This window comes from Chenopodium album, chromosome 14 (genome assembly GCF_948465745.1).
Source record: "Chenopodium album chromosome 14, dcCheAlbu1.1, whole genome shotgun sequence".
NCBI classification, from domain to species: domain Eukaryota; kingdom Viridiplantae; phylum Streptophyta; class Magnoliopsida; order Caryophyllales; family Amaranthaceae; genus Chenopodium; species Chenopodium album.
The window spans coordinates 25,341,215-25,413,303 of NC_137847.1; the positions used below are offsets into that span (position 1 = coordinate 25,341,215).

Below are 72,089 nucleotides of genomic sequence, written 5' to 3' on the forward strand. Positions count from 1 at the left end.
CCGAAGTTCTTCTAATTCATGAAGATCCAACCACCTTTGCTCTCCCGTACTTGCTAAATCAAAGTTGATTTTCTTGATTGCTGAAAGAGCGCGGTGTTCAAGCTCCATCAGAAGATGGCATGATTTCCATAGACAAGATGGTATGGAGTGGTGCCTATGGGAGTCTTAAAAGCCGTTCGATATGCCCATAAAGCATCATCAAGCTTGTCTGCCCAATCTTTTCTATTCCTAGCAACCGTCTTCTCAAGAATCAACTTTATTTGACGATTGGACACCTCAACTTGTCCACTAGTTTGAGGATGGTAGGGAAGGCCAAAACATTGATGAACGCCATGCTTTTTCATCATCTTTTGGAAGGCATTGTGTACAAAATGCGATCCATTGTCACTTATCACCGCCTTGGGCACACTGAATTTTGGGAAGATGATCTTTTTGAATAACTTCATCACCAACTTGTGGTCATTTTTTGGGGAGGCAATGGCCTCAACCCATTTTGAAACATAATAAAACGCCACAAGAATGTATTGGTCCAAAAGAAGAAGGGAATGGTCCCATGAAATCAATGCCCCATACATCGAAAACTTCCAACTCTAGGATAGGTTGTTGAGGCATCTCATTCCTCTTTGAAATGTTTTCGGTCCTTTGGCACCGATCACAAGACTTGATGAGACCCCAAGTATCCTTAAAAAGATGTGGCCACCATAAACCACTTTGGAGAATCTTTGAAGCGGTTTTGGAAACTCCCATGTGACCACCACTAAGATCCGAGTGGCACATCTTCAAGGCATTCGGCACTTCTTCATTTGGAATATAACAACGAAGCGAACCGTCAACTCCTCACTTATACAAGATTGGATCATCCCACAAATAGTTTCGAGCTTCTCTCTTGAGCTTATTTCTTTGATTCTTAGAAAATGAAGGTGGAAACTCCCCACATGCTAGAAAATAACCAAATTGATGAACCAAGAAAGCTCCTTCACATCGATTGCATATAAGAAGTCATCAAGCATTCTATCTTCGATAGGAGAACCATCATCTTGAACTTGGAAGTCCTCTAGGTGAGAAAGATAATTCGCCACTACGTTCTCCGCTCCTTTCTTGTCTCTAACCTCTATATCAAAGGTTTGAAGTTCAAGCACCCACCGGAGGAATCTAGGCTTTGATTCCTTTTTAGCAAAGAGATATTTGAGAGCCGCATGATCCGTGAAGACAATGGTCTTAGAACCTAACAAATAACAACGGAATTTTTCAAAAGCATGCACAATTGCTAAAAACTCCTTTTTCGTTGTTGTGTAATTTCGTTAAGCTCTGTTGAGGGTTTTTGACATATAATAGATGCATGGAGCTTCTTATCAACCCTTTGACCTAATACACCTCCAATAGCCGTGTCGCTAGCATCGCACATTACCTTAAAAGGTAAATCCCATCTTGGGGTTGGACTTTGGGGGTGGAAGTCAAAGCTTTCTTCAATTTTTTGAATGCTTCCAAGCATCTATCATCAAACACAAACTCAACATTCTTTTGAAGAAGATCATTGAGGGGCTTAGCAATTAGAGAGAAATCCTTGATAAATCTCCTATAATACCCGGCATGTCCCAAGAAAGATCTCACACCTTTCACATTAACCGGAGGTGGTAGCTTTTCAATGACTCCAATCTTCACTTGGTCCACCTCTATTCCTTTGTTGGAGATCTTATGACCAAGGACAATGCCTTCCTCAACCATAAAGTGACATTTCTCCCAATTCAAGACTAGATTCACTTTCTCACATCGAGACAAACACTTTTCAAGGTTCTCAAGGCAAGCTTCAAATGAAACACCTCCCACCAAAAAATCATCCATGAACACTTCCATTTCCTCTTCCAACATATATCCAAATATACTCATCATACACCTTTAGAAGGTGGCGGGGATGTTGCAAAGCCCAAATGGCATTCTCCTATAAGCAAAGGTTCCATATGGGCAAGTAAAAGTTGTTTTCTCTTGGTCATCTGGATGAATAGGAATTTGAAAGAAGCCGGAATAACCATCGAGAAAACAATAATACTTATGCCTTGTTAGTCTTTCAAGTATTTGATCAATGAAGGGAAGGGGGAAATGATCCTTTTTGGTTGATGTGTTTAGACGTCGATAATCTATACACATCCTCCATCCTGTGACCGTCCTTGTAGAAATGAGCTCGCCTTTCTCTTTCTCTACAACGACCATGCCTCTTTTCTTTGGGACAACGTGGACCGGGGAAACCCACCTTGAGCTAGAGATGGGGAATATGATTCCCGCATCCAATAACTTAGTGATTTCCTTCTTAACTACTTCCCCCATTTGAGGGTGAAGTTTTTATTGTCTTTCAATGCTAGGTGAGGCGCCATCCTCAAGAGTGATATGGTGCATGCATAGAGCGGGACTTATACCCTTGAGGTCATCAATGGTATAGCCTAAAGCACCTTGGTAATTTCTCAACACACCACACAAATCTTGAGTTTGGCTCTCACTCAAGGAGGAACTAACAATCACAGGAAAAGTTGAGTTAGGGCCTAAGAATTCATACCTAAGGTGTGATGGAAGAGGTTTGAGCTCAACCATGGGAACACCTTTACCTCTCTTTGTTGTAGCCACTTGCAATGCTTCTTGGCTAGTGATGTTCATGCACATTTGCTCATTAACGTCTTCAACGTTTCCATTTAGAAAATCTTCATACAAAGCCATCTTTTTGCTAGGAACACCTATCTTTTCCTTGTTCAACAAGACATTCTCAAGAGCATCATTAGAGGTGAGCAATTGCTCATGCATAGAAGACACAACATGATCGAGAAAGTCAATCATCATATAATTCTCCAAGGAAGAACTTGGATATTTCATGCTTTCATTCAAGTCAAATTTAATTACCTCATCTCCTACCTTAAGTGAAATTTTAGCACTTTTGACATCGATCATGGCACCCGAGGTAGCAAAAAAAGGTCTACCAAGTATGATAGGAATGCTAGCATCTTCATCCATTTTAAGAACCACAAAGTCCACCGGAATAACAAATTTTCCCACCCTCAAAGGAACATCTTCTACCTTACCTTTTGGAAACTTGATTGATCTATCGACTAATTGCAAGGTAATGTTGGTAGGCAAGAGCTCCCCTAGTTCAAGTCTTTGATAAACCGAATATGGCATAAGGCTAACACTAGCTCCTAGGTCACATAAGGCATTATCGATTAGCATCTTATATATAGCACAAGGGATGCAAAATTTTCCGGGGTCTTTTAGCTTTGGTGGTATCTTGTTCATTATGATTGCACTACAATTCTCGGTGAAGTTCACCGTCTCCACAACATCACAAGTCCTCCTTCCACTCAAAATGTCTTTAAGGAATTTCGCATAATTTGGCATTTAGGTGACGACATCGGTAAATGGTAGAGAAAGATGAAGTTGTTTGAGCATCTCAATAAATCTTCTAAATTGTTCATCCAACTTGTGTTTCATGTATCTTTGTGGGTAGGGAAGCTTGGGTTTCACAACATCTCTCTCTTCTTTCACCTTCTTAGGTGGCTCTACCACTACTTCACTCAAATATGCACCATCTCCCTCATCCTCAACTAAAACCTCCTTGGCACCCTCCTTACCCTTACTCTTGCTAGGAAAACTCTCCTCAAGCACCTTACCACTCCATGTAACTATGGCATTAACGGGTCTCTTAAGGTCTAGGCCTTGAGAGGGTAAAGAAGAAGGGCTTGCTTGGTCTTTCAAAGCATTGGCAAGTTGAGAAATTTGGTTTTCAAGCATCTTATTATGGGTCATCATTTCATTAAACTTCTTATCACTCACCGCCATGTAAGTGTTCAACAACTTGGTTTGGTTTTCAATGATTTCTTCCAAATTAGTCCTAGAAGAAGAAGAGGGTTGAGCATAGGAATTATCACTTTGGGTCTTTGGAGAAAAACTGGGTGGGGGACCCCTTTGAGCATTGTTTTGGAAATTTCCCTATTTTGATTGTTCCAATTACCCCTATTTTGATTTTGACCATAACCTTGATTATGGTTTCCATTACCTTGGTTATGATTACCATAATTTAGTTTTGATTTTGGCCACTATAGCCTTGGTTATTATAGTTACCTCGGGAGTTTTGGTTCCCTTGGTTCCTATAACCACCACCTTGGTTATAGTTGTCAAAATTGCCATGGTTGTGGTAATTCCTATTCCATTGACCTCTTTGATTTTCAAACCTTGAATCATTATTATTTGACACATAGTTCACATGTTCATTCACATTCCCATCTTGATCATCACAAACATCCATACATGCATGAGGGAAATTAGAAGCATCATGATCATACGAACCATATACATCACAAAACAAGCAACCACTAGGCATGTTATTAGAGGAGGGATGAGGTTGAGAGTTAGAAGACATACCTCTCCCCTTAAATTAGGAGGGAAGATTCGAAACTCGGGAGGTAGAACTTTCCAACTTTGCGTTGATAACGAATATTTCCTTCCCCAAGTTTGTACTTTGTGAGGACAAGTTGTTCATGACATTAAGATAATCAACCAAATACACCGAAGAGCTACTCTTGCTAGTTGGTTCCCTTTCACCATCTTGCCAATCTCTATAGTACCTCACTACGTCTTCAATGATGTCTACCACTTCCTCATCCGTTCTATTCATAATAGGACCTCCGGCTCCTCCATCAAGACACGATTTCCCTTGAGGACTTAGGCCACCATAGAATATTTGAATAATTTGGTAGGTAGGAATTCCGTGGTGAGGACACTCTCTTTGATACTCCTTGTATCTCTCCCATGCTTCATAGAGGCTTTCACTAGGCTTTTGCTTAAAACCTTGAATCAAATCTCTAGCCTCCGCCGTTTTCTTTTGTGGATAGAAACGGGATAGAAATTCCTTGGTCACTTCGTCCCATGTCCTTAGAGAATTTGGTTTGAATTCCTTGTCTAACCATTCCAAAGCACGCCCTATGAGAGAAAAGGGAAAAAGCTTGAGGCGGATGAACTCTTGGGAAATTCCATTCACTTTGATAGTGTTGCAATTTTTTGAACTCTTTGAGATGGTTTAGCGGGCTCTCATGTTTGGCCCCACTAAATTGTCGCCTCTCTATCAAAGTGATCATTGCCGGCCTTATTTCGAAGTCATTCGCCGGTGTTGTAGGTGGAGCAATCCCACTTTCAAACCTATATGCGCCCAGAATCCCCAATTCCTTCAATGCCACTCTCGGATTGTCTCCCATGCTTGCTTATTCTTCTTGTTATGGTTCTTCTTCACTTGGAGGGCTAGAACTCAAAGAAAGTCTAGCAACTCTTATCCTTGTAATTTTCTTCTCAATTTCCGGATCAAGTGGCACTAAAGAACGACCAGTGCTCAAAAGAAACAATTAGTAGCATGGCTACAAATGTAGCCAAAAAGAGAAAAATATTTTTGTATTTTTCAATTAAATGAAGTAGACTCAACAACTATAGCAAAGAACCAATGTCATTCCCCAGCAACGGCGCCATTTTGATGTGTGGTAATCTAAGTCGTTGAAATCTAAAGCACCACTAATCAAACAATTAAGAAAATCAAACTTATTCCTAGTATAGGATAAGCTGAGTTGAACCACGAGGAATGAGGGGGAGAATGCTATAGCCTATGGTCAAGCTACTTTGAAGAATGAGAGGTAAATTGAGGTGTAACTAAGGTTCCAATCAACTAAACAATGAAGAAAATCAATATGATAAACACTAGGGATCAAGGTTCCACATGCAAGCTCAATGATCATGCCAATCGATGAAAAACTCAATTGATTCAAACGTTGTAAGGGACAAACAATAGTTGCAATTATTAGAATTCAGAGCTATCTCCTATAAGTCAAGCTAAGGTTCACTATGAATGACTAACAAGGAAAATCACAATCAAATTCAACCAATTAAAGCAATTCTCAAATCAAGGGTTCATGTCACTGAAATTTGCTATGAAATGTAGATTAATCATCAAGGTTGATCACTCCTAATCAAATTAATCACATGCACAACTATGTCAACCGATTTAATTGCATCAATTCAATCAATCAAGAATCATAAACTAGCAAAGATCATCAATCAAGCATACTTCCCCTTCTCCCTAGCTACTAATCTACTCACAAGACATAATGAAATTGAAAAACAAAACAAATTGAATCACAAATATCATCATTTCAAGCTTAATAAAAAAGAAGATCAAATTAAACAAATTCTCAAACCAAAGATCAACAATCAAATCAAACATTCAAGAATTAAAGGAAGAATCAAGCAAAAGTAAATTCAAGGGAAGAAATTCTAACTAATTTTCATTGATTAAGGAAGAAATCCAAGCTTAATGAAGTAATTTGAAGTACAAATCAAGTATTCAAGTGTTTCTCTCCCTACTTTCTCTCTCTACTAAATTTGGAAAAATGTATCAAGTATTAGAAAAAACGTCATCCCCCCAAAAAGGAAAGGTCAAGGAGTATAAATAGTAAAATAAACATAAGGGGACGGCACGTGATGGTGAGCGCACAGCAGCCCCGTGCGCGCGCACACAGGGGTCTATGTGCATGTACAGGGGGGCTTGCGCGCACGCACCCCTACTGCGCTCTTGCGGCACGCGGATCCTCTTGTGCTAGCTCGTGGCCCCTTGCGTGAAGCTCCGCTCCTAGCGCTCTTGTGCATCCCTATCGACGATGCTCGCGAGGAGGGCAGCCCTTGAACTTCACAACATTGCGTGTTCATCACCTAAAATCAATGAGAGCGCAACCGTGAGAGCGCGGCAACTTAAACTTTGAAACTTCACTTACAAAATTACAAGTAAAAATAAGGGAGAAAACAAAATGAAATGAAACTAAACTAAAACCACAAATTAAGAACTAAAATCATGAAAAACTAATAAAACTAATCGAAAACCAAAATGAGTCATTTAAACGGAAAATCAAAGAAAATTAAGAAAATTATTTGAAAATAAAGCAAAAGATATAGAAAAAGGAACTAAAACTATTCTATTGAGCTCCATTAATGACGCTCATCAGGTACTAAAATAATGTTCCCTTTAAGGGGAATCGCTATTCTAGCCCTAGTCCGGCCTCTACTAGCTCTTCCTTTTTCACAATTTCATCACCAAACAATATATGCAACGTGATACCTAAAACTAAGAGTTTGTTTGGCATCGTTTTCAGTTTTACGTTTTTTCAGAACTGAAAACTTATTTCAGTTTTTGATTATTTGTTTTTAAAAACTGTTTTCATTTTTCAGTTTTTAGTTTACAATCAACTCTTAAAATACTACCAAATCATTTATAGCTTTGATCAACTCTTATATGACCTATAATTATTTATTATTATTATTTATTTATTTATTTTTTTTAATAGCTGCTTATTTATTTTCACAAAAAAAAAATACAATTATTTCAATAATAAATTTATTGATTGAATAAGGTTATAACAAAATTTAAAGGAACAACTACGAAAAAAAGTAACAATAAAATAGTCAAATGCAATTTAATATTTATTTCTCGTCGAAGACTTTCATTGTGAATTTTGTCTTTCCCATAATCGTGTTGCCAAACGATCTCGAAACTGAGCCATTCTTTGAAGTTCTTGTTGTCTTACAGAAGGAGTCACTAGGTCCTCGTATCCATTGTTGTTGATTGCATCATCTTCTAGTTCGACATTTTCATCCGCATACTGTATGAACAAAGGATCTCCGTCCTTGCACATTTTTATGAAATTGTGGATAACAAAACACGACAAAATTATATATTTTTATCGTTTTAAGTGATATGAAGGCATATCTCTGAGAATGGGAAATCTAGCTTTTAATACCCTAAAACATCTTTCAATAACGTTTCGCAATGAAGAATGTGTATAATTAAATATTTCCTCAAGACCTTGTGGGCTCGTTGCTCCTCTATAATCACACAAATGATATCGTTCTCCACAATACGGTGAAAGAAATCTTGGCATATTTGTATAGCCTCAGTCTACAAGATAATACTTTCTAGTAGGAGGCATAGGAAACTTGGTCTCTTCTACATTTATAATTGTTTCCCAAAAAATTCTTGAATCATTTACCGAACCTTTCCAACCATCACAAATGTAAATTTCATGTCAAACGAGCAAGCACACATTACATTCATTGTAGGCTTTTTTTCTTTTCCATGATAGGGAATTTGATCATCTTGTGGCACACGTGCTGATACATGAGTTCCATCAATAGCTCCTATGCAATTCTATAATAAATCGTTAAATTCAAACTAAATACTTTATGAATTAATACATAGATAATATGTATAAATTAAAAATTAATGACAAAAAATTACCTTAAAAATTGGATAGTATCTTGAGTTATTTTTTTTTTCTGGAGGTGTTTCATCAAATACCGGAGGAACAATCCAATGCTTCGATAATGATGCAATGGCATACAAAACCTTTCGAAAAATGGCGGTGAGCAGATTCTAAGGAATGTTGAAATCTATCCGCTATAAGTCTGTGCCTCGAATTATGAGAAATAATAAAAAGAAACATTGCAACCTGTTCTTGAATTGATATAAATTTAGAATCTTTCAACTTTTCACTTTTTTTCAATTCTTCACACAAGCTAATAAAGATATGAAAGGAATGGTGTCCTTCGAACAAGTGTATTATTCTGATAGCGGGTTCAGAATTATTAGAAAGCTAATATATTCAGTAAGGTCAAGTGATCGGAATGCCTGGGTGGAGGCCGCTTCCGATCAGTAATATTAATATAATTAATATTACAGCTTAATCTTGACTGAACCCTTCGGGTCACACCCAAGCAAATATATGCGAACCAACTCGACGAATTAATTCGGAAGAAATTAATTCGTCACCTGAGTGTTAAATATTTAGACGTCGGTAATTTGAGCTTAGAGCGTCGAAACTGATCGTCGGAAGTCGAATCTAAAATGATAAAAGACGAGACGCGCAAAATAATAATAAATCGACCATATTCCCGAAAATACCCCTAGCATCGGTGTGCCCCGAGCATCCGAATGCTAGGGGCAAGACGAGCTAGCACACCGTGCTAGCAGCCGCGGCTAGGCACAGCAGCAGCCGCACCACGGCAGCAGCCGCACCAAACCGCAGCAGCAGCCGCTGGTGCGGGCTGGGCTCGAGTTAGGTGCAGGCTGGGCTCGGGCCAGGTGCGGCCTGGCTGTGGGCCACGTGCGGGCTGGTGCGGGCCGGGCTCGGGCTAGGCTCGTGGCTTGGCTCGGGCCATAGGGCCATAAATAAGGGGAAGCTTGGAATATGGGAGTAAGCGGGAGAGGACATGTGGCACAAGGAGAGTATTGAGTGGGGAGCAAGTATGGTCCCCTACTCTCCATGTGGTCCTCACCAACCCATCTCACATGGTTATGCCACTTGTAGATTTATTATTAGTTTGCAATTTTAATTTAATTTAGCTTTAAATTAATTTAAGGAATTTCATGATCCCACATTGATGGGATAGAAATTCCCACTCATACTTTCCTCTATAAATACCAACTTTGGGTTTTGGAGTAAAGTGCTTGAGTGGGAGTTAAAAAGAGCATTCCATAATTTTTGGGAAAACTCTTAAACTCACATAACACTCGGGTTTAGGTCGGACCTTGCTAACCCCAAGGTAGTAGACCTTAAAGTTGTGTTCGCCCATTTGTGGGTGGATACCGTCGGAGGCGCGACGCTTGACGTGCTAGTAGCTTTCAAGTAAGAGCCCCGGGTTTTGGGCGAAGCTCGCTTCGAGGGTAAGATTCGTTATCTTTTCTTTGTGAATATTTATTTATGCTTTGTGATTTTAATTATTGCGAGTGGTTCCTCGGGAGGGGTTGTTTCCGCGGTGAGTCGGACTCATCAAACCCCAACAGCGGTATCGGAGCCCCGCTTGTTTATTTTTATAATCATGTTTTTCAAGGTTTATTTTTGGCTTATTTTTCTGGTTTATGTTGCTAATTAGATTAGTAGCTCGGTTTTATTTATTTAATCCCGTTTTTAATGTTGAATTTGGCCCAGAACCCAGATTTTCGCGCAAGACTAGTGAATTTTGGGTGGAAAACGTGTTCTGGAAATGGTATTACCCCGTTGGTGCTGTGATTTTAGCCAAATTCTGACCAGAAATGCCTTTTACGAGGGTTTTTTCGTTTTTGACGAAAAATTTTAAGTCTTTTCTAACCTTGAAATCAATGGCATAAATTGTTGATTATATGGTTGATTATTTGCATAATTTTCTGCACTTTTATGTCCCCTTAAAGCACACTTACTTGGTAGTATTTGATGCTTAAAGGTTGATTTATTTTCACATAATTGCAAACTAATTGCCTTTTAGTGTGAAAATTTTATTTTTGAGGCTTCCTAAGTGTTAAAGATTCAATCTTTATTTATGATAAGTGATTGAAACTTTGAAAACCACTAAATTCCATGTTATTTTGAGTTGAACTTTGTTGTTTTAATCATTTTGAGTTGATTAGAAACATAAAGTTTCGATTTTTGTGATAGAAATTTGGTTATCTTCATGTTGGAAGATATAATTTTCAAGGATTCACAAATTTTAGATGTTGGAATTTTCATTTGAACATTAAAGTTCATATTTTTTTCCAACTTCCCTTTACTTTGTCAAATTCTCAAGTTTAATTTAAAATGAATAAATTGAAAGTGAGAAATTGCCTCAATTTTATTTTGCACCAAGCTAAACCAATTTAATTAAAGATGGTTCTTGGAATTATTTTGGTTATTGCACTTTGAAAATTTTATTAAGTTAGACTTGTTTAAAATTTTATTTTGCTCACTAAATTAGTTCTAAAATTAATTTAGAATTAATTATTTTTGTCTCGCGGAAAAAGGGATCAAATCCCAAGGTAGTGGCACGCAAAACGAGGCAATGCACCACCATGGCGAGCCGGGCTGCACAGCAGCCCGCATGTGGCTGCCACGGTGGTTGCGCCGCCTCGATGGTGGGCCACACGCGCGGCAGCAGCCACGCACAGCAGCAGCCACGCGCGGCAGCAGCTGTGGCAGCGGCTCGCGGCCGTGTGCCGTGGGCCGTGTGTTCGTGGTCTTGGCGTGTGCGTATGCTTGGTGCGGTGAGGTGACTAGCCGTAGTAGGCTTGATGTTAATTATTTTTCCGTTTATTTATTTTAATTAATTTTGTTAATTTTAATTAAAATTTTGGGAGGCTAGGCCTCGGGTTTGTTGAGCGGCATTGGCAAAATTTCATTTTGACAAGTTTGGGTGCTACCGACTTAATTAATTGGATTAATTAAGGAAATGCGGAATTTAGTGGGAGCTTCAATTATTAATGACGTAATTTATATAATCGGTTAAACAACTTTGACTAGTTTTAATTAGGCGTGTTAATCGGATTAACCACCTAGATTAGTTACTGGTGCGCGCGTTGTTTGAATGCATTTTACTTGTTAGTTTTGTAAATTGCATGGGCCATTCACAAATAGTGAATGGATGAATGGAATATATATATTCTCTCTCTCACAGGTTTTATGAAATGGCAACTAGTGGGACCCGACTAGGATAGAAAATACGGACTACGTGCCGTTATGTATTTTTGTAAATCTAAATACGGTCTACGCACCGTTAAGTATTTTTGTACTTTAATGTTTAGATTATTCCTAGTTGTAGACACTAGTTTTGCATAGTTTGGTTAAGTCTTGAAGACGGCGTATCTTGGAAGACAAAGCCTTGAAATGCAAATGAAGACCTTTTGAAGATATGAAGATTTCAAGGGGTCATGCTAGTTGCCAATATGCATCTATTATTTCGCTTTATATTTTATGGTTATATATATGTGTGTGTGAAATATTCGTTAGATGCATGTTTAGGTTTTCTTGATGTTGCGATGATTAGTTAAGTTCACTTAAATTAACCAACATAGAAATCCCAGGTCCCTAATAATATTGAGTCAAACTTGCCTTTCCAAAACAACACTTACTAACCGGACGATGGTGATGGTAGGCTACGCCAAAGCGAGGTTCCATCACTCCTCTAAGGGGCATAAGGCACACCGGGTGTGCACGTTGGTTTTGGTTTAACTTATTGGTATGAGTGAGGAGTCCTCACATACCGTGGCAAAAGAGACACATCGTCAAAGATGCATTAGATGCGACGATTGTCTAACCAAGAGTGGCTTAGAGCCATTAGCAAGGCAATGCTTACCTAGAAGATTGAGTGTTTAAGACAAGCCAAAGCATGCTTAACCACTCTTTGTTTCTTTGGATCTTGGAATCGCCTTATTTTCGCCAAATAGGGACAATTTTTATGCGTAAATAAGACGTTTAATAAGATTGAAGTTTGCATGAATGCTATTAAATTTCAAACTTATTATGTTCTTGATAAATGGTTATATTTTGCACTTATATTCATAGTACTCTAAATCAAATAATATTGTTTCCATGATTGGTAAAGGAAATCCTTGAGAATAGTTCTCAAAGAAAGGAAAAGCATTTCTAAAATACAATTCTCATAAATGACTTTTATAACTAAGTCCGAAAGGACGATTGGACATCATGTATTCAAAATACTAGGTAGTTTTGATAAAACATGAGGTATTGAGTTGCAAACTCAAGATTGTCAATGTTTGACAACCAACGTATCTTTTCGCATCATACATAATTGAGTAGGACTCATTGATGTAGTAATTCGAGTAAGAATTAATGGAAAAGATGGAACTTTGTTTTACGGCGCACTAGGTGCTTGATTATGTCTAACAAAGTAATAAGAGTCAAGGTACTTAAAGAAATGATTCTTAAAGTAAGAATATGAGATATTGTATGAAAAGAAATGTAGGAAAGAAGGAACGAAGAAAAGGAATTAGATTTCATTTCAACTCATGAGTTCATGTTATTGTAGTTTACTTAGCAATTCGTTATCTTCACAAGTATCGGATACTGCTTGAGTGTTCCACTATGATAGAGACCTCAAACTATTGAAGTTAAGCTAAGTTATCGACTTACAAGCTTAGAATGAAGCAAGAAGAGCTACATCAGTTGTAAGGTCGTATGTTTTGTTTAAAGACCTTTTTAAGCCAAAGGCTGGAACAAGTAATGGTTATTATGTTCCATAATCAGCAATTGATCCGTTTTCACACGGAAAGACTCACATTCAAAGTAATGAGCAATAGTTGCGAGATTTATTTGAATGGGATGGTTATCCAAGCGTTGAGTCAAGAATGCTTGATTTTCCCTAACATGATAAACTCACCAAGTTCAAGTCATGGGCTTGATTTGCGTTCCAAACATCTTTAGCAATGTCACGTCGACAAGAACGTACTCAAGGCTCTATTAGATAGGCTCTTGATAGTTGCTCGAATTGGAATCGTTCTAAGACAAGAAAGTCTTACTTGTTGAAACCGACAAAGCAGAGAACTATTGTTATTGGTATAGACAATTGACTCCGAAGGCTAAAGAAGATTCAATTACTTCAACGTTTCATAAATAATTTTTAAGGATATGGCTATATTCATCAAATGTGATCAAACTTGACTTGAGTAGCTCAAGAGTTCAGTGAAGTACAGAATCAACTTGGCAAGATATCAAAACGTCTAGATTAGATCGAGCGATGTTTGCTTGAGCCAAGCGTGACTATCTCAAAGTTATGAATGGAAATTTCATAAATAACTCCACAAAGAACATGGTGTGTCTTCACGGAGACCTCGGTGCGTGTCATTTGAAAATGACTCGAACGATGATGGTTCACAACCCTTCCTATAAAGTTCTTATAGATTTGCACAAATGACTAATGTTACACTAAACAAAATGTCGAAGCTAAGAAAGGACGCCATATTTAGTTATGGATAGAAATAACTTCTAAAAGTCTTTTCAAGTATATGTCTAAGGCTCTTAGTCTCAGTGGGAGTTCACTAGCTCAATGGGAGCAAAGTGGCTCAGTGGGAGCTAGGTGACTCAGTGGGAGCTGAATGGCTCAATAAAGACTAAGATAGCTCAAGTAGGAGCTAACTGTTTGTTTCACAACGAACTTTTACCCAAAGACAATATACATGTCTCTTTGTAAGCATTCAAGTGAGACTACGGGCATTACCTCCACATCCTAATTGAGAACAAAAATTGTTTGTTGCTCTAAGTAGTGTCTTTCTGGAAAGTAACACGTTTCCAAAACGACAAGTGGGAGGAAAATGAACTCGATGACCATCGAGCTTAGCAACAAACTAGAACTGAGAATCTCGGAAGACCTTAAAGGACTTCGTGATAATGCTTGATCAAGAATACTCAAAAGGACTTTACAAGTGCCTTAAAAAGAGAATTCATTACTCACAAAACATTAAAGATGTTGGAGTAAGATCAACATAATCAAAGGGCTTTGAAAGCGCCTTAAAACTCAGTGTTTGATGCAACTGTCCCGTATAGGTATAGAATTCACCAAATGCTTGGATTGAATCCTATAAATTTTCTATTAAGTTAGAAACAAACCTAAAACTTACAAGCATACTATTTACTATTAGATAGTAAAGGAATAATGTCTTGTAAGATAGCTACGACAAATCCAAATTCCGAATAATGGTTAAAAGCAATGAAAATCCGAAATAGACTCCATGTTTGAAAATCATGTTTGAAACTTGATTAATCTGCATGAAAGGTGAAAGACCCATCGATTGCAAATAAGTTTTCAAGGAGAAAACTGACAAATGTGGAAATGTATATGCATACATTGCTAGGTTGGTTGAAAAGGATATAATTAATTTCAAGGAGTTGATTTTAATAAAATCCCATTCACCAATCGGAATGCTCAAGTCTTTTCATGATTGATCTAGCAAAATTGCGCATATGAAATATGGCAAAATAGATACCAAAACTGCCTTCCCAAAATAGAATTTTGGAAGTGACTATGGAATAGTCTAAGGGTTTTGAAAATCTAAATAATGCTAGATTTGAAAGCAAGCACATGGAATCCGTCATGGGATTAAAGAAAGCATTGCATGAAGAAATTGGAACGTGTTTTCTCATAAAGTTAATAAGAGGATTGACTTATGGAGAAACATAGAAATTCTGATGAACAAGAAGTTTAGTGGGAGCAAAAGTAATGGTCCAACAAGATGTTTACGAACTCTATTGTGAAACAACTATCAAATGCTAAATGCTTAGATTTGAAAGTATTTTTGACAATGGACCGAGCTAAAGACGATACTTAGTACATGTTGGGAATTAAGTTCTATGGTATAGACTTAATTAAAATGTTTAAATGAGTAAAGGAAATTACCATGTTAAACATGAAGGACTTTGAAAGGCTTTCGACCCATATGTATGAAGCTAAGTAAATGTTTGAACTAAGTATAAGCTAGGCTAAGTACTAAATCAAACAAGAAAGACTCTAGTAAGAGACTTTCAATCATATCATATAGCGAACAATTTGGCAAGACTCAGTGTAACTGTATGAGCTAAAGGTCACATGGATGGAATAAAATTGAGAATCATTCTAGAATTAAATCCATCATGTAAGGCTATGATATGGAATCGTCAAATGACTTACATGCTTAGAGCATGTGAAGTACGTATATAATACCAATCGACATTAATCTAAGTATTAGATCATTAGATTATAGTCAAGAACATCCATAGAACTTAGATAAGTAGTAGGATGAAGTTCTTGACGCATGGAAACGAATATAATTTGAGTTTTGATGTTGCAAGCACAAACCTTAACAAGGATTAGATCCTTAGCAAGGAAACTATTTACAAGCACGTGGCAAGAAGTATCGTGGCTTGAGAATGGTAACATGGACGTGTATCCATGTATAATGTGCGGGAATTTAAGGAAAATTTCCATGCTCACAAGTGATTAGGGTATCCCAAATCGTTGTGAGTCGCTTGGAGTAAAACCCAAGCAAGGCATCATCAGGGAGTCTACTAAAATATATGTTGAGAATATTGTTGCCTTAAAGGCAATAATAAGATAGATGTTAAATGGAAAGGTTCGTTGTTGAACATTAATGATTGTAGGTTGTCAAGTAGAAGGTCTCAAATCATGAAAATGAGTGGGAGCCATTGCTTGGACAATAAATCTTGAATCACATGTAATCCATTAACACTCTCAAAATTTTATCATCTTATTATGGAAATGGTGGATAATGAAGATGATAAGGTTTGCAAAGTAATGCAATAAGTGAACGACAACATTCATAATTGCATGAAAGAAATCAAGCATATCAAATATGAGTGTGATTTCTATGAATGTTTTATGAAGAGTATTACTCTTAAAACATTTGGGAAAAACCATTTATCATAAGATGAAACATTGTGAAGTTTCATAGTGGAATAAAATATTTCTAAATATTCCACAAAACTATTTAATTGTGGTTTAGAATTAAATAATGAGTCCATTCGATTTTAATAAATATTCAAAATAGGGTATCAAGTCAATGGCTTGGTTAAAGAAACACCTATTAAGTGAACATTGAATATTTTAATCGAAAATTATCCCTAATCAAGGTCGTATTTTGTGGGCGAATAATGACCATCAGAGATTAGTGTGTAGTATGATTTGTAGCACCGTTTCTTGTGCTATGAGGATACAAATCATTTGCACAGGTATTGGTTTAGAACCATACTGGACAGACCTATGAGGATGCTTTAAGAGATTAAAAATCGTCATAAGTATTTTCTCATTATTACTATCGGAATTCTTTTCCTTTGACCATGAGTAGTGGGAGATCTCTTGTTTGAGTACTGGTCCGTTTTGGTATCCGCCAAACGTCTGCCGTAATTGGGGATTATAAAGACGGATATCGGGCGGGTGAGTCCTCTTAGTAAGAGAAGCTACATTACAAGACTGGAAATGTCCCCCTACTAACAATAGGGAACATGTCTTGTTGTTCACAAGGCCTCTCGAAGAGCGAGACTGTGAAAAATGCATGGCCGTGCTCAAATGGATTTTAGAAATCATCTGCTTATTGACAGTCAAACTCGGATTTTGAGAAACACTTCTAGACGTAACAGAGATGACTAGTAATCTTACTCTGTAGTTCATGAAGAGACATAGGATAAGGGCTATACACTAAATGCACACTTGTCCGGAAGGACAAGTGGGAGATTGAAAGGAATGGTGTCCTTCGAACAAGTGTATTATTCTGATAGCGGGTTCAGAATTATTAGAAAGCTAATATATTCAGTAAGGTCAAGTGATCGGAATGCCTGGGTGGAGGCCGCTTTCGATCAGTAATATTAATATAATTAATATTACAGCTTAATCTTGACTGAACCCTTCGGGTCACACCCAAGCAAATATATGCGAACCAACTCGACGAATTAATTCGGAAGAAATTAATTCGTCGCCTGAGTGTTAAATATTTAGACGTCGGTAATTCAAGCTTAGAGCGTCGAAACCGATCGTCGGAAGTCGAGTCTAAAATGATAAAAGACGAGACGCGCAAAATAATAATAAATCGACCATATTCCCGAAAATACCCCTAGCATCGGTGTGCCCCGAGCATCCGAATGCTAGGGGCAAGACGAGCTAGCACACCGTGCTAGCAGCCCCGGCCAGCCGCGGCTAGGCACAACAGCAGCCGTGCCGTGCCACGGCAGCATCCGCAGCCGTGCCGTGCCACGGCAGCATCCGCAGCCGTGCCGTGCCACGGCAGCATCCGCAGCCGCACCAAACCGCAGCAGCAGCTCGTGCGGGCTAGGCTCGGGCCAGGTGCGGGCTGGCTGCGGGCCACGTGCGGGCTGGTGCGGGCCGGGCTCGGGCTTGGCTCGTGGCTTGGCTCGGGCCATAGGGCCATAAATAAGGGGAAGCTTGGAATATGGGAGTAAGTGGGAGAGGACATGTGGCACAAGGAGAGTATTGAGTGGGGAGCAAGTATGGTCCCCTACTCTCCATGTGGTCCTCACCAACCCATCTCACATGGTAATGCCTCTTGTAGATTTATTATTAGTTTGCAATTTTAATTTAATTTAGCTTTAAATTAATTTGTGGAATTTCATGATCCCACATTGATGGGATAGAAATTCCCACTCATACTTTCCTCTATAAATACTAACTTTGGGTTTTGGAGTAAAGTGCTTGAGTGGGAGTTAAAAAGAGAATTCCATAATTTTTGGGAAAACTCTTAAACTCACATAACACTCGGGTTTAGGTCGGACCTTGCTAACCCCAAGGTAGTAGACCTTAAAGTTGTGTTCGCCCATTTGTGGGTGGATACCGTCGGAGGCGCGGTGCTTGACGTGCTAGTAGCTTTCAAGTAAGAGCCCCGGGTTTTGGGCGAAGCTCGCTTCGAGGGAAGATTCGTTATCTTTTCCTTGTGAATATTTATTTATGCTTTGTGATTTTAATTATTGCGAGTGGTTCCTCGGGAGGGGTTGTTTCCGCGGTGAGTCGGACTCATCAAACCCCAACAGATATGAGGAGTCATTCGAAGCATATCATATCATGTCATTGGATGATCGTTAAGTAGTTCTAGGACATATTGGTGACTAGTTAACTTTGAAATTCTTTGCAAACGGGGTTTCTTTTTAAGGAACCCATTATTTTGTAAGCTAATATAAATTGTCAATATTTGTTGAAAATCTTCCTCATCATAATCCGATAAAATATCTTCAATGTCGAAATCCATAACTATCTGCATTTTTTACATACATATAATTGTTATACGCAAACTAATAGAATATTATCAGTACATATAAATGTTATAAGCAAGCATATAGATTATTTCGAGTTATTCCGAGTTACAGATCAGAAGTTATCGTAGTTTTAAAAACGCGTAAAAACTGGAATTACTGCGCAGCAGCTAAAATGCCACGACGCGGCAAGAACTAACGTGGCATGGTGCATATTGCCGTGACACGGTACTCTACACTGTGTCCCAGTGCCTTTTTCATGTATTTTTCGCATTTCCTCACGCATTTCGAAAAAAAGTACACCGTGACACGGCGCCACGGTGGACTTTGCCGCGTCACGACATTTTCTGCCGTGTCACGGTATATGTGTCGTGTCAAGGAATTTTCCCTTGTTTTCTCCGCGTAAAACCTGCACGCGTTTTATCATTTTAGGGCAGCTATTGCACCGCGACACGACATTTTCTATCGTGTCCGGCACGTTTTGCCGTGTCGCGGCAACCTCTGCCGTGTCACGGCGCCCCAAAACTACGATTTTATCTTTTTAGGGTTCCGTGTGTTCCCTCTACTCATTTTCTCTATAAATACCCCCCTCCTTTCTATAGTTCAGGGCACCAAAAAATCATTCTCTCTCCCTCTACACCAACAATCATTCTCTTCTCTCTTTCTCTCTTGCTTTAGCCTAAACCCTAGCCACCTTATTTTTCCATAATACTTCCCTTAAGCACTCCAAGGAGTTCTTACAACACCCGAGGTTCTGTCCTTAAATCAAGGCGTGAAAGGTATAATTAACTGAGGGTTTGGATAAAATCAACTCTACTTTTGATTTAATTTAATTTAATTTCAATTTAATTTATATTTTATTGAAGTTACTAACAATTTATTCATGATGTAGCAATTTTAAGGAACGCGGTAATGTGACTAATTAGTTATTTTAATTAGTTATTTTATTTTTATATTGCTAGTATCATGATTAGGTTAATTTATATTTGATTTGACTAACAATTTATTGTTAAATTGCTTCCAATATTAATGCTTATTCTATTATATATTTATTGATCACCATATTGCATGTTTAAAGGTAATATGTAATTGAAAATCACGCCTAATACGATAATTTGGACGACCGGCTTAGGTTCATTTTTAATCTTGTTGTTTAATTAAGTGATTACGATATTTTAAAATTATATGTTGCATTAATATTCAACCAATTTAGCTTAATAATAGTTTGGAGCAAATTGAATCTTTGTTTGTATTCCTTTGAGATCGTAGGGAATACTTTTCACTATAAGAATCGAGTAGAGGCCAATACGGGCGAATGTGACTCCATGACTCACTTCGTACCATCATCCCCGATCCTCCTTTCGTGGTTTCAAACCATATGGAGTTAGTAATCTCATGGATTATGAATGGGGTGTAACCTTCACGGGTCAATCGTTGTTGCCTTTCGTTGTCCCTTTATCGTGGTTGCCTTTTATGATCCGTGAACGGTTTACAAGTTCCTTAAAAATTTGTTGGCGGCTCCCCACTTTCTTTATCCCTAATCGTATTATGTCAATTCCCACTTCCTAAGAGTGCTAAGCATATTCACACATGCTTAACGTAGGCGCACTTCAAACGCCTACATTACGATAATATCTAAATTGAGTTTAAACCCTCAAACATGCATTATTGAAGGGAAAAAAATATTTATACTAACGAGATGATGCTTAAAGATTGAGCACAAAATTTATCTTCCTATTATTTGGAAATCTAAGAAACATTTTCCTCCACAATGGATCATCATGTATTAGTTTAGTTGCCTTTGCAAATGAAGCTCCATCAATTCCCTCAAGAGCACTTAATGCATCTACACATTCCATGAGCAAAACATTATCCTCCTTGGACTGATGCCCACCTTCATCATTGCCATTAAATTTTCTCTGGATAAGTTCAAGCTTTTTCTTGGAATTTTCACTCATTGTAACTAAGGCATCCGCCATTGCTACATTAACACTATCGCTAAGTTTCTTACGATTGACATTAGGCTTGATTTTTTTTTTCTTTTTAGGACCCTCTTCACATTGTTTTTTTGAGTCACCCCCTTCTCCATCTGTGTCATCTTCATCCTCACTCTTAGAAGGACTTTTAGTAGAAGGATGTGAACTAGCACCAGTAGCGATTATATCCCCATAAATTGTGCATAATTTATCATAATGCTTACATCCCTTTTTTCTAAAAGTTTTGGCAGACTTATGTTTCTGTAACAATCATACATTCACATCGAATATCACAAAAATAAAAGCTTATTAGTTTAATAATATCCCTACTTGATCCATAAAAGAATAGAATCAAAATAAACTTATCGACAATTACCTCATACAAATTTTTCCATACAACATCCTCAGTAGAAAGTTGATAGGCCATAGGATTGTATCCCAATCTAGTTTCTTGTACTAATTTACTAAATTCCTTCCATCTTTGTCTTAGTTGATTATATTTGTTCTTAAGTTGTTCCTGACTATAATCCTTTTTTGTCTTCTCCTTTAGTTTTTGCTTGATAAGCCTCCAAGCTTGTTTGGTTAGAGTGGTTGTTGGTCTATTTCCTTTTTTTACCTCCTCCTCTATCAGGCTTACAAGGTAAGATCCAATATTTTCATTCCATACTCCAACTACTCCAGTAGATTCAATCTCAACAACTTCATCTTCGCACTCATCATTTTTCAAATTTGACATCTATAAAGTAATTCACTATTAGACATAATAATCATCTAAGTCAACTAAACAACCAATGTGCAGCAACTAGAAAAACAATAGCATATGCAAACTTCACCAACATCATACTAGCAACAAGATAAATCTATGACTTTTTTTTATGTTATGATCATATTACAAAGTTTTTGATAAATTGTAGAAAATAAAAGTAAACTCAATTATCTAACAAGATCTATGTATGTACAGTGATCTGAGCAAGCATGTCTATTAATTGTAAAGCAACAATTTTCTCCAATATGTACAATCATATTACTTTAAATGGCATGTCTTGATTTTGCTAACAATTTAGATACACACCTCCACCACTAACAACAATGGATCAAAGAAATTAACCCAAGTCCTGAATAGTTTCTTGGCATTCTTCTTCCTCCTAACCCCTGATTATAGTTAGTGAGCACTTCCACTAGCTACACAATCACACCGTCTATATTCAATTAAGGGGTTCGTCACTGCTACTGTTACAAAATGATGACCCTCTATTTTTACTTTCTAATCAAAGTCCAAACTATAAATTCAAATCAAATTCAACCCCAACAAACCAAATTATGCAATCAAACAATTAACACTCGTATAGAATAACAGCGAAAGCAATTTAAAGACCTGATATTCTGCCCACAAATTCAAGTGATTACAACATGATATAATTAGTCAATTTACACTAACAATTAATAAACACAGTATTATTTCAGAAAAAAACCCCAAATATAAAAACCCAAAATATATTATATACAAATTAGACAAAAAACGATTAAAATTCAGAAAAATAAAGAACAAAAATAACCAATTTTGATCAAAGAAATTTAATACAACCAAATTTAACAACAAAAACATCAATAAATTAACAAAGTAGAAAGAATAATAGGGAGAAACGTGGTGATTACAATTGAAATTAAAAGAAAAGATAGAGATGAACACTCCATTCCTGTAATTGCTCCTTGAATCTTAAGAATGATTAGGGTTTGAGGAAGAAAGATGAGATATTGAATTTGAAGGAGATACAATTGATGATATGAACGTAGCATTGATAGGGCTTTTTTTTTTTTTAAAAAAAAAAAGAACCTCAAAAACTGCTTTAAGGTGTTTTAGGTTTACCGTTTTTGTTTTTACAAAAAAGCTGTAAAGTTGTTTTTTTAACCTATTTTACCAAACAGTGTTTTGTTTTATTTTGGGGGTAAAAAACAAAAAAACCAAAAACAGCAATGATGCCAAACAACCTCTAAGTTAGTTGATTTTATTTACAAGCATTAATCACGTAGGAATTACATTGCAAAGTTGTTATTCTTTATTTAATTCAAATTCGTGAAGAGGAACAATAAATAAACAAGATTCGCCTTGACTTAGGTGATAAAACAACAATTAATTATTCCAATTCTAATCTTGATTAACGCAGGAAGCTATGTGAAATTGATTAATTAAAGTTTATTTAAAGTGATCAAACAACACTAATTATTAATTCAAAGTTTAAACAATAAAAAAGGTGATTTATCTAAGTGCTCGGGAAACTAACCACTTTTCTTTGCTAGATCTTCGTTAAGAACACTTATAGACTCCTTCTTATTCGAGAACATCCACCGTAAGGACAAGTAATAAGAGGGGTGAGTGTTTAGGACAAGAGGGTTGGTAGTACACAAGTTCACAAAGTTTCTGCCAGCTTTTCGGGTTAATTTCTATCTCTTTAAGCTTTGTATTAAGCCCCTATTTATAGGGAATGGGTGCATTTAGGGTTTTGAGCATTCTGCCGTAGCAGGTAGTGCGCGCATCTCATAGGGTCGTGCGCGCCTACTGCGCGCAAGTAATTTGGATGCACTGCCAGGGGCAGTGCAACTAATGTTCATGTGCGTAGTATTATGGTAAAATTCGATTCAGTATTTTTGCAAAATTCTGAATCTTCCATGGGCCCAACACTACGCTAGGTGACATGCATAACCTTGTGAGTTACGCGCTCCAGATCAGCGCAACTCGTTGAGTTACGCGCAGATTTTCCTACAGCAGCTTTGGTTTTTAACCTAGGCGCCCCTAAATCCGTCAAATTAGGTTTTAACTCCAAGTTTAGGCCTAATTATTGATCGAGCTTAGTTAATTGGACTTTAGTTCATTTTGTCTTGTATTTTTGTGACTTAATCAGTAGTCCATAAGTATTTTTCACGTTGATCCAACACAAAGATGGTTCTATTTATCGTCATAGCACTTCTGGTCGGGACAAGAGGCCAAAAGTAGATGTCTACAATTAGCCTCCACTTTGTTCGAGTCTAGAATAGACGAGGATTAAAGTAGCCAAGGATATAAATCCGACACTCATTCTTCGAAGTCCCTTAAGAATAAGGAATCTTTTAGTAGTATTGAGGACGTCGAAACTATCCTCGATTCGGCAAGTGTTCGAGACAAGTAGCTGTTAAGGCTAGAAAAAGTCTTCTCCAGTCTTAACGTGCTAAAGAATCTAGATTGATCCTTTGCAAGTGTAGAACGTTTTACAAGTAAAGGATGTCCTGGATGATGTCATGTCATGAGAAGATATCGGTTTAAAAAAGAGTAAAGAGGATGATATCCTCTTAATATGGCATCGCTGATCTAAAGTCCCTTGATATGTCATTGAAACTTTAGTCCATGATTTTAACAAATTAAAAGATGATAAAATAAGAGACGTTTCAGCATTCGGAGCCTAACACGTGAGTAGAGGTTTTAACACTCGCTTGCCAAAACAAAATATTCGAGGTCCACAAGATAGAAATACATGTCTCAAGACCGGAGGCATATATCCAAATCCAGTGAGAAAGGAAAAAATCGACAACTCTCTCAGCAGTTTTGTCCACAAGATGAAAACACGCGTCTTAGGACTGGGGGCACATGTCTAAATAGGTGCGACTTTGTCACGTCGCTCTTTATACAGGGGGTGGATGGACACCCTAACTGTTTGGTAAGCCAATAAGCTCACTAACTACCGTATTTTCTTCCAATTGAGAAGTTTCAGTTCTCGATGGTTCGGTGCTCCAGTCGACTCGTAAAGCTAATGCCTAAAGTTTGGAAAGAAATTCAACCGTTTTTGTTACGGGAGGTAGATCACGTTGCTGGGAAGAGGGTGCAATTTTACGCAGCACCTACGCCATACAATTTTATGCTATACGATACGCCATTCTTTTTGCTGTGGACGCTAAAAAAACGAAAAAACGTGACATTTCTAAAGTCATTTTAGGTGCTTATCTACACTCAATTGCTTATAGATTTAGAGATCTAAGGTGTATTTTTACATTACTTGCTTAGATTATGCTATACTACTCTATGTTTGTGTGTTTTGATGAATTTCAAGTGATTTAGATGCAAATGGATTATGGTTGGCTATTCTTGAGTACAATAATCATGGACTATGAAGCTAAGTCGCTCAAGGATCTCATATCATGTCTTCGAGAGGAAATAAGGATAGAAAGAAGCAAAGGCGTTGATGAAAGACTTGACGGATATGAGTCTCATCCCCTATTTTGATCATAACTTTTGATCTATAAACGATTTTGGAGTGATTCAAATTGCATTGGAAAGTAGACTTCAAGATCTTTTCAATTAAATATTACACGTCTCGAACAAAGATATAGAGCTCAAGTTATGATTGTTTTAAGAAGAGCTACACGTGCAGTAGCGAGACACAAACGTGCCTCATGCTAGCACGTCCGTGCAAGGACGATAAATCATCTTATTAGCGGATTATTTTCCTAATTATAACCTAATGCCTAGCTTTATTATAAATACTCCTTAGCTTTATTATCCCAAGACCTCATTAGTTTAGAACTCTTTCTTTTTCTCTAGTTTTATTTTATTCAAGTATTATATTTCTTTCTTCTCTTTCTTTTATTTTATTTTCTTTTATTATGTTAGTGTAGATTATTAATCTAGGGTTTGGTTGAACCCTAGCAATGATTGATACTTGACTTGTTCTTTTAATTCTCAATTAAATGTTTATATTATTAATGCTTAATTGATTGTGCTTATGCCAATACTAGATAAGGGATAATTGGTATTGTTATTATTCCATTGTCTTGACCGCAACGGAAGTTGGGTTTTGACGTATTTGAATAGATCAATTAAGGGTATGAAATTCTCCACGGAAGTAGGTAGAATGGATTATTAGGAAGTTAGGGTGCCAAACTTAGTGTCTTTAATTTACATGATTCCACGGACGTAGGTTTGATTGTTAATTAGGGAAGCCATTGACAACTCGGGAGAGATATTTGGTATTTTATAGGGCGTACCTTTTCCTTGTGAATGTATAATTAATTGACTGGGATAAGAATTTGTCTTGTATGGATTATTCTAGTGGTGATGCTTAATTCTAGATTTTTTATTATTATTTTATTCATAATTGATATTTTAGTAGTCATAGTTATTTAATATATTATTCTATCTCTTATTTAGTTTTGTCATTAGTAAACGTTGATTGTTAAACAACCTTCTCTCTGTGGGATCGACCCTAACTTACCCTACTACATAATTAGGAGGTTTAGTTAGGTATCATTTTTATTAGGTTTGCGACCACCTATCAAATTTTGGCGTCGTTGCCGGGGAGACGGTATTGTTTTATATATTTAACTTTTATTATTGTTGGGACTAAATTGTATATATTATTTTTTTATGGCTATTTTTTCTTTTCCTTATTTAAACATGAGGCGTTTTGGAGGTATTATAATAGACTAGGCGATTTTGTTGGTCTTAATAATGGAATTGAACATTGGGATATGTGCCTAGTGTTTTATGAGGGATTTAATGAAGAAACTAGGACAATCATAGAATCAATGTGTAATGGATGGTTTCTAGCCCAATCACCTGAACATTATTGGGATTTAATTGAGTGGTTGGCTAAGGAAACCTATGAGCGGGAGATGACTTTACCTAGTAGACCTATGTTAGATAATCCATTCTTTATTCCTTCATTGAGTACAACCCTTTCTCATTGTTCTTATTGTCACTCTACATATCATGATGATTCTTTGTGTGATGAATGACCACTTCCTTATATTTATGATGATGATGAGGGGTGGATTAGAAATCAGAACTATTGGGGTGGTGATAAAATTAAGGAAGGGATACATGCCATGAGTCTTTTAGAGGATGAAGAACCTTTGGTTGAAAGTCCTATAGAGGAAAATACACTTGAGAGTAAGGTGATTGAGGAGTCGATTGATGAGTCCTTGTTTGTTAATTCGATTGTCGATGAGTCTCATGTCCTTTTTTGCAGGGAAACTCGATATTGTCCTTTCTTTTCCATTTTTAGCTCCACCGTCACTTCCCTCTTATCCTCTTTGAAGGATGCTTATGACCATGTTTGTGATAATGTGTCATTGAAGGAGACTAACATTATTTTTGTTATTTTTCTTGTGAGCATAGTTATTTATTCTCTTTTTATTTTTCTAGGTTTAATAGATTTTTAGGGCTAATTTATTATATTTTTCCTTATATTTGCTACATAATATTTTCTGAATTGTTTGCAGGAACATATGATAAGCTCCTCAGAGCACTAAATTGTTCTGCATTGGTCTATTTATTTTTTAGTTTTTACTATTAGAATTAAGGTTTCTTTATTTTTATTCACTTTTTTATAAACGTTTTGTGCATTTAATTAGTAGAGTAGTTTTGTTTCTTGTTTTTTTTATGGGTTAGGTAGTTAATAGTCTTGATAATATGTAGCTTTTTCCACCTTGTATTGATCCTCTGTACTTAGTATGTGAATGTAGGTGGAAGCAGCTTACCACAAAGCTTAAAGCCCTCGTATCACAACAATCTTAACTCTCAACAGCCTAGTCCACAAGCAGGTAGCGGCAACCTCCTTTCTTCCACAGCCTAGTTGTGGCGACCCTTTTATCGTGCATCAATTCAGTTTAGTCTGCAACCACCCCATGGAGAGCAGTAGCTAGCCACAACCAGCCTGTGGTTGGGTACCTGATGATAATTTTTTTGAGGTAAAGAGAGGGAACCTACAGAGCAGCTTAATTCCCTCAAGACCTCCATTAATCTCTGATTTTATGGGTTCGAATTTACAGCGATATTGGCTGATATTTGCAGCAATTCTTGATTCAACTCCTTGCTCCTCATTCATCTCTTATCCTATGCGCTTTGTTGTAGGTGTTTGCGTGTTTGATTTTGATGCCAATTGGGGGTAATAATCACTGCAAGTACACAGTACTTCTTTCTCGAACTTTTTCTCTTGAATTTGTCGGCAATTTTGGGGAAATTTTTTGGGTAATTGTGACTGAATTTGCTGTGAACATCACTCATCATTGAATTGCTTTCAATTGAACATTATGATGGAATTGACGAAATTTGCGGGAATATTTAGAGTTCATTTATTTAACTCTGACTTACTTGGCTGCAATCTAATATCAAAAATTGTGTGGGTAGTGGTATTAGTTTATTGCTATATTGACACGATTTTGATATGATGATATAATTGGGTGGATATTTGGGTTTAATTGAAATATTGTGTGCCACTACTGTTCCATTGTTTCTTGAAGGACCGTATGAGGACTTGTGATATTTAATTATTGAATATCATGGCTGTGATTTGACGCAATTTCGATTGCGATGCATTATTATTATATTAATTACTCGAGCTCTCCTCGTCTACCTCCATTATAATGCTTTGTGAGTACTCTTTTCCCCCATTTTAATTATTCATGCTATATTATTGCACTGTGGACATTGTAATATTCAAGTGTAGGGGAGGTTATTATTATTATTATTCATTGTATATACTAGGCTGTGGTAGTTAATAGTTTATAGTGTCATATTGAATTTCCATTCCAAAATGTGAAACAAGTGATTTTCGAAAAAAAATATATATATTTTTCTCTATTTTTCATGAGTTGATTGGCATTTTCTTGAGTAATTCGATAAGTAGCGTAAATCCTTTTGATGACAATTGTTTGTGGTAAGATGGTTTCGCTTTTCTCTTGTGCGATAAGTACCTATTGGAGGGCCACGAACCTCGTAAGACTCAATTCGAACATCCTCCTTCTTGATCGCCCCAATTGAGACTTGCATTTTGGCTTCCTGAGATCGATTACCGAATTGTTTATGTAATACCCCGTATTTTTGAAACATAATTTCTAATTAATTAACTAATTAGTATTTTCTAAAAAGGGTATTTTAAGTAATTTATTTTACTATTTGAATTTTGGAACCAAATTGATATTTGAATTTTGGCGCCAAAATTATTTTAAAACTCAATTATTATTTTGGATTTTGGATAAGATTTATTATCCATTTATTTTATTTAAAAACCGGATTATTTATATATATTCCGGATATTTTAATTAAATAAAATTATATTTTATTATTTATTTAAGATGGCTTAAAATTCTTAATTTAATGACTATGATTTTCGGATTTTCTATGTATAGAAAATCTGATTTTCTTAGTTATTTTATTTAGTGAATAATTGGAATTTTATTAATTAATTATTTTATACAATAAATATTATTTACACAATTATTTTTAATTTCTTAAAACTAGCAAATTAATTCCCTAAATATCTAAAGGGAGTTCCGAAAATATGAGCTTATGGAAGCATAAATTTTCGGCCACCATGATGGATTTCTGGATGACTTATTTTGGTAAATTATATTTTTAATTATCTCCTTAAAATCTCTTAATTTCCTTACTTCTATTTCTCCATCTACTAAATATTTTATCATCTTATTTTCCTATCTTATATCTTCCTTGATTATTCCCCAAATAATCTCTTTTGTCATATTATATTTCATGACAACACACCTTCCTTAAATTAATTATTCTTAGTCACCATAATATTAAACTTTCCATAATTCTTTAACCCTTTTCTCTAAGTAATTTCCTTATTTCTTTTTACTATAACTCTTTCTACATTCTCCTACCATAATTCTTTCATTCATGAGCCTATAAATACCCCCTTCATACCTCTCATATTCTTCACACCAAAACTCAATTCTCTTCTTCTCTCTTATTTTTCTTTTCCCTAAACCTTTTCATACTTTTCTTCTCCTCTTTTCATACAAATATTATCCCGTATACCTTTAAAACCGGTTTTCGGGCACTTTTGGTCAGTTTTTGGGGTATTGATGTTTCACAGAAGACTGTTCCTCTCGAAAAATCCTTGAGGTTAGGCTCAAGAATCACCCAATTCGGAGTTATATTGAAGGAGTTATGGCCTCTGCAAGTTCTGCCTATTCTTTCCAACGAAAATTCAATTCTCTTTAATCCTATTCTTTTATCTTCTTCATGGTTAATTTTATATTAAAGTATTATTTTAAAAGTGTTTTAAAGTCCAAGCACATTAGATTTGAGTTTATGTTGTGATAAACTTATGGTTATGTTATTTGCAAGATGTATTCGTGATTGAACTTTAAAAGTGCGAAGTGTTGATTGATATTCGGAATCAAGGTACGTTTAGGTGGCTAGATACTTTTGTAAGTGATTGTTTGAATGGCCTGTTTTATATGATTTATTGGTGATTAAATTAACTTGATTTGAAATATGATTTATGAAATAAAGTATGTTTGGAGGTATTGATTTTAATATTTGTTTTAATAAATGTATTTTTAAAGGATTGATTTTCATATCATGTTTTGAATGGTTTGAATTAAAGAAATTGATTTGAAAAGTTTGATGAATTAAATAAAAGATCTTTTGCAAAGAAAAGTTATTTATATGAGATTTATTTCTCAAGTATTTATTAAAAGGTTGATTTTGAAGCATGTTGAAATTAAGTACAAAAGGAGTTTTGAGTTAACCTATTATAAAGGTTGATTTTATTCAAAGAGGATTTTTATGAGGATTTATTGAATTATTTATTTAAAAAGCTTTACAAGCATGTTTGTTATATTACTCCCACTATGCGGATTCATTGAAGACTATGGACTTTGTATGACCTAGTGTTTCTCCAAAAATAGCCTTGAAATAGTAGGAGACTAGCTTGGGGGGTGTGCACACTTAGAGAGGAGATTGAGTTTTCGAAAATCATTGATTTTATTAATCATTATTATTGAGTTATTGGAATTGTTTTGAGAATATTTAAGAATTGGTTTTGAATCATGAGTTTGGAATTTATTGGATTAATTATTGGAATTGGTTTTAAAAGCATGTTTGCAAATAAATTGAGTTTACTTATCTTGCACTTATCGTACTTAGCATATTTTGCTAATCCGTATTTCCTATTTGTTTTGGTTGGCTCTGTTTATCGTAATGGTAAGCAGTGTTGACTATTTTCAGGTGGAGTCATGAATGAGCATATGGGAGTCCCGGGATTTACTTCACCTAGTTTAGGAATGTTGGTTTTTATTTTGAGTACTCATAACAGCGTTACTATTTTTACAAGTATTAATAAAAGAAAGTTGAGTTTCCGCTACAAGTTTTGTTATTGAGTTAAGTATTTTGATTAGCCTTGCGTAATCACGCAGCGGCAACACTTCTAAGTCTATCGCTACGGTATAATTATACGTATTATACTAGTATTTCCGTAGAGGGAGATTTAGGGGTGTTACAGTTTGGGAAATATGATTGAGGCATATATTTTTTTTTTAATTTAGAGCTTTTAGAGTCATCTTTAGGAATTTTTCTTTACATGTTATATCCTTCTCTTCTTGATAGCCCCTTTGAGCCTTATTTTCTTTCTTGACTACTTGTGTTACAAGATTATGGTTTCGTAATGAATTGTTTGGATAGGAAGAGTATTTCGCTAAGGTATGTTGATTTGTATGATGGGCTATTTGAAGGAAGGTGGTATGAAAAAAAAGGAGAAAAGAAAAAGTGAATAAAGATGTTAAAAAAAATAAAAAAAATAAAAATTTAAAAAACAAAAAGAAACAAGTATTGAAAAAATGATGATGAGAAATAAAGAAGGGTGAATTTAATGTTGAATCAATGGAGTTGATAAGGAAGAGTAATGCGTTCATTGTTGGCGGTGTGATGTTTGATCTCATTAATTCATGGTTGATGTTTCTTTATTTCTTGCATAATACATTCAAGGGTGTTATGTATGATTTTTATATTGGATTGATTTTAAGCACCACATTCCCAAATTTACATCTCTTTCACCCTATCACCCGAGCTTACCCTTTAAAAGTCCACTTGATTTTCCTTGCAATTTGGTCCTTCTATCGGTGGAGGGCAAGATTTTGTGCAAGTCTTGACGAAGGTCATCAAATCGAAGTGAGGTATGAGCTAATATGGTTGAGCATCCTTGGGGAAGGTTCAAGCTTGAGGAAAGGAAGAGCAAGATTGGTTGGTTATTGAAGGGTGCTACAATATATCGTTTCATCCATGCCATTTATTTGGGATACATAAATTGAATCTTGAATTAAAATGATTTTGGTTTTCAAATTAATCACTTGGTTAAGCTAATTGGTTTGGAAGTTCTTAATTTGTCTTTATAGGTATGCCTTCTGAAAACCTTCACGAGGCCATACTCGTCCATTAGGGTAGCCTAGGGGTTTAAAGGACTTGTTGCACATGCTAAGTGCAATTGTGATTCCTATGAAAGTGAGTTAGGTTTATTGCTTTTAGATTAGTTTTTTCCTTTTTTGTTTTGTTTACTCGAGGAAGAGTAAATGTTAATTGTGGGGGAATTTGATAGGTCCTAATTTGTACACATTTTAGGTGCTTATCTACACTCAATTGCTTATGGATTTAGAGATCTAAGGTGTATTTTTACATTATTTGTTTAGATTATGCTCTACTACTCTCCGTTTGTGTGTTTTGATGAATTTCAGGTGATTTAAATGCAAATGGATTATGGTTGGCTATTCTTGAGTATAATAATCATGGACTATGAAGCTAAGTCACTCAAGGATTTCATATCATATCTTTGAGAGGATATAAGAATAGAAAGAAGCAAAGGCGTTGATGAAAGACTTGACGGATATGAGTCTCATCCACTATTTTGATCATAACTTTTTATCTATAAATGATTTTTGAGTGATTAAAATTGCATTGGAAAGTAGACTTCAAGATATTTCCAACGATATATTACACGCCTCAAACAATGATCTAGAGCTCAAGTTATGACCATTTTAAGAAGAGCTACGCGTGCAGCAGCGACACACGGACATGCCTCATGCTAGCATGTCCGTGTAAGGACCATAAATCATCTTATTAGCAGATTATTTTCCTAATTCTATTCTAATTCCTAGCTATATTATAAATACTCCTTAGATTTATTATCCCAAGACCCCATTAGTTTAGAACCCTAGTTTTTTCTCTAGTTTTATTTTATTCAAGTATTATATTTCCTTCTTCTCTTTCTTTTATTTTATTTTCTTTTATTATGTTAGTGTAGATTATTAATCTAGGGTTAGGTTGAACCCTATCCATGATTGATACTTGATTTGTTCTTTTAAATTTTTAACTAATTGTTTATGTTATTCATGCTTAATTGATTGTGCTTATGCCAATACTAGATTAGGGATAATTGGTATTGTTATTATTCCATTGTCTTGATCGCAACGAGAGTTGGGTTTTGACGGATTTGAATAGATCAAGTAAGGGTATGAAATTCTCCACGGAAGTAGGTAGAACGGATTATTAGGAAGTTAGGGTGCCGAACTTAATGTCTATAATTTACATGATTCCACGGAAGTAGGTTTGATTGTTAATTAGGGAAGACATTGACAACTCGGGAGAGATCTTTGGTATTTTATAGGGCGTACCCTTCCTTGTGAACGTATAATTAATTGACTGGGGTAAGAATTTGTCTTGTATGGATTATGCTAGTGGTGATGCTTAATTCTAGATGTTTTTTTATAATTATTTGATTCGTATTTGATATTTTAGTAGTCACAGTTATTTAATCTATTATTCTATCTCTTATTTAGTTTTGTCATTAGTAAAACTTGATTGTTAAACAACCTTCACTCTGTGGGATCGACCCTAACTTACCCTACTACATAATTAGGAGGTTTAGTTAGGTATTATTTTTGTTAGGTGTGAGACCACCTATCACAAACCTGTCTATGGGAACTTTTACGTAAAGCACCACTACGGAACGTTTTAAGACACGCTCGATGCAAAAAGCTAACAAAGAAGAAAATAAACTATAAATTGTCTTGTTTTATCTTGTTTTTGCCATGTTTGAACTTCGAAATTGTCTGGTAGATGATAATTATGTTTGTATGATTATTATTCATCTAAAAATAGTTGATTCTTTGTGATTTGTAGAAGTAATCTCTAGAATGCTTTAGTTAAAACTGGTATAGGATGGCTTTGTGGGTTTTACAAGCCCCCATTACTGAGTTTAACTGCAGGTATCGTAGCCCCAAAGCGTGGGTGGCATTCAATTTTTGCGTTTTGTCTTTTCGGCAGTCGTTATGCTGCTGAAATGGGTCTAGAGCTCGTATATTAGTTTTTGGAAACTAAACTAATCACGTAAAAATTTTATCGATTATAGTATGGACTCCCCTCCATTCATCGATGCCGAGGAGGATCTAGCAGGACCAGTGCCTGACGAGGCGGTTCGCCCTTGAAAGAGGGTGACACGTCCCCGTGAGGAGGTTTGAGAGCGACACATAGGAGCTAATCGACGTCTCCATGAGGTTGTGGTTTGGGAGGCTCCTCCCAACTGGGACCCTCAGGTCCTTAAGTGGGACCCAGCCCATCACGTTTTGATTCGGAGTTGGCGCGGCATAGTGAGTTCTTTTGCACCTCCATTTTCATTGCTTCTCTCTTTTCCTATTTTTTTTTTTATTTGAAAAGTAATAATCGTATTTTCTTTATATATATTTTGTAGAACAAGCCTAGCATGCGTTTATATGGCTTGGGGGACTTGAGAGGTCGTTTCGAGAGACTACTCGAGGTGGTGAAGGAGGTAGTGGAGCTTTCGGGGATCAACCCCCAGCTGGCGGCTCTTCAGGATTTACCAAGTCAGCCTGTGTCTTCAGCTTTCCTTCACAGGTTGTTGGAGTTTTGGTGGGATTCCACCAACACTTTTAACTTCCCGTGGAGGGAGATGACAGTTACCCCTTACGACTTCTCTATGATTACGGGTTTTCCTTTCGGAGGCGAGCTCGTGGTTATGGAGGCTATTAAGGGGTCAGATGAGAGACTACGTGACCTTGTGGGGGACCGTCTTGTGTGGCCCTCCACATGTATGCACAGTCTTGTTCGTACTCGGTTTTTGCCGACGAGCTGTCGGCTGACAAGGTTGATCGGCAGTGTACTCCTAAGCAGCTGGTTCGGATATACATTGCCCACGTTCTTTTCGTCACTATCTTGAGTGATCGGAAAGAGCGTTTCGCCATCGGGTTACTTATTTGCCTTAGTGATTTGGGGCAGTAGGTAACTTGTGTTGGGCGGAGGTGTCGTATGCCCATATGCTTTAGGCTATGGGCAAGGCAACCCGGGTGATGGATTTCGCAGCTGCTACTGAGGTGCCTCGGATCTCCCTTTTATGGCACGATCGTATTCTCGGGGTACGTGTTTATTTCATCATTTTTTTCTTTTTTTTTATTTTCTTTTTCTGGCTCCTTTGGTTACATTGCATTCTCTTTTTCAGGCTTGGGGATACTCGTACCTCCCCTTTTTAGCCCCCAAGATACTCGGGGAGGCTCGTTTCCCTATCGCCCATTGCTTGGTCGCGATAAAGAAGAAGCGAGCTACTACAGCCGGTGACTTTCGCTAGAGGATTCTCTCGGCGACACGTGCGTCGATGAGTATGATTTTGACAACACATCACTTTTATATATATATTTTCTCTAGTGATGTTTTTATGTGGTTGTGTTCTCATAGATCGATCTCCGTCCTTGGAGTTTTATCGTTGAGGTCCTTGAGTCTGTCCGGGCAAGTTCAGTTCATTGCAATTTCTAAGCTCTTTTTCAGGGACTCCCTGTACTTCAGTGAACGGACGCTTAGTTTTAAGGCGAGTGTGTCGTCTGGTAGTTTTCGACCTAGGGGCCTTTGGTTCCTGCGGACCCTCCGATCCGGATGCTGCGTCTGGACCTGCTGTCTACCAAGGATCGAGCTCAGGCAATTCTTGGTCATCTAGTAGAGCAGCTGATGCTGCCAAGTGCATCTTACCCGGCATTCATTGCATCTAGGCTAACTCCTTTTCCAGCTTTCGTTCCGGTTAGTATTTTTCTTTTCTTTTTATATTTTGATTTTTGTTCGGAACTTTGACTCCTTTTGCTATTTCATTTTTTTAGCGGGTCGAGCTGGGTGGTAGGGTGCCTCCTATGGCGAACTCACATATATCGATGCTTTTGGATCAGTAATTCGTGAGGTTCTTCCGACGGTAGAGGATGAGGACATACCGTTCGTACTAGAGACGGTTGAGTCGGTATATTTATTCCTTAATTACATGTATATTTTTCTTTTCGATATATCATATACATTTTTATGACTATTCTTGTTTTTGGAACAGGTTCCACGGGAGACCATGAACGACATGGTGAAGACTATATGCACTTTTCGAGCTGTTTATCGGAGAGCCCTCGTGGCTTTGTCATGCCGTGATTATCGGATGGTCGCGGTGAGTTTTGTTTGTTTTCTTATCAAAGTTATTATACATATGCGTATTAATCTTTGTTTTGGGTTCTGCAGGATGTACAACAGCCTTCTTGGAGTCGCCGAGCACCTTGACTCCCATTTCTTTATTTTTTTATGGAAAATGTATATATTTGTTATTTTATACGATTATTGTATATATGATGTTTTTTTTATACATATTGTATTCTGTTTTTATTTCCATAAGTTATTTTCATTTAATTATTATTATTATTTTATTAAAAAGAAAATGAAAAAAAATTTCGAGGAAAAATTTTCCAAGGGAGGGAAAGGGTTCTCGACTTACCCCCGTCGAAAAATAAAATAAAGAAGTTGACAACAAAAAATAAAAAAGAAAATAAAAACAAAGGGAAAGAAAAGAAAGGTAAAAAAAAAACTCAAAAAAAATAAAAGAAAAGGAAAGAAGAGAATTTTAGAAAAAGGAAAAAGAAAAAAAGAAAGGAAAAGAAAAGGAAACAATAACAAAAGGCAAGCGTATGGATTAGTCATAAGATCTCGTTGATATTCCCATTATTTTGTAGTCTAAAGTACGGAAATAACCCAAAAAACATGTCGCGACAGAACAGGTCGCGCGCAACTGAATGAGGTACGTGTGACTGGCGCGCGCAACTCATGAGATGCGTGCGCCACATGCGGGTGAACTTTCCTTTAGGCGAAAATTGCCGAAAAATCGTACCGTTTTGGCTTTTGTTCATCTCACATTCATTCGTTAATACAAAGAAAATTATTGTTCTCTAGTTTTTCTACTCTTTTTTTTTTTTTTTTTTTTTTGAACAATGGTGAAAACTTTTGAGCAACGCTTAAAACAATGGGTCACTTCCCTTTCTAATGAGGATAAACTAGCTTTTAAAATATACCACCTTGATCCCCTATTAAGCTATATTGAACTCAATATAAATTTTAATTTTCTCCATGCTGCGGTTAATCATTAGGACTCAAACCATTGTCTTTTTCTTTTTAAAGGGGATGAAATTGTCCCATTACCCGGTGAGTTTGAGGCTCTACTAGGATTCCTTGCAAATACTCTCCCTGTGACTTATGCCCCTAACTTGTCGGATTCGAAACCTGCGTTTCAGCGATTTTTTAGTTTGAATGACAATGATATGGCCAAAATCGAGACAGAGGAAGGCTTGAAATTGATTTAATTTATCCAACACTTCGTTGCTCCTCGTGATAACTTAACTAAACAACGATTTAAAATTCGTGCTTTGTGTTTTTGTCTTGTTGTTAATTGTTTACTTAGGACAGGCAAAGAGTATGGAGATTATTCAATGGTGTCCATAGTGGAGCAAATAGAGGAATGTCATTCACCCGCTCCATTAGCTTTGGGGGAAACCGTACTTTGCTTGAACCGTCTTAGAGGAGATCCAAATGAGAATGGTTTCATGGGAAGTCCACTCCTTTTACATGTACGTTTTTTTTCCGATTCATTAACCAGCACAATTTTGAAAGTTGCGTTGGTATGACCAGCACAATCTTCCAGGATGCGTGCGGGTGGTGCACGTGACAGTTTGTCTTGCGCGCGCCACCTGCTGTTATAATGCCGCAAGCTAATTTTTTTCTCTCTCTCTTCTTTTTAGATTTAGCTCATGGAGCACTTGCGAATTGTTGATCAACCCCAAAATCTTGAGGCTAACGGAGTGAGAACATTCCCTGGTCGTCGCATTCTTTACAAGCATAAGAATGAAGAAGAATGGATGTCTTTTTCAATTGTCCCTATATCCGGCTTCTAGGCCTTTCTGGTACCACTTATATTTTTCCTTGCAAGGTTATGAGATAATACCGGATAAAGCAAATTATCCCTCCACAGGATTGTGATGCTCCCAAGGATGTGAGTTTTAAGGCCAAAAAATTCCTCGCTGGATGGAGTATTAGTCTAGTCTCCCTAAGTGGGTGGTACAAAATCCCATGGCAAGCATAGTGTTATCTTCCTTTTACAAAGCTTGGATGAATGCGGCTGACAAGGGAGAAGTAAACAAGGCTCGTCAACAAAATCAAGCCGCCTTGACTCGCAATCCACCCAAGCCTTTGATGCAATCGGCCACCACTACTCTTCCTAGTGGCCAAAACAAAGGAGTGAGGAGAAAATTAGACTTCTCCACATCACCTAAGGCTCGTCCAAGAGAACCCAAGATAAAGGTTTCTCCTAAACCCACGAAATAAGGCTTAAAGATTAAGGAACCTTCATCAAATCCTCGCAAGAAGGCTACTTCAAACTCTAAAGACAAGGGAAAGAGGGTTAAAAGAGCTCGTATTCCTAAATTGAAGAACAATGTATGGGTTAAAAAGAAGGTGGAAGGAGAAAGCTCTAAGGTTGCCGAAAACACTGCTATGGAAACTACTCCTCCTTTGACCGTGACGATTAAGGACATAGTAAAACCTTAGGGTGTTACATAATAATAATAGTTGTTTTATATTTTTTAATAAAGTGTAATCACTACTAGTTTTTTTTTTCTTTTTTTTATTTTTAATTATTTATTATCTAGTTCTATGTTGTTCTTTTCTATAAGATTATGTTTGGAATAAAAAGAGCTCTTTTATTTATATGACTGAATCAAAAAGATTGCCTACGTATTCGTATTACGAAATCAGGTCTTGTGTAGTTCTTTGCAAAAAAAGTATTTATTTTATTATTTTTCTTTAATCCTACTTGTAGAAATTAAATGAAAAATTAATCAAACTTTGTTTAATAATTTAAATCAAAGTTTAATTTGTTGTTTTCAGAGTATATGTAATGTTGGATACCCCTTATTTTATCGTCGGTAAAAATTGAAATTTTATTCAAGCGTAAAATTCCAGGTTCGCAGTTTGTCATCAGGTGGCGCACGCAACGTCCAAGGTTGCCCGTGCCCGCCGCGCGCAACTAATTTGGTTGTGCGCGATGTCCGTGTGCAACGTTTTTAGTTGCGCACGACACATGTGCTATGAGTGTTTTAAATTTTTTTTTTTCATTACTATTACTCCCCAAGTGTGAAATGTTTTTCGTGACGTTTGAAAAACTCTGAACACTTTGAATGGCATATTTTGTGGCTACCCCTCCAAGGGTTTTGAATTTTACCATGTGATTCGGTAAAGTTCATAACACTTATAATCTTTTATTTGAATGTTTAGAGACATGATTGTGAATGATGCATGAACGAGTTTATCCGGATTTTTTTATATGTAATACTTTTTAAGTCGATCAATATCGTCACCAATATCCATTAATCGAACAGCTCCTCCTGATAGGATTTCAATTACACGGTATGGTCCTATCCAATTGGGTTTGAATTTTCCTCTCGGATCGGTTGGTGGACCCCTAACCTATTTTAATACAAAGTCACCTTCTTTAATGTTACGGGGTCGTACCCGTTTGTTAAAGTGTCGCACAATGTGTTGTTGGTAGACTTGTACATGATGCAAAGCTTTTAATCGTCGTTCATCGAGGAATAAAAGCTCTTCATACCTGGCTCGTACCCATTCGGCTTCCATAGCTTACTTTCGAGTACAATTCGTAGGGATGGAATTTCCGGTTCAACTGGTTGAACTACGTCGATGCCAAAAGCTAAGGAGTATGGAGTTACTCCTATTGATTTTTGTATGGATGTTCTATAACCCCACCATAGAGCGAAGTCTAGTTTGTTTGGCTAGTCTTTGTAATTTTCTGCCATTTTCTTAATGATGACTGTTACATTTTTATTTGCCGATTCTACTGCTCCATTCATTTAGGGTCTATATGGGGACCAATGATTATGTTTCACTTTATAACGAGCTAGGAGGGTCTCAACTTCCGCTTTAAATTGAGATCCTTGGTCACTAATTAGTTCATGTGGAACTCCATATCTACAAAATATGTTTCGTTCGAGAAACTTTGTGACATGTTTAGAAGTGATGTTAACGTAAGAAGCGGCCTCAATTCACTTGGTAAATTAGTCGATGGCTACTAATACGTACTCGTGTCCTCCTGCTCCTGTTTGATGAGCGTCATTTATGGCACACAAAAGTATAAAATTTAGGTCCTTTTTCTATATTTTCTTTCATTATTTTCATATAATTTTCTTAGTTTTCTTTGATTTTCCATTTTAATAACTCATTTCGGTTTTCGATTAGTTTTTATGAGTTTTTCATATTTTTAGTTCTTAATCCATAGTTTTAGTTTAGTTTTATTTTTAATTTTGTTTTCTCCCTTAGTTTTATTTGTGTTTTGTAGGTGAATAATCAAAGTTCAAGTTGTCGCGCTCTGGTGATTGCGCTCTCATCATTTTTGGCGATGAACAAGACAATTTGCACATTTAGGGGTTGCCTTGCTTGTGGGCATCACATGAGGTCGACAGTCGAGAGCACAGACGAGCCACTCCAACTCCTACTCACGCATAGCCTCACAACTCAACAAGCAACTTCCCCAATTCACGAACACCAATCAACCATCATCTCCATGCAACACCAAACTGACCACCAATTCAGCCACCAACAGCCACCCTTCGCACCACCTTCCAGCCATAACCAACGCCGCAAAACCACCTCCTCACACACCTCCAGGAATCCGTAATTTTAGCTCCCCCGTTCCCCCAACAGAGCACTAACCAGCCACCATTTTCACCTCCGCAAACCTCCACCTTCCCGCAACAGAAAAACCGACCAGCCACAATAGCTGCCCGCCATAACTGCAGCTGCTACCCCTGCTCCAGCCACCAATGCCACCTTCTACCTCCACGCAAACCGTAGCTTGCAGCCCTGCAAACTCCGCCGGCAGCCCATTCAACCTCTTGGTGCGTGCGTGCGCACATTTGGGTTTCAATTTCAGCCGTTGATCTTGATTAAATTGATGGATGTCACGAAATATTTCCGTAGTTTTCATTAGAGTATAGCAAGCGTTTATATACAACCTAGAAAAATATATTAGGGCTCATGAGATAGGCCCGATAACTATACACTATACACAATAATAGGCCCTAACACCCCCCCTCAAGTTGGAGCATGTAAATCACAAATGCCCAACTTGCCAAGTAAATACATGAATTGACTTTTACTCAAAGCCTTGGTGAATATATCCGCTAATTGGTCCGTTGTCTTCACATAAGACGGACTAATGATACCATCCTGAATCGCATCACGAAGATAATAACAATCCACCTCAATGTGCTTGGTACGCTCATGGAAAACCGGATTCTTCGCAATATACAAAGCAGATTGATTATCACAAAACAAACTCATAGCACGGGGATGCGAGACACCCAAACTCAGAAGAAGGGCCTTTAACCATTTCAACTCATCAGTAGTTTTAGACATTGAGCGGAATTCGGCCTCTGAAGAAGACTTGGCCACAGTGTCCTGTTTCTTAGTCTTCCAAGATATAGGAGAAGCACCAAGAAACACCAACCAGCCAGAGATAGAACGGCGCGACAAGGGACAACCTGCCCAATCTGAATCACACCAACCTGAAATATGTAAATCACAATCTGAACTCAAAAGGATTCCCTGACCTGGACATCCCTTCAAGTAGCGCACTGTACGAAGGGCCGCTTCCCAATGGTCCTGTCGCGGTTGTTGCATAAATTGAGACAAAATATGCACCGCGTATGCCAAATCCGGTCTAGTAAAAGACAAATAGATCAGACGACCCACAAGCCGTCGATACTGCTCTGGATCAGAAAAGAAAGGGGACTCTGATTTCGCCAGAGTATGATTCTGCTCAATAGGAGTACCTGCCGGACGAGCACCTAGCAAACCAGACTCTGCAATAATGTCAAGTGTATATTTCCGTTGACATAAAAATATGCCTTCCGGACTACGAGCAACCTCAACGCCAAGAAAATACTTCAAAACACCCAAATCTTTCATATGAAAATAGTCACTCAAGTATGACTTGAATGTAGAAATCGCAGAAGAATCATTACCAGAAATTATCAAATCATCAACATACACCAGAACACTAAGTTGAATAGACCCAGATTGCAGAGTAAAAAGAGAATAGTCAGAGTAGGATTGCACAAATCCGTACCTTGTCAGAGAGGCGGCCAATTTAGAATACCAACAACGAGGTGCTTGTCGAAGACCATACAACGACTTTAGAAGACGACACACCATACCAGGATGAGAGCCATGAAACCCAGGAGGAAGCTTCATATAAACTTCCTCATCAAGATCACCATGAAGAAATGCATTGTGGACATCCATCTGATGCAATTCCCAGTTCTTTGCAGCAGCGACAGCAAGAAAAGCACGAACAGTGACCATTTTAGCAACGGGAGCAAAAGTCTCATTGTAATCAATACCCTCAACCTGATGATTACCAAAGATAACAAGACGAGCCTTCAATCTCTCGAGTGTGCCATCAGAATTAAGTTTGACCTTGTAAACCCATCGACACCCAAGAGCTTTCTTACCCGGAGGCAATTTTTCCATGACCCATGTGCCATTATTTTCTAATGCATCAATTTCTGTTTGCATGGCCGCTTTCCACCCCTCATCTTGCATTGCCTCCTTGAAATTTCGAGGCTCAACTACCGTATCAACCGCTGCAATAAAAACACGGTGTTGCACAGAAAATTTATCACAATTCACAAAATGTGCTATAGGATAGGGAGTACCTGAGGAGCATGGAGTAGACAGTGAACTAGGAGGGATAGATGGACTCGGAACAGAAATAGTATGTGCAACATAATCCCGATGCCAACCTGGGGGATGTCTATGTCGTTGACCACGATCAAGATCAAGAGATGATGTAGAGGAGAGGCTCGTAGCAGCAGAGGGCTCAGAATCGGCAATAGTGTGAGTATCATGAGGGGTAGCACAGGTAGTGACATCGGCATCACAAGCAGTGGCAGGGCTGCTCGGTGCTTGTGGTGAACCGCGTTCAATAGAGGATTCACCGACCTCCAACACATTTTCCAAATCATCCAAAAAATCATGATCAACTACCACAATTTCGTGTTGCACATCCTCGGTTCCCACATTAGTATTAAGAGAGTCACTAGTAGACACAAAGGGGAATTCATTCTCATAGAACTTGACATCACGTGAGACGAAAATTCCACCAGTTTCAAAGTCATATAACTTCCAACCCTTCTTGCCATGGGGATAACCCACAAACACACATTTCCTACTCCTAGGAGCAAATTTGTCACCCTTAGCTTTTTGATTATGGGCGAAGCAAAGACACCCAAAAACACGCAATGCATCAAAATCGGGTTCTTTGCCAAAAAGCATTTCATATGGAGTTTTCTTATCAAGTAAAAGAGAAGGAGTGCGATTAATAACATAAACCGCTCCAAGAATACACTCACCCCACAAATCAATTGGCAAATTGCCTTGAAACATCAATGCTCTACCAAAGTTCAATATATGTTGGTGTTTACGCTCTACCCGACCATTTTGTTGAGGAGTACCAACACAAGAGGTTTGAAAGAGAATGCCATGTTCATCAAAATAGGGAAGCATGTGTTTGAATTCAGTTCCATTATCACTCCGCACACACTTAACATTAACATCAAATTGATTTTTAACCATAGCAAAGAAAGAACAGAAAGAGGAATACACTTCAGTTTTATCATTCAGCAAATAAACCCAAACACCTCTTGAAAAATCATCCACTATAGTTAAAAAATAATGAGCACCACAAGTAGAAGCTGTCTTATACGGTCCCCACAAATCACAATGTATCATTTCAAGAACACGACTAGCACGACTATCACTATCAGGAAAACTGGCTCGGGTTTGTTTTGCTAGAGGACAAATTTCACATGCTTTATGTAAACACTTAGGATTAGAACTACCTCGAATAGCAGGAAGCAATTTGACAATTTTCTCCGACGGATGCCCCAAACGACGATGCCACAACTCAAATGTAGAAATGTCCGGACCCGTGAGAGCACATACTTTTGGGAGACGCCGGAAGTAATATAGTCCATCTATCCGTTCACCGCCTCCAATTAAGCTCCCCGAGGATTGATCCTGTATAGCACAAAGAGAATTAGTGAATCGGACAAAGCAATTAGAGTCATCAATCAACTTAGACACCGAAATCAAATTGCAATTCAATTGCGGAACAAAAAGGACATGTTCAAGAGTAATGCCATCCGCCAAGACAACACGACCCTCCTTAGTAGCCATGGCCTTAGCACCATTGGGAAGACCAACGGGACAAGAGATAATAGTATGAGCATCTTGTAAAAAACTGTCATTGCCGGTAACATGATGGGATGCACCGGTGTCAATAATCCATGAGAATGATAGAGAATCACTAGCCATAAAAGTCGTAGTAGTCGTAGGGGGATCAAACACACCCAAAATAGAAGAGGTAGTAGTAGTTGTAGGTAGCCGAGGAATAGCAGCAGCAACGCAGGAGGCAGCAGCCGCGGGGTGAGGTCGCGGGATATCCCCGCGGCCTGGCAGAACATCCTGGATCGTAGTGGCACCCGCGGGACAGGGGCGCAGGCCATCCCCGCGGTCTGGCAGATTGTGCGACAGGGTAGTAGGCAGAGTAGCAGTAGGTAGAGAGGAAGCGGTAGCCGTTGTCGACGATCGAGCATATTTGTTCAACCACCATTCGGGGAGGCCATGAACAAGGAAGCAACCACCATAATCGTGACCCGGACAATGGCAATGAGTACAATAGAGAGTGGACTTGCGGTTTGGAGTAGTAGAAGAAGACATAGGATTATTGTCATTCACCATGATTGATCAAGAAGAAGCAGGAGAGAAGTACGCATACCACAGCGACGCAACAAAAGAAAGAAACCCAAATTTTGACGCAGAGCAGCAAGTAGAAATTGAATTAGGGAAAATCCCAAAATTTGCAAGAAAACCTGATTGGTCGATCAAATTGATTGGAAAAGAAAAAAAAAATTTCGGAAATTGATTGAAGAGATTAGAATAGAAATTAATTTAGGGATTAGAGTTTAGAAATTAGAAATGGATTTTAGGAATTAGAATGATTTTGGCTCCGATACCATGTCACGAAATATTTCCGTAGTTTTCATTAGAGTATAGCAAGCGTTTATATACAACCTAGCAAAATATATTAGGGCTCATGAGATAGGCCCGATAACTATACACTATACACAATAATAGGCCCTAACAATGGAGCTTGATGATGATTGTGATGGAGCGAAATAGGGGATTAATTCCCACTTATAAGAGCAGCCAAAAAATCGAAAGTCCTCTTCAATTGCTTTTCAATTTCTTTCTTTTATATTTTCTTTTTATTTTTCTTTTATAATTATTTTCCTTTTACTTTTCTTTTCCTTTCTTATTTTATTTTATTTTATTTTCATTTCCTTTTCTTTTATTTTCTTTTCTCTTTTATTTTCTCTTAACCTTGAAAATATAAATACCCATTTTGGGGTAAAATTAATAGAATAATTTTAGGACAATTAGAATCCAATTTTAGATCTCATATTTTCTTAGCTTAGGTTGAGATCCTCTCTCTCTAGATCTAGGGTTAGTTTAGGAGTAGTTTTAGAGAGAGAAAGTGAGGGATTTCAATGGTTATTTGAGAGATTGAAGATTTAAGATGACAATTGTATTGAAGATCTCCATTATCAATCAATGAGGATTTCTCACACTCTCTCCTCTTTATTACTTTGTTTAATTTCATGTTTGTTTGGTTTAATTTTGATGATTGATTCTTGATTAGTGTAATTGTTCTTGATATTTTGTTGATTCTTGATTTCTTTAGTTGTTTGTTGATAGATGAGGATTCTTGAGTAGTTGTTTGGCTAGGAATTGGGTGAAACTTGTATCATTGATTGATTGTTATTAATTTGGGAATTGTGTTAATTGATTGTTAAGATTAAAGTGATTAATGAAGGTTTGCATGTGTGTAATTGATGAGTGGTATTTATACCACCCTTTTACCCTTTTCTTTAAGGGTTTTTCCCTTCACTTGACACTTGTTTGAGCCTTTTCAAGCACTTTGTTTTAGATTTCTTTGCCTTGTTCCTTTTTGTGTTTTCCCCTCCTTTTTACTTTGTTTTTTTTTTGGCCTTGCTTTGCCGCTTCCCCTCTTTTCTATGCTTACGTTTGTGTATGAGTGTTTGAGCAGGTTCGATGGAGTGCTCGCGTGGTCCTGCTCGAGGCTTGGTCAACCTTTTGAGTGCATTGGAATAGCGGAAGAGAGGAGCATGGATTTGGAGAAGAGTCCGGAGCTATAAAGAGGAGCGCCCGCTCACCATAGAGGAGCGCCCGCTCCATTCTTCTGGTCTGATTTCTGATTTCCAGACTTGTGGAGCGCCCGCTCCACCAGGGAGGAGCGCCCGCTCCATTTCCTCTGCTGATCCCCTGTTTCCCAGACTTATGGAGCGTCCGCTTCATCAGAAAGGAGCGCCCGCTCCACACCTGGAGCGCCCGCTCCTGTCTGGGAGAGCGCCCGCTCCATTAAGGCGGCTGTTTAGATTAATACCCTCTGGAGCGTCCGCTCCTCCTCGATGGAGCGGCCGCTCTCGTGGGTATTTCCGTGCATTTTAACTCATCTTTAGAGTAATGTGAGGGGATATTAAGACCCCTAGTTTTGTAATGAGAACATTATGTACATTTTAGCCCTAATCTAGAGAGAGAAACTTCATTAGTAGAGAGAGAAAGTGTGGATTTCCATTGATGAACTTGGATATTGAAGAAGGAGCTTTCTTGAACCTTTGTAAATCTTCATCTTCAATTAATGAGCAATTTCTTACTCTCTTTCTTTGCTTTTGTATTTAGTTTTATTTGCTTATTTTAGTTTTCCTTCATTGCTTATTGATCATGTTGATGCTTATTGATTTGATGATTGATATTGTCTTCAATATGATTTGTGAGTAGTCCCCTAGCCAAGGGTGTGGGGATGGTGTAGTTGTTGATTGATTCATGCTATTGATGTTGGGGTTTTGTTAATGGTGATTAAAGTCTTTGTGTGTTTGATGTTCTTTAATCTTCTTGCAAGTGCACATTGTTAGTTGATTAAAGGTGAATCTTTGCTAACAAGAAACGGAAGTTGACTTAGTTAAGATTCATTACTATCGATAGTTCTTTGATTGCACCTTCTAATATATGGTTCTAGTGTGGAAACATAGAGGCTATGTTAGGAGAATTTGATTGACCCCGGAAGGCGGTTAGATTAAGCTTTAATTCGGTATTCTTACATGCTTAGTTTACCATTGCCTTGCCTCCGTGTTTTTGCATGATCAATTGGCTACTACATCTACCTACTTCCCTTGGTGCTTAGTTATATTGGTTTTAATCATCCTTAATCTCTAGTTTAGTTTCTTAACTTCTCACACTTCTTGTTCCGAGGTAGCTTAAGTATTGAGTAGTGAATTTGGTGTTTATGCATGTCTCCTTGTGGTTCGACCCCTATACTTGCCTTATACTTGTATTAGGTTTGTTTAGGTGTATAAATTATATTTGATTGAGGTGTAGTCGTTTGACGACGCGATTATTTCCTTGTCAAATTTGGCGCCGTTGCCGGGGAGACGGCTTCCATTAATTTTTCACTACTTCATTTGAGACTATCTCATTCCTTGTCTTTTAGTATTTGTTACTTCTTGTTACTTGTCAGTGCTTACGTTCTCCTTAGCTTTGTTGTATGAACAGAGGACGAACTCGCTCAAGGTCTTTGGTCCCCATTGATCCGGAGTTAGAAAGATCTTTGTCCTTACTTCGAAGAGAAGCGAGAGCGAGGAGTAGAAATTCCTACACCCCAACGAAAGGAGTAAGAGAATTGGAAGATACTCCACCATCTTCACCCTCAAGTGAAGACTTAGATAGCCCTAATTCGCTATCAAGTCCCGATATCAACCCCTTTTCAAACTTTAAGTCCGGAGGTGAAGACGGTCCTAAAATGGGAGAGAATACACCTTTGAGCCGTCTTGGGGCTCCCGAAGCCTTTAGAGCCCAAAGTGGGATCCTAACTCCTACCACTCAAGCCAACAACTTCGAAATCAAGCCCAATTTGATTGCTTTGATAGAGAGGAAACAATTCTCGGGTGGGAAATTTGAGAGCCCTCATGAGCATTTAAAAGAATTTGAGAAATATTGTGACACAATCAAAGCCAACGGGGTGACTCAAGAGTACATCCGTCTCAAGATGTTTCCATTTTCTTTAATTGGGAGAGGTCTAGAATGGCTAGAGAAGGAGGTGCCCCCTAACTCTCTCACAACTTGGGACCAAGTGACTACGGCTTTCTTGAGGAGATTTTATAACCATAGGAAGACCGCCGAGGCTCGATCGTTGATCCAAGGCTTTCGCCAAAAGAGTGGTGAGACTCTAAGTGCGGCATGGGACCGGTACAAGGAGCTTCAACGCCAATGCCCACATCATGGGATACCCAAGTATCAACTCATCCACACTTTCTATGGAGGTCTCTCACCTCAAGGGAGAACAAGCCTAGATGCCGCCGCCGGCGGTCCAATCATGAACAAGGGAGAGGATGAAGTGGAATGCATCATAGAGGAGGCCGCAAAGCACTATGATGATTGGTACGAAGGAGAAAGGGAGGCCACTTCTAGCAAAGGTGTCTATGCATTGGAGCAAGCCAACGCAATCAACAACCTTTCTTCCCAAATCTCCAAGATGGCCAAGCAAATGGATGAAATGATGAAAGAAAGGTCCAATCCTCATGGTAATACCTCCCCTTCAACCAAGGGAGGCAATGGTATGGCCACTTCTTCCCCCTCTTCTTATAATAAAATGCCTCAAGGATGCATGTTTTGCTCAAATTGTGAAACCTATGATCATGATACCTCCCATTGTGTGTATGCTTGTGAAGTTCAACCCCCTCCCTATGAACATGATGATAGTGTAGAAGATGTCAATGCCATGAATTTTTCTCCTAGAATGGAAAATGTAGGGAACTTGAGGCCAAACCCTAATCAAATGGGGAATTGGAATCAAGGTGGAAACCGTGGTTGGAATCAAAGTGGTGGTGGTTATGGTAACCAATATCATGGTGGGGGAGGCCCTTCCAATTTCAATGGAAGAGGCTACTCCAACCAAAGAGGGTATGGCTACCAAAACCAACAACCCAACTCCCGATACCAAGACCATCAAAATCAAAATTTTGGTGATCAAGGTAACATGGGAAATAATCGACAAGGTAGTGTTCCCAACCAAGGAGCCGGAGGCAATAGGGGCCAAAATGTTTCTAACTATGCCCAAACCAATAGGCCTCCGGGTTTCCATCAATCCCAACTTCCTCCACCTCAACAACCTCTTCAAATTGAGGCCCCTCCTAATGATCCCGTGATGGCTAAGCTAGATGCCATCATGAAGATGCATGAGGAGGAAAAGAAGAGGAATGAGGAAGAAAAGAAGCGAACCAATGCTCATATGAAAATGCTTGAAACCCAAATTGCCCAACTTGCTTCCAATTCTTCTTCTCCTTCTTCTTCCTCTATCCCTAGTCAAGGAGTCAACCCAAAACCTTTGTATGCCGTGACAACAAGGAGTGGAAAGGTAGTAGGGAGTGACCCCTTAGTTGAGGAAGAACCTCGAAATGAAGTAGAGTTGGAGAGGGGGAGTGAGAGAACCAAGGAACCTTCTAATGTTGAGAGGGAGAGGGATGTTGAGGTGCAAAAGGAAAAAGAGGCCACCCCCTTGCCCCTTAATCTCCAACCTAGAGAGGAGAGACTACCTTTTCCCCAAAGATTTGTGAGAGCTAAGCTTGATGCTCAATTTGGGAAGTTTTTGGATGTGATCAAGAACTTGCATGTTTCCCTCCCTTTTATAGATGCTATGAAACAAATGCCCCATTACTCTAAGTTTTTGAAAGATCTTTTGAGTGGGAGAAGGGAGTGTGAAACGGTGAGCTTGACCGCCAATTGTAGTGCAATCCTTTCCAACAAACTCCCCACTAAGTTGAAGGATCCGGGTAGTTTTTCCATTCCTTGTTCTATCAATGGGATTGAGTTTGACAAAGCTTTATGTGATTTAGGAGCGAGTGTGAGCCTCATGCCCTACTCCGTCTACCAAAAGCTCAATGTAGGAACCCTTTCCCCCACCAACACCACTCTCCAACTAGCGGATCGGTCTATTAAATTTCCCATGGGGAAAGTGGAGGACATCCCCCTTAGGGTAGGGAAGTTTACATTCCCCGTGGACTTTTATGTGCTAGAAATGGATGAGGATGAAAGGATTCCTATTATCTTGGGTAGGCCGTTCTTAGCCACCTCTAGGGCCATTATTGATGTGAAGGAAGGCAAAATATCTTTGAAAATTGACAATGACTCAATTGAGTTTGATTTAAATAGTGTCATGCAACAACCTTCCTCAAGTAGTGAATGCTTTAGAGTAGATGTTCTAGATTCCATGCTTAGTGAATTCTCTCGTTCCCATTTGTATGCTTCTAACGATCCCCTAGAGAATGTATTGTTGAATGATTCTAAGCTAGGTGTTTGCAAGGACGACATTCAATTCTATGAGGATTTGCTAGAGGAAAGCAAGAGCAAGTGCATGGATGAGAGCATGGAGGAGGAGGCTTTTCACACCCATGACCTCTTTCAAGTTGAGGAAAGAGAAGAGAACACCAATGGTAAGGGAGCACCGAAGGTAGACTTGAAACCTCTACCTTTGGGCTTGAGGTATGTATTTCTTGGTTCTAATGAGTCTTTCCCCGTGATTGTTAATTCCAACCTAACGGAGGAGCAAACCTCCCTCTTGATCAATGTCTTGAAAAAACACAAGAAAGCTCTAGGCTATACCATTGATGACATCAAAGGTATAAGTCCTTCTTTATGCATGCACAAAATTGATCTAGAGGGAGATGCCAAACCCGTTAGGCAAAGGCAAAGGAAGCTTAACCCTTCCATGCAAGAGGTTGTGCGGAAGGAAGTGGCTAAGCTTCTTGATGCGGGAATTATATACCCAATTGCTCATAGTGATTGGGTATCTCCCGTGCAAGTTGTGCCTAAGAAAGGGGGAATGACGGTGGTGAAAAATGATCATGATCAACTAGTCCCCACTAGGCTTGTAACCGGTTGGCGCATGTGCATTGACTATCGCCAACTCAACACAAGTACATGCAAGGATCATTTTCCATTACCGTTCATTGATCAAATGTTGGAGAGGCTTACAAAGCATTCCTTCTATTGTTTTCTTGATGGCTATTCGGGGTTCTTCCAAATCCCGATTGACCCCAAGGATCAAGAGAAGACGACTTTCACTTGTCCCTACGGTACTTATGCGTATCGTAGGATGCCTTTTGGGCTTTGTAATGCCCCCGCAACATTCCAACGTTGTATGATGTCCATTTTTAGTGATATGATTGAGGATGAGATAGAGGTCTTTATGGATGACTTCTCCGTTGGAGGAGCCACCTATGAAGATTGTCTATCTAATTTATCTCGTTGCTTAGAAAGATGTGAGAGGGCTAACCTCGTGCTAAATTGGGAAAAGTGCCATTTTATGGTAGAAAGTGGGATTGTTCTTGGGCACAAAATTTCCCATGCCGGCATTGAGGTTGATAGAGCCAACGTAGAGGTCATTGAGAAACTTCCTCCCCCCACCAACGTGAGGGAAGTGAGGTCTTTCCTTGGCCATGCCGGGTTCTATCGGCGTTTCATAAAAGACTTTTCTTTGATTTCAAAGCCTCTCACATCCCTATTGCAACAAGATAAAGAGTTTATATTTGATGATGCTTGTCATGAGTCTTTTTGTAGGTTGAAAGAGGCCCTTTGCACCGCCCCTATTGTCCAAGGCCCGGATTGGTCTCTTCCATTTGAGCTCATGTGCGATGCAAGCGACGAGGCTATTGGTTCGGTTCTTGGGCAACGAAAGGATGGGAAGCTTCATGTCATACATTATTTGTCCAAAACTCTCAACGACGCTCAACGAAACTACACAACCACCGAGAAGGAATTCTTAGCGGTTATTCACTCATTTGAGAAGTTTAGAACCTACCTCATTGGTTCTAGGACAATTGTGTACACCGACCATTCGGCTCTCAAATATTTGATAGGGAAGAAGGAAGCTAAACCAAGGTTGTTGAGATGGGTTTTAGTTCTCCAAGACTTTGACTATGAAATGAGAGATAAAAAGGGTGCCGAGAACGTGGTGGCGGATCACCTTTCAAGGTTGGGCGGTGCAAGGTTCAAGGATGATGGTTTGCCAATTGAGGATCCTTTAAGGGATGATGTGCTATACGTTCTTGAGGTGAAGTCGGCTCCATGGTATGCGGATATTGTGAATTACTTGGCTTGTGGTGCCATACCTCCGGATTTCACTTCACAACAACGTCGAAAACTCAAGCACGAGGCAAAGAGATATATTTGGGATGAACCGATTTTGTTGAAGAGAGGGGTTGATGGGTTATTGAGGAGATGCGTTCCCGATGACGAGTTTCAAAGTGTTCTCCACATGTGCCACTCCTCTCCTTGTGGTGGGCATATGAGTGCTCAGAAAACCGCCTCAAAAGTTCTCCAATCAATGCTCTTTTGGCCTTCCTTATTCAAGGACTCATGGGTATTTGTCAAGACCTGCGATAGATGTCAAAGGGTGGGGAATATTTCGAGAAGGGATGAAATGCCACAAAACCCCATCCTTGAGCTTGAAGTTTTCGATGTATGGGCGATAGATTTCATGGGGCCTTTTATCTCCTCAAATGGGAACAAATATATTTTGGTAGCCGTTGACTACGTGTCCAAATGGGCGGAGGCCGTAGCTTCTCCAACAAATGACTCAAAAGTGGTGGTCAACCTCTTCAAGAAAGTGATTTTCCCAAGATTCGGTGTTCCGAGGGCAATCATTAGTGATGGGGGGTCACATTTCAAACACCACACCTTCGTGCGACTACTTGAGAAATATGGGGTATCTCACAAGCGGGGGCTTGCTTATCACCCCCAAACAAGTGGTCAAGCGGAGGTCACAAATAGAGAGCTCAAAGTGATCTTGGAGAAAACAGTTGCCAGAACGAGGAAGGATTGGTCCTCTAAGCTCATTGATTCTCTATGGGCTTATAGGACCGCTTTCAAGACGCCAATTGGGACTACCCCCTACAAGCTTGTATATGGGAAGAATTGCCATCTGCCCGTGGAGATGGAGCATCGTGCTCATTGGGCGATCAAGCAAATCAACCTTGATCTCCATAGTGCGGGGGAGCAAAGGCTTTTAGAGTTACATGAGCTAGAGGAATTGAGGTTGAGTGCTTATGAGAATGCAAGCATGTATAAGGCAAGATCAAAAGCGTGGCACGACGCTCAAATCATCAAGAAAGATTTTGTCAAAGGGCAAAAGGTGCTCCTCTTCAATTCAAGGTTGAAACTCTTCCCGGGCAAACTCCGATCAAGATGGAGTGGGCCATACATTGTTACGGAGGTGTTTCCATATGGTGCTTATGAAATTTCCCAAGAGGGCCACTCCCCTTTTAAAGTCAACGGCCACCGCCTCAAGCCTTATTTTGAAGGATCTCCAAGTGATGAACCGGTTTCAGTTACTCTAAGTGACGTGCATCGTCAATACAACCCTCCTTGATCAACCCGAGGAACGTCGAGCTAACGACGTTAACCAAAAGCGCTTCCGGGAGGCAACCCGAGTTTCTCGTTATTTTCTTTAGTCTTTTGATTTGTGGATTTGGATTAATTTGGATATTTGGTTACTTGGATTGTTGTTGTTTGATGTTGTAGGGTAGGAATGGAGTAGAATATGAGGCTAAGTGAAGGAAAGGAGTTCAAATTCCAAGGAATTAGAGGGCAAAACCAGTTGAATGGTGCGCCCGCTCCACCCCTGTGGAGCGTCCGCACCATTCCAGCAGTTCAGGTAAATTTCAGACTAATGGAGCGTCCGCTCCACCAGAGGGGAGCGCCCGCTCCATATATGTGGAGCGCCCGCTCCACATTGTGGAGCGTCCGCACCATAATCCCCCAAAAATCAGAGTTTTCTTTCAGAAGAATGGAGCGTCCGCTCCACCCTTATGGAGCGCCCGCTCCAATCAGTAGGGAGCGTCCGCTCCCACTCGTGGAGCGCCCGCTCCATACGAATTTCCGGAAAAAAAAACGAGCTTTAAGCTTGTTTTTCCCCCTTTCCTCCTCATTTTTCCCTCATTTCACACTCTCACTCAAACCCTAAGAAATCCACTTCCCTCATTCCTCACAATTTCTCACTTTAAATCACCCTCACACAATCAAAATCACAAATTTCACTCCAAATTTCACCTCAAAATCAACTCTTCATCTTCTAGTGTCGAGATCGGCGAATTTCATCCAATTTGGGTCTTTGTTCTTTGAATTTGTTTGAAGCAACTTGGTATGAATTTCTTACTCTACTTCACTTAATTGTTGATCTTGTAAGTATAATTAGCCATCTTGTTTCTTAATTTGTGTTTTGGAGACTCGAATTTGTTTAAATTTCATGACTACTTGTTCATTCATGTACTACTAGTTTATGGTGTTTGAATAGGTTGAAATTGAGTAGTATGTGTTTGAAATTGTCATGTTTGGGCTTTAACGTTGTTTGGATGAAGTTTTTGGTTGGTTTTGTTTGCAAATTTTCATACTTGCATCATGGGATAAATTTCGCTCATGCTAGCATAATTCTTGTTCTTGATGTTTAATTCAAGCTACACTACAACTATTCATGCTAGTATTGTTTGATTTGATATGATATTGGTATTTGTATGATTTTTGCCAAGATGAATTGTTCTTTTGAGCATTGTGTTATTTGGATGGCTACTCCTATTTCAACATGCTAATTTTTGGCTAGTTGTCTTGATTGTGGATGATTTATGTTCATGAGATGAGTATTTGAAGTTGGATTCTTTGTTGTTTGTAGGTACCTATCCTTTGTACTCCTTCTTGTTGCAAGCTATTAGCATAAGTCATGTCTCGCCGATTAAGAGATATGTTGCCCGGGTCTTCCTCCCGCAAATCACAAAAGGGTTCATCCTCTCAAGCCGCATCTAGCTCCGCGGCGGTGCCCAGCACACCTCCTCAACCCTATAAGGTGAAGTTTGCTTCACCTTATCAAGAAAAGTGCTATAACGAGCTTTCCAAGCGGGCCGTTCGATCCACCCGTTTCTATGACATGGAGTGTTGTCAGGCTTTGGGCATCGATGCCGATGTCCGGGACATGGCTGAGTCCTTCGGGTGGCAAACCTTCCTCAACATCAAGGTTCCATCAAAATTCACCCATAACCCGGAGGCCGAGCCCAAGGCACCATTCACTTACCGGGAGCTCACCCTCGAATTCCTCTCTTCATTCAACCTTCAATCCATCGAGAGGCGAGGGGTGAAAGAACTCGAGCTTAACTTCCGCATGTTCAACAACCCGCGGAAGGTTCCAATGAGTGAGCTCAACCGGATGTTCGGGTGGGATCCCGAGGCCCCAGTGCATAGAGCCTTTGACAACGACAGGATGTGGCAAGGCTATGACGAGCAAGAGTGGTGGGGCACCATCACCCAAGGCAACACCAAATTCAAATCAAGATCGGCAAAGGCGTCGGAAATCATCCATCCGGCCCTCCGGTACTTTCACAGGCTAATGGTGTATGCCTTATTTTCCCGCCAAGAGCTCGGGAAAATCAACCAAGAAGAGCTCGTTCTACTGTGGTTGGCCACCGACGGGTACATCAACTACGACCATGGGATGAATTTCGGGGGCCTCCTCACCGACCGCTTCCATGAGACGCAACTTGGTGTCTCCCTCGCTGGTGATATTCAGTTGGGGGGGATGATTACATGGATAGCCTACAAGTTAGGCTATGGAGCGGAGCTAGCCAAGCTTACCCCAGTCGATGAGCAGCCCTACTTGAACCTAGGGGCCCTCAAGACGGCCGGGATGATCCGCGAGGTGCCTACTCGCGTTGGGGGAGATGAGCGGGTTTGGATGGTCCGCGACTCTTCTTGGTGCCTCCTCCCGAACGACTACATCACCAACCCGCCGGAAGATGAAAATCAATGGCGCGTTCCTCGAGCTAACCTTGAGGAGGGTAGCTTGTCGTTGAGGGAGAGAGCTCCCCGGGCCCCAAGGCAAAGGCGGCAGCAAGAACAACAACAATTTCAACAACAACAATTTCAAGAACAACAATTTCAGCAACAACAACAAGGTTTTCAACATTTCGAGCATCAATCCTTCCACTATGGGGAAGGATCTCAACAAGTGAACGTCCCCCCCTTTAGCGGGGGAGGTATGGCTTCTTCTTCCTCTTCTTCATTTAACATCGAGTCAGCTTTTCAGAATTTGTCTATGCAAGTAAACCGGTTGACGGAAGTCGCCGATGGGAACTCGGTTTACAACGCCAACATTTATGATTGGCATGTAAACCAAGGACATATTGACCCACCGGTGAACTACCCGTATTTTCCGCCCCAACATGGGCCGGTTCCTTCATACGAGGAACCGCATTCTGACGGCACTCCCCGTCAACCGGTTTGGCCCTATTGGTCCGGGCCTTCATCTCAAGGGACCCCCCGAGTGAACTACCCCACCTCTGAGGGGTATGATTACAAAGCACCGGGGGGGTGTGATTACCGTGGGGACCCCAACTACCCCATGTATACATCCGAGCCCCTTGTGATGCCCCCTCCCTATGACCCTCTTCCGGACTACCAACAAGAGTTGTACCGGAACCGTGGTTTTCCACCGGGTTATACCGGTGGTTGGGACCCCCATGGCCCTCCTATCGACGTCGACTACGAGTGGCGTCCATATGGAGAGGGCTCTAGTTCTCACATGGAGGGCTAGGGCCCTCGGGCCGAGTCTAGCCCTTCCTCCCACCTATTTGCCAATTTTGATCAAACCGAGAACGGTTTTCGTTCAAGTGTGGGGGGGTGCCTATTCATTGTTTCATTTAAGGGCTTTGTTTTATGGGGCATTTTCATGGCCAATAGGTGTCTCTTGCATATGTTTTTTTTTTTTCTCGGTGTTGGTTGATGCTCACCTTCTATGTTCTCTGATTTGATGATAGCCTTGTGTTGTTTTGCTCCCATTTTCAAAATCCAAACTTCCCCTTTAATCCAAACTCTTTTCTTCTTTTCTTTGTCCTTTTTCTTTAGTAGTTTTTACTTTTATTTATTTTTTTTTTTATTTTATTTTTTTATTTTGCTTTCTTTTCTTCTTATTTTCCTCTTCTCTTGCTACTAACCGAATATTTGCCGAGTTGTGTTGGATTTTGACATTTTGTAGGGCTTATTGGCGCGTCCCTCAAATTTTTACCAAGCAATGGAGCTTCATTGATAGTGGACTTGCGTTTTCTAAGCATATTTGGGTGACAAATTTCCCTTCTCAACTCTTTAAATATTTGAATGGTTGCATAGTTTAGTTTAGATTAGGAAGAAGTTGAATGGTTCGAGGTTGTTTGATGTGGTTCTAAGGAACCTGGGATCGTTGATGTTGTATTCAACGGTCATTGTATGTCGATTGGGATTTATGTGATTTACATGCCTCTCTTTTGAACCGTTTTGATTTCTTCCTTTTTCCTTTGTGGGTTGCTTTTCTTCTTTCTTTTTGTAACTTTCATAATCATGACAAGAGAAAATTTTTGAAAATTGAGAATTTGCTCCTTTATTTGGAAATGTGGACCTTTATGCCTTTGTTATGACATATTTTTGAATGCTTACCTTCCTAGTTGAAGAGGGTCTTCACGGTCTGAGAGTGCTTAGGGTTGAACTAGACACATTTTAAGCTAAGGTAGCCCGGTTTAGAACTCTTGAGGACGTTTGAACCCCTAGTTCACGGGAAAGTGGTAAGATGGTGTTGCTCTCCGTAGTGGATAGGATTCTTTTGGTTGGTAATTGCTTAAATTCATATCCCATGTGAGCGTTTATTGTTCAAGCCTTCATCACTTTTGTCGAGCGGCATTTTGGATCCTTAACTATGTGTGTCTCAATCCTTGTGTTGGTATCTAGCTCCCAAAACCGTGATCATATAACTCTAGAGGAGGAAGAGGGCATCTCTTCTCATTTTTCTTTATTTTCCTTGTGTTTTGTTACAAATTTGGTTTTTATTTTGCATGTACCTTCTTGCTAGCCATGTTGAGCCCTATTTCCCCTTTCTTGGTTAAACCACATTACAAACCTAGCGGCCTATGTCTTACCAACCCTTGTAGTTAGTGAAGCATCGGCTTGTGAGGTTAGGGTTTGAGAGTCTTTATTTTAAACAAGAAAGTTGTGCAATTTGGTTCGAATGAGGTCTTGAAAGTCTATTCGTGAAAAAAAAAAAAAAAAAAAAATATATAATAATAAGAATTTGAAAAATTTTGAGTGAAATGAAAAATCTTGAAAAGAGAGTAGTATTGTCATGTAATTTGTATTGAAGGTTGTGATTTGAAACTTAGGTTAGATTCTTATGTTGTTATTGAGAGATGGCCACTCTTATGCTTCACTTAGGAGTCTCCACCAAAGTTTTCAAATTAATTCCCTACCTTAACCTTTAGCCATGACATTGCAACCCTAACTAAGACCTTTGGACTCTAGAGGGGCGTGGTCAAGGAAACGGTGGAGGGAGATGGATTTCAACCCTATGGAGAGAGTACGCATAGTAGAGATGTCGGGATAGCCTCATTATTCCACATAGAATTATTTTTTTCCGGTTCCCTCGCGGAATCAAGAGGAGCCAATTAGGGGATGAATTGAAGCTAGCGGAGAGAACGTGGACCGTCTTGGATGAGGCTAGGGTGGAGGATGAAATCATTAGTTCTCTATGCTTAGCTTAGGTTCGTCTTTTTCAACCTTGAGCATCTTAAAGCGTGTTTTCCCTCCTGAATTGAGAAAGGTAGGTATTCTTTGATCAATGTCATTATATTTGAGCCCGAATTGAGCATTTCTCACCGTGGTATTTGATCGATTGTCGTAAGCCTTGTCATGTTATGTTTGTTGTGTTTGCTCGTTGTTTTGATTCATCTTGCTTGAGGACAACCAAGAGGCAAGTGTGGGGGATTTTGATGAGTGGTATTTATACCACCCTTTTACCCTTTTCTTTAAGGGTTTTTCCCTTCACTTGACACTTGTTTGAGCCTTTTCAAGCACTTTGTTTTAGATTTCTTTGCCTTGTTCCTTTTTGTGTTTTCCCCTCCTTTATACTTTGTTTTTTTTTGGCCTTGCTTTGCCGCTTCCCCTCTTTTCTATGCTTACGTTTGTGTATGAGTGTTTGAGCAGGTTCGATGGAGTGCTCGCGTGGTCCTGCTCGAGGCTTGGTCAACCTTTTGAGTGCATTGGAATAGCGGAAGAGAGGAGCATGGATTTGGAGAAGAGTCCGGAGCTATAAAGAGGAGCGCCCGCTCACCATAGAGGAGCGCCCGCTCCATTCTTCTGGTCTGATTTCTGATTTCCAGACTTGTGGAGCGCCCGCTCCACCAGGGAGGAGCGCCCGCTCCATTTCCTCTGCTGATCCCCTGTTTCCCAGACTTATGGAGCGTCCGCTCCATCAGAGAGGAGCGCCCGCTCCACACCTGGAGCGCCCGCTCCTGTCTGGGAGAGCGCCCGCTCCATTAAGGCGGCTGTTTAGATTAATACTCTCTGGAGCGTCCGCTCCTCCTCGATGGAGCGGCCACTCTCGTGGGTATTTCCGTGCATTTTAACTCATCTTTAGAGTAATGTGAGGGGATATTAAGACCCCTAGTTTTGTAATGAGAACATTATGTACATTTTAGCCCTAATCTAGAGAGAGAAACTTCATTAGTAGAGAGAGAAAGTGTGGATTTCCATTGATGAACTTGGATATTGAAGAAGGAGCTTTCTTGAACCTTTGTAAATCTTCATCTTCAATTAATGAGCAATTTCTTACTCTCTTTCTTTGCTTTTGTATTTAGTTTTATTTGCTTATTTTAGTTTTCCTTCATTGCTTATTGATCATGTTGATGCTTATTGATTTGATGATTGATATTGTCTTCAATATGATTTGTGAGTAGTCCCCTAGCCAAGGGTGTGGGGATGGTGTAGTTGTTGATTGATTCATGCTATTGATGTTGGGGTTTTGTTAATGGTGATTAAAGTCTTTGTGTGTTTGATGTTCTTTAATCTTCTTGCAAGTGCACATTGTTAGTTGATTAAAGGTGAATCTTTGCTAACAAGAAACGGAAGTTGACTTAGTTAAGATTCATTACTATCGATAGTTCTTTGATTGCACCTTCTAATATATGGTTCTAGTGTGGAAACATAGAGGCTATGTTAGGAGAATTTGATTGACCCCGGAAGGCGGTTAGATTAAGCTTTAATTCGGTATTCTTACATGCTTAGTTTACCATTGCCTTGCCTCCGTGTTTTTGCATGATCAATTGGCTACTACATCTACCTACTTCCCTTGGTGCTTAGTTATATTGGTTTTAATCATCCTTAATCTCTAGTTTAGTTTCTTAACTTCTCACACTTCTTGTTCCGAGGTAGCTTAAGTATTGAGTAGTGAATTTGGTGTTTATGCATGTCTCCTTGTGGTTCGACCCCTATACTTGCCTTATACTTGTATTAGGTTTGTTTAGGTGTATAAATTATATTTGATTGAGGTGTAGTCGTTTGACGACGCGATTATTTCCTTGTCAGTAATTCGATTAGGCCTTGAGAATTATGCTAGATTGCATTGTAATTGTTAATGACACGACCAATTGATTTAGGAATTGCAATTATCGATTGGTTTGGATTGTGATTCTTTTAGTTCGTTATTCATAGTGAACCCTAGCTTAACAATTAGGAGATAGCTCTTTGATTCCAATTGATAGCTCTTATCATTAGTCTTCACAACCTTTTATTGGCATGATTTTCCCAAGTTGTTGCAATTGTCATGATTACTTGTTGACCCCCGTTCCTAGTGTTTTATTTGTTTGGTTGTTTGTTTGTTAGTTGTTAGTGTTCCTTCTTCACCTTCGACTTCGACCTAGCTTAGGCACATAATTGAGAGTGCTTGAACATTACTGTTCCTTTTGGTTCGACCCTTGACTTACCTCTATACTCCTATTTAGGTTTTGTTAAGTATTTATAAATTTGTTTGGCTCTATGGAGGATTAGATAACGACCTACATTTTCCCTACGTCACTATTGGAGAGATTTTACCAATTATGTCAATTCCCCAAGTCGAAAAAGGCCAAGGGGAAGTGAGATTATATAGTTCAGATGGCGGAAGGTGTTGTAAATTAGCGAACATTTGGCACTCCGGACATTTCTTGACATATTGAATGCAATCATGTTCTATTGTGGACCAAAAGTACCCTTGTCGTGAGATTATTTTAGCAAGCATTTTTCCATTCATGTGAGGTCCACAAACACCTTTGTGGGTATCCTCCATAAGGTGTATGGATTAGGGTTGGTCTATACCCAATAGGCTTTGACCATTAGGTCCGTTCTTGCATAATTGACCATTTAATAATCCATATTGGGCTTCGAGCGTTTTTAAAGCACGCTGATCTTTTGATGAAGTACTTGCAAGATATGTTCCATGAGTAATGTATTGGAGGATATGATCATACCAAGAATTTTCTCCTTCAATGTCATTTGTTTCCTCTATTGCGTTGCAATAAGCTGCTTCATCTCTTCTATCAACGCATAATGGCATCATATTTAAGTGATCTGGAATGTTTGATTGATGGGCGTTAGAACGGTCGCACGTTCCACACTCAATCAAACACATTTATAAACAAACATCCCACAAACCAAGCACAATGATAAGTAAGAGTTCGGTCCACAAGGAACGTGATATGATTGCTAAGGATCTTAACACTTAAGCTAATTTGTAGTCTTTTGTGATTGGAGGTTCGTCAAGTAGACAAACTATAATTCTAATTCAAGTGATTAAAGACACTAGGGAATGGGATCCACTCAACCATGAAAATTAGGCAAATTGGGAGTAAAATAGACAAGAGATAGCAAAGACTATATGTAAGATCAACCTCATGCAATTAGGAAACAACTCACACTACTAAACTTAGATCTCTTATTAGTTTAGCAATAGAAGATACATAATCAAATTGTAATAATTAATGACATACTCAATTCACATTTCCATGTCAAACTTAGCATACCATGCTATCAAGCTCCTAAATCAAGGGTAGCTAATCCTATCATGAAGAGCAAACAAGCAATCTCATACAATCAATTTAATCGCAAATCAAACATCAATACTTCTCCCAAGTTTTCATAACTAACCGTTAGGTTGGGCTTCACCTAACCCCTAGCAAAGAGGACTACTCACAACTCATTTTAAGTGACATGCAAACAAGGATTAGGGTTCTAACGGCTTTAATAATTGGGGAAAAGTGATTAACTAATGATAAAACTATCATCCAACAACAAATTTTAAAGAACTAAAGAGACTTAAATAACATGCAATGATTAAGTAGAGAAAAGTAGAAGAAAGTTACTAGTTGAAGCTCCAAATGTTGAGTACAAAGTGTTGAATCTTGAGAATAATCCCTTAAACTAACTATTACAATGATTAATTTAAAGGAAAACTAAGCTAAATCATCAAAGTGGATTCTTTCAAACTAAGAGGAGATGCTGAAAACTATACTACTGCTGTTTATCTCTAAAAAGAACTAAAGGGGAAGTATTTATACTCTCCGAATTTCATAGGTTAATCCGTCATAACAAGACGGATTTCCAGCGAGTAGCGCCCACTCCAGAATGAGGAGCGCCCGCTCCTAAATTATGTGCGCTCGCTCCTGCTAGCTTCAGAAGAAGGTAGATTCAAAAGTGTTGAGGGTGCACGCCCGCTCCCCTGTTCATGGATGATAGGCAGATTCAACTTCAAGGGGAGGAGCGCCCGCTCCAAGAGTTCTTCATGCCCGCTCCTCACTGCTTCAGAAAAGGGGCAGAATGTTTGGGATAGGAAGGAGCGCCCGCTCCTGGAGAGGTGCACGCTCGCTCCTCCAGGAGTGGACTCTCCTTTCTCTATTTTCCTGGCTTAAATCATCCACGAGCTTTGATTGCTTGTCAAAGGGAGTCATAATACATGCAAATCATGGAAAAACACATACAAAGAGGGGGCAAGGCTAAGACACAACATTTATATACAAAACGGGTTAGAAAGAGGGGAACGGATTGCAAAACCGGGTTAAAATCACCACAATAAGTGGTCAAATAAACCACTTATCAAATCCCCCTAAGCTAGCCAAATACTTGACCTCAAGCAATTCACATTGCCCAAAAACAAACCAAAAGATCAATTTGCTCAAAGAAAAGCACATGCATAGATAAAGGAATCCTTAAGCAATAAAACTCAAGCATGAGGTATATGCCTAAGATCAACCACGGTCATGACTAACCAAGGCCTAGCTAACCTTCTCGAAAATACTCAACTTAAGCCTATTTAACACATCTTACCGCGTCCCCATCACAAAGTTCGAATTCCCCTTAATTGTAGTGTCTCATCATGACTCCTTGAAGGAGCCGGAAAAACAAAGACAAAGCGGGTTTTAAAACACTCGATATCTTAAAGAAAAAGTACCCTCTCCATATGCTTGTTAATCAACTCCCTCCATGATGATGGCTCAACTACTCTTTCTAACAATTCATAAAAATATGAAGATCTTGACACCAAGTTAAGGCAAAGAAGAAAACTAAAAGAGCTTGTATTCGACTCCAAGCTAAAATGCAGCCCATTAGGAACAACTCTAACTTTGATTTCCCAAATACAAATTTTGGCAAAAATGCACCCCAAGCTTGTTTATTTGCGTGGGCGGTGACTAATCATCACAACCTTTTGTTTTTCTTTTTTTTTTTCTTTTGATTTTTTTTACAACAAATACAGAACCAAACATTATCTATAATGAATCAAAGAAAATACACTTGATAAAACTAAAATCGAAAGCCTTAACTAGTAACAAGAGTAGTTTAAGCCGCGATATTAGGAGTAGTTTAAGCCGCGATATTAGGAGTTGAGACTCAAGTTCTCGATCTAGGTACTAATTCAAGGAGGATCCTCGCCACTCATTCAAAATGTTGATGGCTTGAAAACATAAAACCTCACTTTTTGGGTTAAATGTGGGATTAAATACTACCTTTCGGGGTTCAAATTTCTTTAAGACAGGCAACACCATCTTACCACAAACCTAGACTTTAAATCTCATACATTCGGTAAGGTTATTCTCACACTAGCCTAAATTAGCCAATTCTATGTTCAACCAAGGGCATCTAAATCATGCTCGAATTTTTATTACAAAAAGAAAGCAAGTATCTACCACATACAATCCATTATCATAATTTTAAACCGATCAAAGGCAAAACAAATTTTTTTTTTTTTTTTTTTTTTTTTTTTGTTTTTAAAAGCTCATTTTTTTGTTTTTTTTTTTCTATAGATAAAGCTGAAAATGGGGGATAAGAAAACTAATTAAAGAATTTGGATATTAGGAATTTGGATATTAGGGGTAAGAAGATTTGAAGAAGGGAAGAAATTTGGATATTAGGGGAAAAACCAACATCATCAATCATCAAAAATCATCATCAAAGCATCATCAAAGCATCATCAAATAGACCACATGCAAGTCAACCATACCATGCATTCAACCATCACAATAACCAGCCAACAAATGGACCAAAGCTAATCATATAAGAAAGATGCTCTAAAGTACACATATAGTGGAGAAGTGAGACAAATACATCAATATGCAATCGCTCTAGCCTAGGCGTGCCATATCATCATGAATTGAACATCAACCAACCTAAAATAGGCACGCAACCTAGAACATAATACAACATGAATCCTACCACAAGTCCCAAAGGCTAAGCTAAGCCTTTTATGCCAAACATTCCACATACAAACTCAAACTTCTCCATACATTGCACAAAATAGCATCACATGAAAGCACATAGTCTATCAAAACCGAAAACTACCCTAGACACAAAGACCCCAAGACCTCCCTTAAGGTAGACATTTAATTACTATTCCCACGATAAAGTGGACACAATGAGAAACATTTCCCCCAAAGCTAAAACTCGACACCGGCCTCGGTGTTACAAATGACGGGAAGGAGGAGAAGGGAACGGTAAATACAAATGTCTAATAGCTACTCCCAATCATCCCCTCTCGGCGGCGATGACATGTAATTGTAGTTTGGGTCTACATCGCCGGAATAGGAAGGTTGATCCACGTATAGAGGAAGATCATAGTTGGGGCTAATTCAGTAGTGACCTAAATCCGGTGAACTACTTATGCCCTAACCACCATCATACCCGGGTGGAAACCTAAAGTATCCCCTTAAGGGGTGGTTATTGATCTCCTCGGGAGCCATATTACCACATGTCTTAGGGACGTGGTAATAAGAAGGGCCCCCCCTAAAATCATAACCCCCGGGTTGTGTATAATCATAGGGAGGGAAGGATTGTAACTCCAAAATGGAGCTACAAGGTCCTTGCCAATATGAGTAGGTGGGTTGGTTATTGTTCTAACCCGCAACCAGCCCCTCTTGAACGGGGCGGTTAGGATAGTTGACATAGCGGAGAAAGTCTCCCCTCTCAACTTGGTTTTGATAGGACATTTGAGAAACATAGCTTTGATATTTACTCTCTTGCATAACTCTTTGGTTAGTTGGATTTAGATACCGAAAGGCCGATTCAAGATCAAAGGAGGAAGAAGAAGACGAGGAGGGGCCGCCCATAAAGCTAGGAACGGTAGAAATGCTATGGCGGCGAGATTGAGATGGTTGGTTAAGGTCGGGAACATTCGCGGGTAGTGGCTCAATTGGCACTTGACAATTGTTCCCCACATTGTTCATTACCGCTGCATTAGGGAGAATGCAACGTTGCTTACACTTGACCAACCAAGAGTATGTGGTCACATTGCCACGGAGTTCCACAAGCATATGCATTGAGGAAAATCCAAGAATGTCAAGGACATTAGACCCGTTCACCGGGGTCAATTGCTCAACCCAATTGGTAAAGCCCAATGCCTTGGCAATTATCGTGATCATACCACCGCATTTTATTTCTCCCCTCAACTCCGTACTCCTCTTAATTTCAAGGCACCGTTGGATAAACAAGTATCGCATATAACTACAACAAATTAATCTTTATGCCACGACTGAAACCGTGGCACAAGTTAAAAATTCGCGTGGCTATGCAATATAGCCACGAGAATTTTAAAATTTACTCCCGTGGCACAAGAGGCCGTGGCTAGGAATTTGCCACGGGAAAATGGATGTCGAGGCTAATTTTAAAATTTATGTCACGGGTTTTCACGTGGCTAATAAATTCTCTTGCCACGAATACTACATTGCTAACAAATTATTTGCCACAAATTCTACTGTGCTATTAAACTTTGTTGTCACAAATATTACCGTGGCTAATAAGCACTTTTTCCATAGCTATGGCTAATTAACTTTGTTACTACAAATATTGTTGTGGCTAATGAAGTTAAAAGCACCAATTTTTAACCGATGTATTTGTATTGGTGCCTTTGCCGAGTCAAAATCAGTGCCCTTTTTCATAAAGGCACCAGTACACAGTCAAAAACGATGCCTTTACTTCACTTTAGGCACCAGATTTTTTTTTTACCACTGCCTTTTATGCATACATTTTTTTTTTCACCCATATTGATCAATAGACAAATATAGTCATAAAAATTATATAATTTCATTAATTACTTGTAAATTTACACTTTTAATTCAAAAAAAATTAAAAAAAATACAATTATAATATAATAAATAAAATGGGGGTAGCAACGCTTAGAAGAAGCAACAACAGTGTCCAGCCACTAGTTTAATCATCACCATGCCGTCTCATCTTTAAGCATAGCTTCCTACAAATCATTATGCTTGCCAATGGAATTTAGTATAAATGCAAGAAAGTCCAATAATCTATGAGAGTTTATAAAATTCGGTATAGAATTATAACTCACAGCATTCTTTTCCTTCAAAAGATAGGTCAAATGTAAAAATAAAAATGGCTTCAACTCCATGAGATCATCACAGATTTCTTTTACATTTTGCATTACATAAGTCAACAATTTCAGCTTATTATTTCATACAATAAATCAATGACTCGATCTTTAAAGCATATTAATACATTATAAGTTTGATCAAAGTTAATAACAAGCCATCAACTTCCTATATACCTTAATAAAGAAAGAAGATCGAACATCAAAGTGATCAGTTTCATAACAAATTTATTTTTGTAAAAATTATAAAAAGAAAGATCTTCATATGGTCTTTATTGATTTAGAGAAGGCATATGACAAGGTGCCAAGAGAGATACTTTGGTGGGCAATGTTGAAGAAAGGTATCCCACGAAGGTATGTAGACCTAGTTAAGGATATGTATCGGGATGTGTCAACAAATGTGAGGACATGCGGAGGGTTGACAAAAGATTTCCCTATTACAATCGGATTGCATCAAGGGTCTGCATTAAGCCCTTTTCTTTTTGCAACGGTTCTAGATGAATTAACTAGACCAATTCAAGATGAGGTTCCATGGTGTATGCTGTTCGCAGATGATATCGTTTTGGTGGATGAGACTAAGGATGGGGTTAATGTCAAGTTGGAGCAATGGAGGCAAAGGTTGGAATCTAGAGGGTTTAAGCTAAGTCGGAGTAAGACTGAATATTTGGTATGTCGTTTTGGCACTCAGAGGGGGACAAGCAATGAAGTGGTGAGTTTGGATGGAAAGGATTTGACCATGAGTGAATGTTTTAAGTACCTAGGGTCGATCATCCAGAAGAATGGTGACATTGATCAAGACGTGACCCACAGGATTAAGTCAGGGTGGCTTAAATGGAGAGCGGCCACGGGAGTGTTATGCGACCGCAGCATTCCCTTAAAGTTGAAGGGAAAATTCTACAGGACTGCCATAAGACCAGTGTTGCTCTATGGTACAGAATGTTGGGCTTCTAAGAAAGAGCATATTAAAAAGATGGAGGTTACGGAAATGCGCATGTTAAGGTGGATGTGTGGAAACACTTTAAGAGATAGAATCAGAAATGAGGTTATTCGCAAGAAAGTAGGTGTGGCGGGCATTGTAGATAAATTAAGGGAAAATCGTCTGCGTTGGTTTGGACATGTAAGACGGAGACCCGAGGGTGCACCGGTGCGAAGAGTGGAAGAGTGGGACCATGGAGGGATTAAACGAGGAAGAGGGAGACCAAAGATGACTTGGTTGGAAGGAGTGAGGAAGGATATGAAGTGCATGGATTTACGTGAGGATGAAGTTTTGGATCGTAAGGGATGGAGGAGAAAGATTTATGTTGATGACTACACGGAATAATCAAATTTGGTTCATGTTAGCCGACCCCACTTTTGGGATTAAGGCTTTGATTGATTGATTGATTTTTGTTACATAGTAAACTGGGATCTCCGTATATTGCGCAACAAACACTCTAATAAACTTGTATAACAAAACTAACAAAGCTTCACAAATAATACCTAACCCAATTTCAATTAGGATAAAACAAAATTTACAAACAAAGAATTCAACAAAATCTTTCCTTAATAAAAAACAATTAAATAATAGCAAGTGAGCTACAAACGAACCTACATAGCTCTCCCCAGTAAGAAACATATGAATTCAGGAAGCTCCACCATCTAGTTCAACAGAAATGTGAGCATATCCTTACCTACAAAAAAAAAAAAAAAAAAAAGTTGAATATCAATATTTAGAAAAAGGTCGGACAATTTCAGAATCAAAAAATTCACCAGAAGGCTAATAATCAGCAACAAATAGATGTTATCCCAAACCAGAGGTTGCATCCTCGATATTAAAAAAGACGATGTGTTTAAATACCACCATCCCACTCCAGCAAGCAATTCAACAAAGAGTAGATCAAAATGGTTTATCAAGAGGGGAGTGCAGTGGTTAAAAATTGTTTAAATCAGCATCGAGTAATCTTTTTAGACCATGATGTTAAAGCTGACAAACCTAAAACAGTAAAGAGGTTTCTAAAAGAAAGAAAGAACCAAAAATAATACAAGGAAAGGAGATTGGCAAGTTTAGAATAATACATGGGAGAAGAATTTGCACGTAGATGAAAATAAAGGTGGGGTTGCTTTGTCAGCAGAAACTACTTCATCATTATCTTTCTACACATAGGGTTGCTCTTAGATCCGGTTTTTATAGTGACGGAGTCACATGGGATTATTTTGTGAATTTTAAAGTGTTAAAATATCAATGAAAAAGTTAAGTTGAGGTGCATTCACAGATAGTTATATTTGGAGGATTGGGAAAAAAAAGGTTATATTATGCGTATGTGAATATATACATAGTTCCTCAATAATAATAATCCTGAGATTTGTTGTTTTCTCTCTGTATCTCTAACACTATCTTTATTCAATTATATTTACAACCCTTAGTTAACTAATAGTGAAAAGGTTTTATTTAAATTATAACCCACTGACTATTTGATAAGAAAACCAACAAAAAAAAAATCAAATTGATCAATGTCAGATTAAAGATCAACTAGTCCCACAAAGAAAAATTATGTGAAAGCAAAATCATTTCAAGTCATATGCCAATATGGGCAAGGCTTAGGGTCATATGCTAGTAGAGTAAATGGGAAAGTTAAACAATTGATAAACTACATCTAAGCAAGTTTCTATACTTACAAGTCTCTAGGAGCACAACAATATTCACTTTCTCTAACATATCATTGTAAATGAAATTTGTTATATCAAATAGCATAGAAGGGAAACTGGATTTGAATGTCTCAAATATTTACGATTAAAATGTGCAAAGTTACTTTTCTAGTCCAACTAAGCATACAACCAATAGTCCATAAGTATTAGACACCTCACCCCCCCTCTCCCACACAGGCCCAATTAATCAAACCAACTATACATCTAACTAGTAGCCCCAAAATATTAGACACCTCCTACAGAAATTGCAACTTTATGGGGTGCACTTGTATCCAACTAAACAAACACTGAAACATGATAAAGTTCAAAGTTAAAGCACTAAACTTCCAAAGAACAAATAGGATATATATAAGTGCATGTATCCAGCCAAACAAATACTAAATATGATCAATTCTTGACCTTAGAGCACTGAAATTTTAAGCCGCATGAACGAAACTCACATTCCTTGCATGTTGGGATTAAAATTCTTAGTGGAAGCAGCAGGCACATTTCCTAATAAAATATAACACAATCAATACGAGACTATCAAACAACACTATAATCGTCAAAATCATGCTTCAAGAGTAGATAATATGCACCAAAAAAATAGAAATCGTATTCTGTTTGTTAACTGATATCAATAATTGTTATTAGTATGCTTCTTTGAAGCCATGTAGAGGTGCTATCATATCTATTTTGAACCCAACACTAGTTTGAACCCAGCAAAAAACACAAGCTTGTTCCCTATAAACTGTCTGGAAATTGACTCTTCTCTAACTTAATTTGATTGTAAACAAAAGGTAATTTTTTTCACAATTGAATCAAAACAATAACAACAAAATAAAATCTAATAATATTTATATACAAAGAAACCTTGAAATCTCTATGCCCTTCATTAATTAACTAAACCCATATCTGACAATGATTTTGTATCACTATTGAGAGATCAAACTCTAAAATCAATTCCAAATAATAAAAGGAAAAAAACCCCAAAATGAAAAGATAAATTACCTCAATATCATCGGCAATTCAACACTGAAATTGACGAAATTGATTACAATTATTGACAATGATCTGAATTTGAAATTGATGTACCTTAACTTCAAATTGATTTAGAGAGAGACCAAAATCACCTTAATTCGAAATAGAAATAGAGAGGGATGAAAATATGAATCTGAAACTGATGTAGCAAACTTTGAAATTGATTCAAAGAGGGGAAAAAAATCTGTATTTGAGATCGATAAACGTCATTTCGAAATCGACTCAAAGAGGGCTAAAATCTGAATGCGTAGAATTCTAAAGAAAGAAGAATAGTTAGGGTTCATAATAATCAAAGTACAATAGGAAGGAGATGGTATTTGTTCCGCAATTTTGTAACGAAAAACTTTTGTATACACCCTGTTTAGACTAATATTAGTGTACATCGAATAGTATAAGGGTAACTTTTTACTAATTTTAGGGTAACTTTTGCCTTTTTTTGGGTAACTTTAAACCTTATACAATTTTTATATAAATAGACAATAACAAAAGTTTTATAAAGGTAATTTAATTACATTCAATGACTAATAATTGATTTTTAGTCATTTAAAATGTGATTCTTTACTAATAAAGAGTAGATAATTTTTATTTGTATTGGGTTACTTTTATACATATTGGGGTAACTTTTATTCATTTCAAGGGTAATTTTTGATCACTTTAGGCTATATTTATAATAGATGTACAATAACTATTGTACACCCGATTATTTTTAAATGTTTGTGTTTTGTAAATGTCGGTTTGGCAGTTTTTATTAATATACTTACAATAATAAAAAATTATTGTAATGTGACATAAGTGTTACGATGAATACAAAAATAAATCCCGTGGTGCAAGTGTTTTTTTGCCACGGGAATAAAATTAGTCGTGACACACATGCAAATTAGCCACGGGAAAAAAATTACCCGTGGCATAAGTGTTTGTTTCCACGGGAAAAAAAGTTAGCCATGGCACTAGTTTCAATTTGCCAAGAATTTTTTTTCCCGTAGCATAATATTTTTATGCTCAATTAATTTTTTGGGTTGACTACATTTTCCCATGGCAAGCTCAAATTATGCCACAAATTTTTTATTCCTGTGGCATAATTCGTGGCAGAAGTGTCATTTTGTTGTAGTGTATTCACATTACCCACAAGGTCTTCCTCAAATCGGGAAGCTATAAAGAGGCATTTGATCTCCTCTTTGGTTAGCTTCCTGAGGTCTTGCTAGCAAGCGTACCCCATAATTCTCATGAATATACAGAGTGCGGGGTGGATAGTGTGGCTAGCATGGCTAGACCGGGTGGTGAAATTTGGATACCTCGCAACAGTATTCCACCAATTTTGCTCTTCGTAGCTAGAAAGGTAGAAACTATCGGGGTTGTCTATTTGATTATATATGGGCCACTCAAATATTTCATTGAGGTGAGTTAAGGTTAAAGTCTTTTCTTAATTGAAAAATTTAAACTTAATTTCGCATTCAAGAGGCTCTCCCTCACCATTGATTCGGCGCATGGTTGGGGTTGAAAAGAACTCGAGAGTGATCGATTCGTAGGTTAGCTCCCTCTTCTTGAGGAAGTTTAAACATCTGAAATTATCGGTCACTCGCCGAATTCCTTCATCACTCGCCAAAGCTTCTTGGTCATAAAATCACGTGGGTAAGGATTTTTCGTTTTGAAAGCTCGGAGTAATACTTTTTGAATTTTTTGGAAATTTTAATGGAAGGAGGACCATTTCCTTGGTTTTGTGTTTGGCTTTGGTTTTGGTTTTGGTTTTCGGTGGATAGGTTTCGGTTATTTGGATGCCGGAAGTCTTTCTTTTCTTTCCTCCCGCACCTCTAAATAAT

General features: G+C 38.5%; 1 protein-coding gene, 1 long non-coding RNA gene and 2 other non-coding genes across 4 annotated transcripts; 1 reads left to right on the forward strand and 3 right to left on the reverse strand.

Annotated features, from left to right (window-relative positions):
* The first annotated feature begins 4,742 nt into the window (after positions 1-4,742).
* LOC145580548 (small nucleolar RNA R71) lies at positions 4,743-4,848 on the forward strand. Its single transcript, XR_014099566.1, has one exon. It is a non-coding gene; the product is annotated as a small nucleolar RNA R71 (small nucleolar RNA).
* A 15,424-nt stretch (positions 4,849-20,272) lies between these two features.
* LOC145577934 (uncharacterized) lies at positions 20,273-21,278 on the reverse strand. Its single transcript, XM_081635350.1, has 2 exons — positions 20,919-21,278; positions 20,273-20,803 (listed from the first exon to the last, which is right to left on the reverse strand). The coding sequence occupies exons 1-2, from the start codon at positions 21,276-21,278 to the stop codon at positions 20,273-20,275; spliced, it is 891 nt and encodes a 296-aa protein (XP_081491476.1).
* Positions 21,279-48,001: 26,723 nt separating this feature from the next.
* Positions 48,002-48,107, reverse strand: LOC145580454 (small nucleolar RNA R71). Its single transcript, XR_014099492.1, has one exon. It is a non-coding gene; the product is annotated as a small nucleolar RNA R71 (small nucleolar RNA).
* An 18,140-nt stretch (positions 48,108-66,247) lies between these two features.
* Positions 66,248-70,551, reverse strand: LOC145579103 (uncharacterized). The gene is made up of 4 exons (XR_014099023.1): positions 70,243-70,551; positions 69,652-69,744; positions 68,155-68,237; positions 66,248-66,429 (listed from the first exon to the last, which is right to left on the reverse strand). It is a non-coding gene; the product is annotated as an uncharacterized LOC145579103 (long non-coding RNA).
* Positions 70,552-72,089: the final 1,538 nt, after the last annotated feature.

What these genes read in the sequence shown, in the direction of transcription:
- LOC145577934 (XM_081635350.1), bottom strand. Translation starts at nt 21,278, where the DNA reads ATGTCAAATTTGAAAAATGATGAGTGCGAAGATGAAGTTGTTGAGATT. An exon ending in TATGGAAAAATTTGTATGAG is followed by an intron (nt 20,804 to 20,918) that starts GTAATTGTCGAT and finishes TGATTGTTACAG; the next exon opens with AAACATAAGTCTGCCAAAAC.